This window comes from Pelecanus crispus, chromosome 2 (genome assembly GCF_030463565.1).
Source record: "Pelecanus crispus isolate bPelCri1 chromosome 2, bPelCri1.pri, whole genome shotgun sequence".
NCBI classification, from domain to species: domain Eukaryota; kingdom Metazoa; phylum Chordata; class Aves; order Pelecaniformes; family Pelecanidae; genus Pelecanus; species Pelecanus crispus.
The window spans coordinates 122,384,081-122,455,566 of NC_134644.1; the positions used below are offsets into that span (position 1 = coordinate 122,384,081).

Here is a 71,486-nt window from a genome sequence, read left to right on the forward strand (position 1 = left end):
TGGCTGTGTGGGTCTGGGGGTTTGATGAGGAGGGGGAGGCAGCACCCCATCCTCTGCTCCTACTGCAGGAAGATCCAGGGCTCTTATGAATGGAGAGATGGAAAGAAGCTCACAAACTTTAACAATATTCCTTAATAGATAGGTCATCACAGTGTAGCTACCCCATTAGCAAACAGCATATTTGTGTTTGATTTTCATGTATTACTTCCCACTCAAGTCTGACACAAACAAAAAACACTGCCCCCAACTTAGCCCAAAGGTGACCTCTGGGCAATACAGTCTCAGAAGTACCCAAACTGCACACACCCTAAACATAGACACACATTTTTCTAGAGTCAAGAAGTCTTTTGTGTGGGTTTGCAGTGACTTACAGGCATTTGGGAGGGAATCAAACAGGAACAAAGACAGTAATTCCTCTAGTGTACATCAGATCTTAACAAAATAGCCCCGTACTGTGCTTCACCTTCTGTGCTCACACAACCACCCTGCAAGCAAAAGCCTAATTTCTCTGCAGTCAGGGGGATCCACCATCCCATAGTTCATCCTAAAAGAATCACATTCATTTGGCCTGACTACAAACTCTGGATCCAATCACCGTCTGCTTTGGGTTAATGGTAGTTTCTAGTTTCTCATAGTTTCTCATTGAGTATCATGGCAGCACAAAAAGGCTCCATCCCAGAATACACCTCAGAGTGATATTTAAATCATCTTAGAATTTAAGCATTTCAATATTGAATATTTAAACATCAATGTTGGCATAATTTCCCAGCTTACTGAAGATGGGTTCCCTAGTGCTGCGAGGGGCTCCTTACTGGTGCCTGAATACCATTAGGAATGTTTGTTCCCACTTGTCTTAAACCTAATAATTGCAGCAAATTAATTTTGAAATAGTGAATCAGGAAAATCTGCAGAAATGAGTCACTTTTTCGTGTATATTACACATATTAAACATGTGGAATGAAGAAAATTTAGAGTCATCAAAACACAATTTCCAAACAGACTTGCATCATTAAAAAGCCATTTAGCTTCATAGTTCAAGGTTAAGTTTGTTCCCAGAAGATGAGGTAATTTAGTAAAATAATAATGCTCCCATTAAACAAACCCCATAATAGAAGTGAGCCTTAGCGGCTGCAAAGGAAGGAAACCGTAACTTCTGTCAAAGCACAGGGATGAGATTAGCGTTAATAAAGCATTCCTCACAAAGGAGAATGATAGTATATGGGGGAAGGCACATCCAAATAGCTCTCATTTCCACAACATTTCCTCTCAGATATGGGCTTTTTAATTAGCCATTGGAAAGAAAACTGAAAGTGTACTTTCTCCTTCTCAGTTTCTCGCTGGCTATTAATCTCCATGCTGAAAACAGTGCCACCAGTCCATCTTATTGTTATTAGCTAGTGGAGATGTAAAAGAACTACATTCATATTCCTTATCGCAGCCCAGAGGTATTTCCTTTGTGTTACGAGGAGTATTTTGATTAGTTTTGGCTGTGTCTGCAGGGAAGACACAGTTTATATTTTCCACAGCTAAAATCATCTCTAGAAATAAAGGTTCCTTCCAGCACTCACTGGTATTTATTGGCAGGCTTTAATTGCTGAAGGGGTTTCATTACTGAGCCACAGCCATTCCTTTTTTAACTCCTTTTGATTTCATGACTAAATTAGAGGCAAAACATTGATAGTGAATTGTTCCTGGAGCTGGTCACTGATTTTCAATGAATCATTTATTTGAGGAATGTAACTTTTCTCCCCTGCAACTGCACTGTCCACCAGCAGACGTGGATCATCACTCATTTGCAGAGCCAGAGAGATATTCTGTTAGGAGGGCTCTCAGAGGGCTACCCAGTCCTTGGTTTTGCCTATGTCTTGCTTTCCCCTATGGTGTTTAACCTGCTTTTAATAGGACAGGTGATAGGGATTCTCCACTCTTCTCTGGCAGACCTTTAACATTGCCTGTACCTTTCTCAACAGGCAGCCTGTCACTTCTGCCTGCTAACAGAGAAAAAAAAAAATATTCTTTTTCTCTTTGCAGCAGCCTAATTTATATATTTGAAGCCCATTACCTGAAGATCCACTTACTTTTTCCTTCATCAGACTGGGCATCCCCCAAATATTCACTCTCATTCCAGACGATGCAGCAGGTGGGATCTGAGCCCATGAAGCAGTTTTGAGGTGGCTCTTCACTGCCAACGCCAGGTGCTTTCCATCCTGCTTGCACCCCGTGGTCCCCCCGAGCCAATGTTGTGCGGGGCAGGAGCCATTCTGCCCACCCCATTTCCTACACACAGCCCGGGGTACGTGCACAGGCAGATGAGCAGTCACGGCACTTTTGCTTTGCAGTAGGAAAAGCTCCCTGGCAAATCTGGTCATGGCAATTCAGGATGACGCAGCTCTGTCGTTCCCTGTGGCTTTTTACCACATGGAGGGGAAAAGAAAGAGTAATGTTCTCCTTTCCCTCTGCAGAAAGAGGATGTGGTGGCTGGGCTGACAGCCCAGGTTAGAGCCATGACAGCACCCAAAGCCCAAAAGAAGAAGGTTTGCAACAAACATTGCTGCTCACTTGTTGCTAAAGCTTCGCCACAGAGAGAAAAAAATTTATGGTGCTTCACAGGTGTACAGGTTTTGCTTGAGGGAACTGATGGGAAACATAACCCACTTTTGGGTATAACAGGCGTAACATGCTCACACTTACACTTTCCTTCTTGAGGCTGCTAATTTTGCATAACTAAATTAGCTGAGGAAACCAGATTTAAAAAAAAAAATATGCTGGCAAAGTTCCCGCTGGCTTAAGGAAAAGCAGGGTTGTGTTCTGCTTCGGTTTATCTTTTGTTTTGCTCACAAACCTGAAGTGAACAGAAGGTTTAGGAGTGCTAATTGGGGATCAGCACAAGTCCCTAAATAATTTTATGACCACTTGTATTGTTTTGCATGTGGAAAATGAAAAAAAAAAGACCCAAACAAAACTACAATGGCAAACAGGCCCCTGATTCATGGATTCCTGTCACCTCAGACATTTCCTACTTTGGCAGCCTATGAATACGGCTCCAGATGAAGGATCAGGGTACACTTCACTGTGAATTTGTTTTCTAGAGCTGCTGTTAAGCTCTCCAAATGCTTTTATCCTCTGCAGTTACTATTACCCTAAACCATATGAGTCAGGGTTCTGCCTACTGGAGTGACACGGGCTTAGGTATAGCAGCCCCAGGACAGCTTTGCTCTCCTAGTTGAGCCGTTGCAACATCTCACAAGCAGTCACGCATGCAATGTGCCACACCTCGGGGCTGTGGAGGGAACTATTGGCACCCAGGGCTGACACTGGCACCCAGGAACTCCGACACCGGGTGCCTGAGCCACCCGCCACTTCTCTTTATCACCCTATATGCCCAGTCTCCATAGGGTATGCAAGAGCAGTGCTCCTGATGTAGAGACAGTTAGATACACTGAGCTAACCCTGTATTTATGGAAGATCTGGAGCAGATTCCTTCCACTCTTACATCATATGCCTCAGAAGAGTTTTTGTCTACTGCAGGAATCTTCTTGTGCCCTACAATCCAGGGAGAAATAAAAAAGGTATCTAAAAAATGTGGCAACAGTGCATAGTCAGCAGTGCTTGAAATCAAAACAAAGTCTTCAGAGAGAAAAATGAGCTTCCCACTCTGGAAAAATTCCTGATCCCCAGTTTCCAAAAATGCCATCGCAAAACATTATTATCTTGGCACTTCCTATCTCTAGCATGTGTCATTGGAATGGCCTGAATGAAATTGCTATTCATAGTGTGTAGCTCACGCAAAACTTGTCTCAGGGAAGCCACTTAATTGCTCTTCTGTGGGATATGACACAATTGGCTCTTCTGTAGTAGTCCTCCTTGTCAATGCAGACATCTCATGACTCACTGTCATGAGGGAGGTTTCTCCTTCCTGCCAGCCGTAATAATCGGCTTACTACCAAATCTCTGCTTGCTCCTGCAGATGGGAGGACACCTTCTGTCTTTGTTGCTGGCTTCAGGAATGCATCAGAAATTATTGTGTTCAAAGGAAGGTAGCAAGATAAGGCCCTTTTCTCCTTTAGGAAACTCTGCAGGATGGGGGTAATGGTAGATAAACTTCCTTATGCTATTCATTAACATTGAATCATTTCTCAAATAACTGTTTGGAAAGTATTGCTACGGTTTGATTTGGAGGCCCTATAGCCAATGGTGCACTTCTAACACATGCTAAAGCAGTGCCAGATAGTACTGTCACCCAGAGAGGTGACTGAGCATCGTCTGCTGCATCATTTATAAATTTAACCCTTACTGGAGGCTGCCCTGGGCTTAAGCCATTCTGCTATGAAACCTGATTCAGGAACACCATTCACAAGTACATAGTTCCCTCCATCCCTCTCAATTGGTGTAAAGCAGGTGCTTTAAGCTCCATGAATGTAAAAACTGTGTTCCTGAATGGGAGCTAGTATGAACAAGCTCCCCTAAAATAATTAAAATGAATTGTTAAACTGACTCCATTATGAGATTCTCCTTCCAATAACACACTGCTAAAACTCAGGAGCTCACATCAATTCATGCTGAAGGCATTTAGATTTGAAGGTATTTAACATGCTGGGGATGGGAATAAAAACCAGTCACCTCATACAGCCTTTTTTGGGGAGGTTTTGGTAAGTGTCTGCTGCTGGCAGCTGCTGGAATGGAACATGAGGTGAGGGAGGTCTTTGATGGCTCAGTCCAGCAGTTCTCTTCTTACCACAGATTTCTCAGGTGTCCTCCATTCTCCATCATCTACTGTCTTTCTCTTTTTAACTTCTTTCCTTCTAGCTCCAGGGGAGACCCTTGCCTGCTTGCTAGCTACTAAGACTGTGTAATGCCTCCTGCACTTCAGCTGAAGCACCACGTTTTGGGTTATAAGCCATCTAGCGAAGGGTGTTTGCTTCAGGTGGGCAGTCAAGCTGAAACACACTTCTGGAGGAGATCTGCTGCCTTGGTTATATTGGATTTTATAACAGCTCATGACATCTGCTCCATAGTGGCTGCTTCCTGATGGCCAGGCAGCTTCAGCGAGCCAAAGGCAGTGGTAGTTTTACCTGTGACACTACCAGAGCAGCCTTCATAGAATCAGAGAATCAGAATCATTTAGACTGGAAAAGAGGACCTTTAAGATCATCGAGTCCAACTGTAAACCTAACACTGCCAAGTCCACCACTAAACCATGTCCCTAAGTGCCACATCTACATGTCTTTTAAATACCTCCAGGGATGGTGACTCAACCATTTCCCTGGGAAGCCTGTTCCAATGCTTGATGACCCATTCTGTGAAGAAGTTTTTCATAATGTCCAGTCTAAACCTTTCCTGGCACAACTTGAGGTCATTTCCTCTCATCCTGTCACTTGTTACTTCTCTCACTCTGTCAAGGTTTGCTGGCTTTGCCAGCTACCAGGGTTTATTCTGCTGCACACCTATAAAAAAGTGCAGGAGCTGTTTTTTTTATGGGGTTGACCCAATCCATCAGTACATGAACCACCTTTACAAGGTGTGCATGATGCACACCCACCTCAGCGGTGGTGGAATAGCCCCAGCAAAGCTCTGCAGGGTACAGATGAAACATTCCCCTGGCTCACAGCCAGATGAAAGGATGATAACAGCAGCATGTGGGGAACATTCCCCTTCCCACCTACCACCACCATCTTCTCTCTCTCTCGAAAACACAAACAAGCCAACCCAATTTGCATTTTCATAGCTGGGAGTAAGTGATTGCTAGATTAATGAGCACTGCTATTTATATCTAAATAATCACAGCTCTAAACAACTGCTTGGAGGCATCAGCATGGAAGGTAAGATTCTGGGCTATGATTTGAAGGGATTCAGGCAGTGCTTGTCATCAGAAGGAGGAAAACACATCTCATCCAAACTACAAAAACACTTTACTATATTTTGGACAAACTGTGGGAAGCTGGAAGAAGAGAGATATGTGAGCAGTGTATGCAGACTTGGCTTGCTTAGCATAGTACACTGGCCTTAACCCTATTCATAGCAATTACTTTTGCTAAGTGGCTCTCTTTAACTGTCTTACGTGTTACAACCCTGCTTGGACTTTGTCGGCACACTGTATTGCCCAGATCCATAGGGTACCCAGCATCATTCCTCCCAGGCCAGAATGCGTGAAGAATCCTTGAAAGCCAGGTCTCCCCTCACTGCCTTTGGCTGAGTTTCTGCAAAGTGAATCTCTTGGCTCAGTGCAGAGCTTGCGAGGCCACTTAAATCTCTCTGACCCCTTAATGAAGTTTTTAAAAGGGCTTCATAAATCTTCGTCACTAAGAATTGCCTAAAGCTCTGCAGGGTTTCTCTAGTGGCATTAACCACTAAAACAAGTAGACAGGCTCAGGTATATTTATTGCATTCATCTTCATTATTCCATGGGTTTTTCTTCTTTCTACTCTTTTACATGAGCTACAGCCAGGAAAGGGAGTGCAAGAGTGGGAGCTCTGAGGCAGTACCGCCTCTCTGGCAGCTTATAACCATCCACTAAGACTACGTCAGATCAGTCCTCTTCTTGGGAGTATTTTCTGTGCAGGCAGCAACTGTATGCTCATCATTTAGCTTTCCATAGTTAAACCATCATATTGTTCCTCATTTGGGAAAGAATCTGATTTTTGCCTATCTTCTGAAAGCATGCCTCAGGTCACAGTCTGACAGCTCCAAAAAGGATTAGTCACCTGCCTGCCTTTCTATTTTTTTTCTTGGAATTTTGTCTGACTTTGTTAAGGGCTTTTTATCAGTAGCATGAGTCTTCTCTGAAATAACTACCAGCTTGATGGATATGTAAGGGTTACTAGGAAGACACATTATTTTTTAAAGAAACTGTTTACATACCACATATTGTGGTCTCTACAGTGAGTGTGTAGATTCTGTATACTTTGTATGCATTGTTTGATGCTTCACCTCTGGGAAATAAGGACAGAAAAGGCATGAATGAGGTTCACAGACAAACAGAAAAATACTCCAGTGCAGATAAAGTCACTGAAATCAGCGAGAGCCTATCCTCCCTGTGTGATGGGAAGGAGTTTAGAAATGGCAGATAAACATGAAGTAGCTGAATAAGGCAGTGTATATCTCACCATAGTTTGAAGAAATGGTTCCAGGGCTAAATCTGCAGATAATGAAGGACTAAGGCTCCTCAGAGCTCTTGAAGGGTTACAGGTCCTCGTCATCCAACCTGGTCCAGCCAAGTGTGGGCCACCCCATTACATTACAAAATCACACTTTTTGAGCCAGATGATTTTCAAGGGTGACTTTTCATTAGGTATTTTGTTTATGCCATCAAGATACAGTAGAGTGCCATGGAAGTGCTCCTTTAGAGCCATTGTGATATTATTTTATTTTAAATTTATTTGCATTACAGGAAGGCCTACTAACCTCAGGGAGGACTGGAACAGTGCATTTGGAGCAGAAGAGAATGAATATGTTTGCACAGGCAGACAAGATCTTCTTATTGAAAAATTTGACACTGAAGTCTTAAATCTGCCAAAAGTACCAGTCATCAGTAACAAAATCTTCTAGGTCCCTACTCTAGGTCAAGACTGGAGGAAAAACAATGGCTGATGAACACGGTGGAGGTTCAAAACCCAGATTGTGATGTGTAAAGTGAGTTACCTGAGGCACTGAAGGAGAGGTCCAAACCCACCTGAACTGGTATTTCTTCCATTGACTTCAGTGGGTTCTGGGTGATGTCATGCTGTGATGCTGTCACATGTGAACAAGTCAGATGATTGCTTCTAATACAGGGAACTGTAGGATGGGTTATATGATGTACTGTGTTATCTGCTGTAGAATGCGTTGTTTAATAATGTGCTAGGGACACACTTTTACCCTAATGGGTAGAAGATTAGATATTATCTGACTTCCTGTATGCTAAAGGCTGTGCAAGTTCACCCAAGTGCTTACATAGCTATATCGAAAAATTCGAATTAGGTTGTACCTTTTGAGTCCCCAAGAGACAAAAATCACAGGCAGAGGACAGAAGAAACCAAAGGGCCAGCATTGCCTGAGGTCTGTGAACTGACAGGAAGTTGGAGAGATAAGAAAGGATATTTCAGCAAATGACTCATGGCCTGTGCTTTAAGAAAAGATGGAAGAACCCCAAATCCTGGCCAAAGTGACCCGGCAGAAGTTCTTACTCAGTCCTGAATCACATATACAGCTTGATCCTCAGCATGTAAGCAAAACACGTAAGGCTGTGATCAGAGACCCGCAACGGGACACAGCTGAGGAGGTGTGTAGGTGGCTGTTGACCTATGGTCAAGGGTTTGTCCCTGACTATATGCTTGCTCCAAACCCTGTCCATTTAAGTTCCAGTGACTGAAAGTTATCTAAACAAATGTCTTTAAGGATATAGGCCTCATGATCCAGATGAGGCTTTGCCTACACTGTGTTTCTCCATGTTATAACTAACTTAGATGACTGCAAATATCTAAAGTGACTGAACAAGGCTGGGGGAGGAAAGCAAAGCTGGTCCAGCACTTTTGTACTAGGGATTTGCAGCAGAGATGCTACATGGCTATGAAAACTGTCAGGAAAGGTAAAGTTTAAGTTCATACAATTAAATATCACACCATAGTCCCATGATACGCTGCCTTTGGCAGCTAAGCTGCTGCAGCCAGCTCCTGCCCCAGGTGCTTGTTCCCACCTCTGGCCTGCAGTTTGTCACCTCCTCAGTTGTGCCAAAACAACTGCGTGTAGAGCAGTGCTTAAATCAGAGCACTGGAGTGATGGAAGTTAAAAATAAACAGTTCATGGGAGGAGGAGAGGGAGAGCTATTTTTAATTGTAATCATCTCAATGGTCTTTCTTCCAGCATGATCCCACAAGGAATTTCATTAACATAACTGGGAGAAGGCAGTGGATTGCTGCACTGGCACCAGGGTGACTCCTCCAGGCAGGAGACTCCCTCCTGGCAGAGGGAGAGGATTCCTTAAGCCAGGATGGCACCAAGGCCAGTGTGCTGTACAATTGCACCTTCCAACATGCAGAATTATGTCTTCCCTACCTGGGTCAAAGTCAGACCCAGCTATCCCAGGCTCTCCATTTGCTATTCTGTCTCCTAGCTCCTCACAGCATTCATTTTAAAAAGTGTGGTATGCAAGCCAGCATTATTATTAATAAAAACAAATAAAGAGACACTGAGGTTTTTTCCTGTTTTATAAACAAATAATCATTTTGAATATTAGCCTCCTCCACAATTTGCTATAGTATGGCTAGATGCCACCCATTAAAATCTATTCAAATACAAAATGCACAGTAAACTGAGAGTAAAAAACATCAGAAGAGATGCAAAAAAACAGTTTTATTTAATGAAGTTCGTTACATGATCAGCAAAGAAAATATTTGTACGTTCCTTAAATAGCATTAAAAGTTCAAGGAAAAACATCTGAAAAGGGTTCAAAAGGTTGCAGTGCAGCTACGATTTGGAAATTCAGAGAATAATTCAGCAACTTGCTTTTGTTTTGGTCTCGGTCATTTCTGCGCTTTTGATGAGCTTCACTGTGAATGAGTGAGTTATATGTGCAGAGCCTTGGTTATGTCTTGTGGTTCAGGCACCTCCATGATTTGCTTCTGTTTGAACATGAAGCACATCCACTTGCATCCAAATGCTTCTGCTGCATTACTCCAGACAGGCACTGCGCCAGTGAAGCACCTAAAATACAGACAGCTTTCAAACTGCTGTCATGTTTTGAAATAAGTAATTACAATTTTTTTTTGGTGTTATTAACATTATTAAATGTTTTATGTGATATTGACTGAGTTTCAAAGCACTTTTCAGCAACATGGGGCTGTAGTTTAGTTTCCAGCACACGGAAAAATGAAGGAGTATCATGAGTCCCACATCAATGCATCCTCCTTCGGGACTCCTGATTCATGCGCTGGATCGCACCAGTTCCTGGATGCTTGAGTGTACAGGCGGGATTTAAATTTAAATTAGTAGATTCTGAGTATGTTTAGTATGTCCTTCAATTCTCTTCTAATAAATAGAGCCAAGGGCATAGTAAGGCAGTTTCGTAATTAGATGATATAATTGTCTCATGAACTCTGTACAAATTACCTCTTCTCTGTATTGTTTTTGCAGTGTATTGTTTTTTGTGAATAATATGGCACATATCCAGTTTATATTGCAGTCAATAAATTACCCCCGTTTATAGCTTGATGGCCCACAAATGAATAACAGACATCAACAAAAATAATTAAGTCATTACCCTTTTTAATACTGTCAGTATTCTTCATTTAGACCATTAAATTTGTTTTTAATTATTAACAAATTTCCTCAAAAGCATCTTTCTGCTCTTTTTTTTTTTTTTAACCAAGAGGTAACCACAGATGAACCGCTTTGCTCAGCTCTTAACAAATTTGTGATTCTAAGGTTGACACTAGAGTGTAATGATGTAAAGGAAATTGCATTTTATTACATTTTAATTAAATAGGTCAACTTGTGCAGGCCTTTCTCCAGCAAAACTCCCACTGGAGTTTGGTCCTTCATCTTTATTTACTTCTTGAGCTTTAGACAGCATGTTTCTGCTTTCCAAATAGAGGACTGATAAGATAATTTAATCCATTAAACGGTGTATTTTTTGACATTCCAACTGACAGATACTGGGAAGCATTGTAATGCTGAATACCATAAAGGATATGCATTGTTATTCCTTTTAGTGAAGTGTAATTCTAGTTGTGCTGGATTCTGCTTTTACGCAGAGTTGGGTGGGTTCAGGGCAGCCTGTGAGCCAGCCCCAGCCTCTGAAACCCTATGGGGTGGTTGGCCATAGCTCCAGCCTGCTTTGGGGGTATGGACCCAGGGCAGCACTTCCTTCTTGTGCTGAGGAAGAGCACATTTGGGGGCCCTGTTGCCTCCTGGGCTCTACTGCTGTCCCAGGGTGTGGGGGCTGGGGTGCACACCCCATCTTCCAGGCAGCAAGGAGGCAGGTAGGTCCTTCTCCCCTTGCATTGCACCTGGGCAATGGCAGCTCTGGCCTTCTGCATTGACTTGCTGACTCCAGACTTGTATTTCTTCTGTTGGCTTAAAAACGGTAATGGAGCCCTGAATGAGATTGTCCACATCAGCCTCCCCTTCCCATCCACTTAGCACTTCTTTCCAATTCTACCCTCAATGATAACAAAATGGCCAATATATTCTGTTTCACTGTAATAACACTGGCTCTATCCCAATGACGTAAAGAATTTGGCCAAAATACTCACATTTAACATTCAACCAAGGTCTTCCAAGGCCGGTCCTGCTCATTTGCCCAAGTACGTAACCCTGTTAAATTCAGGGAGTCTCCTTTTCCAGCTCAGGTTTAATTGTTTGCTTTCTGATTCTCTCTGTAGATTCATCCTAGTCACCTCCTTGTTCCAAAAGTCCAAATACTGAGCTATGGTTAGCTTATTTCTGTACAGAATATTTTTAACCTTCTAGTAGCTACAGCTCACAACTGTTAGTTTCTCCTCTCTACACTTATTAGGTGAAACACTTGTGGAAGATGTGTCACCTTCTGGACATCAGAGGCACATGTAGTTCCAAGCAGACACAGCAAAATACAGGGTTTTTTCCATTTCTTGCAAGCAGAAATAAAATTAATTTCTTTGGAGAACTCCTGCTAAAGGAAATGTCATTCAACAATTCTGTTGAAGCTATCAAAAGCAAAACCGAACTGATTTGAAAACTTAGCACAGGTCACAGACACCATTTGTGAGACGAGTAGTAACTGTTCTTGCAGGTAATAAGAACTAGAATAAGAGTTTAGCTTAAATTCTGGTTTTAGGCTGAATTACAACCCCCTCCAGTTCCATGAGTGAAGTATCTTGGAGCATATTCATGTCAGCCCCTACCTTTTCCAGTAAGAAAAGTTTAAAAATTTAAACCCAAAGCACAGGCAGCAGTTTAAGCCTGTTCAGGGGCTGTTGCTTTCTCTGTACCCTGGTGCACAGGTGGAAGACAAGAGGTTTTGCTGCGGTTTCTGGTGGCTGAGCAGAGAGGAGGTGCTGAGATCTTGCATTCTGGTCCAGGCACGAGAGATCTTTCCTACCACCCCAGATGAGACCCTGTTACCAAACTGAAAGAGAGAGGAAAACGCAAAACGCTTTGTCTGCCCTCTCAAGATGAACCTTGTTGGTAATTTGTGTCCAAGTTGATCTTTTTCTTTAAAAGGTTAAATAATTCAAAAACAGTGTGAAAAGCTTTATTTTGGATAAAAGGAAATGTTTTGACTGAGCTTTTTTTGGACGGAAAGAGTTTGGCTTATAGAAGCTGAAATGGGTTGATTTATGTAATGTTACCCAAAGCTGTGGTCGCTACAGACCAGTTGGTGGTTTGTGGGAAGTGGTACTGTGTAAGGTGTCACGTTAGGGGCATTTGGGGAAAAGCCAAAAATAGCTAAAGAAAAGCCCTCAAGCCAGCTGAGCACTGCTGAGTTTTCATCTCCCGACATTCCCAGGGCTGTGATAGTCTGCCTCTGTTGGCGTTAGCTGTGATGCCACGAGATGCTACTGCTGTAATGCTCATCTGCCTTTCTGCTGGGGTCACTGGCCCTCAGAAGTAACAACAATATAAGTTTGTAGGGCTGTGTTGGCCATAGAGCTGGGATCTGCCATCCTTAGCGTCCATGCAACACCATGGCATCTGCATCGTAAAGAGATGCTGTTAAACCTGACAGAGCCTGACATAAAACACGGAGAGCATCTATGTTACCTCTACCGTTGTTAAGTTCATTACAGGAACTAAGGTAGTTGCTGAGTTAGTGCTGATTGGGTTTGTTTGGGACCAACAGCTTCCAAGCTGTGACAGCAGAAAGCCCTGCATTAGCTGGCCAAATATTCATCTGGGTTTTGGGACAGGGTCTGCTTAAAGCCAACTTGGTTAAGCTGCAACCATGACTTGCGGGGCCAAGTGGCAATTCTTGTTGCTAACCTCAGAACTGATCCATTAGCAAGGTTTATTACTTCAGCAGGTATTTTCATGGCAGTCTGTGGAACTGGCTCTTCATGCTTTGGTCATCGCGAATGAGGACTAATTCCAGGTGAATGGGTAGCTTTAGACCATTTTAGGATCTGGATAAATGAGCAGAGACACAGAAGCAGGGCTTCTTTGTAAGCACTGATTCACATGCACTCGAATCAGTGTGTGATTCATTGTCAGAAAAACCAACCTACAGCAATGTCACAATGAAAATGCGCTACTAAAAGCAAATAATATATGTAAATAGATAGCTTTTTTTTTTTTTTGCATTATTTCATGGGTGCATCTTACAGTTGTGTGTGGCTAAACTTATGTTTGATTTTCATCAGTAAATGCTAAATGCATGATCCAGGTACCATCCTGGTTACTTATGGATGTTAGCAGCCAATCCCTGAAGTTATCCTGTAATATTCTTGCATGGTATTATGTTCAGAGTTTATTGAAAATGCCTAGGTCCTTTTCTTTCTTGGAAATAGTAGTCACTGTACAGCCTGCCATCACATTGATTTACTCTGACGATTGTTTACTTTAGAAAAAGGCTGCTAACTCTATCCATGTTATGAATACTGACCCCCCCCCCGCCCCCTGTAACATTAGGATTATTCCCATCTACTTTGCTACTACAGTGTTACATCTTTAAATACTAAAACTATTACGCCCATCGAGGACAAGAAATTAAGAAATTGGGTATGTAAAATGTATGTATGTAAAAAAATGGAAGAAATTATTAAAGCATAAGAAACTCCTTATCAGACTGCACTACTTACTCGTATTCATCTAATTGGAATTAAAATAAAGTCGTTTGACTCCTTAAAACTCAGTCTTCTGTGACCTTTTAAAATAAGTCAGTAAGAGCAGTGGAACAATACGTTATAGCCACCTAGTTATAAGCATCTTTGGGGACAATCGGCGTTTTAATTGTCCTTCTTTGTTGTTTGAAAATAGTGATGTCCTTTAATAATGACATATAAATTCAACGTGATCAGCAATAAGGGCTGTACAATACCAACCTTTTCCTAAAGTAGTCAAAAAGTGCGAATTATTTGCACAGCCTCTTCGGCTTAAGCGAAATGGATAAACACCTCCAGTGATTACATGAACGAAATGGAAATTGCGGTCTTCACACGGGGAACGTACACATTTATACTTCTAACTGCAAATAGAGGGCTGTGTCCGCGAAGCCATTAACACGGGGGGGGGGGGGGGAGGAAGAACAACAAAACAAACAAACAACAACAACAAAAACCCACAAGAAAAAGGGTAAGAAAAGCAAAAAGGGAAGGAAGGCGTCCCCTCCTCGGAGGTGAACTCGCAGCATCTCTCATCTGTGAGCCGCCTGGCCGGGAGCTGCCCCCGCGGCTCCTTCCAAGACCTCGATATATCAAATGAAGGGAAAAGCCGGCGTCGGGGGGGGGCAGGCAAATCAAAGCGAGGGTCCCCGCATTTTGCCTGTCGGCGGGGCCCCACACGTCTCGTCGGAAACCTCCCTCCATCTCCTGGGTGCCTACCCTACCTCCCGCGGCATGCTGGCAAATACCTTCCCAGGCAGGAGCCATCCACCGCCTTTTTATAGCAGCGAGGAACAAGGCTATTAATAGGCTATCTAATTACCCCGGGCTGTTAACTCTGAAGTCTCTAATTCTGTGATGTGGTTGTTTTGATTTATTTTTCCAATCCAGTAGGACTTGCGTTTACAGAACTGGTCAGACTCGCTCTGGAAGATGTTATTTTAACGTTTTAAAAATCAACTTTCATTCCAAGCAGGAACAAAGTCCCCAAATTTTGACGTTACTCATGAAAGCAGCAACTGAAAAAATTATTAGTTTGGATGAAGGGAAGCGTTTTGCTTAGCTGAAGTTGCGAATTTTCGTTGTTTTTTTTTTTATTATTATTATTTTTATTTTGCACTTGGTCTCAGACGTTTCGGTAAGGCAGGTAAATGCCAAGGAAAACGGTTTCCAAAGGGAAGGCGAGGGGTTGCCATCACGCCAAAAGAAACGGAGCGGCTCCGCCGGAGCTCAGCACGGGCACGCGTGAAACGGAGCTACTCCCGCAAAATGCCTCCAGGAGGACGGATTCATTTTGCCCTGTGGAAAACATTTCGCTGAAAGGTTTTGATCAGTTCTGATGTCTTATTTTTATTTCCTGGGCAGAGAAATAAGAAGGCTACAGTGCGCGGGGGGGACGGGGTGTGGGGGTGGGTTTCGATGCAGAAAACGGTATTTTCTTAGCGGTGTGCGGTAGTGCCGACAACCGGCCCAGGGAATACTTGGTGATGGGGCATTTTGCCTGTGCGGGTTTTGTGTATATATATATTTTTTTTTTTAAGTGCAAAAAGAATTAAGTCTCTGCAACCTCTGCTGTGGGGATGGGGGCGGAGGCAGGAGAGCTAATTGCAGATGGGGTTTGATATCGCCTGACATGGGTGATGAGGGACGGGGGGAGGATGAGGAGAAGCCCTGCTCCGCAGCGGCGGGGAGGAGAAGCGCGGCTCCGCCGTGCCCCGCGTCCCTCCGTTTCCAGCTCTCTCCCACAACGAGCTCTCGCAGCAGGAAGCCCGAGAAACTTTCCCCCGGGCTTTCCGTGTCCGATCCAGCAGAAGGGACCCCTGAAAGCCTTCCCCGGCACCCAAGCAGGAGCGGGCAGGGACCCCGGGGGGCGGGGAGGGGGCTTTCCTTCTGGCCTGACCCTGCAATTAAAAATAATACACGATATTCGTTACTGCAAGGAATACCTAAAACCCAGCCCCACCGCTTCGTAGCAAGGGCATTAATGTACCCGTCGATAAAAGCATCAGAATTAGGCCATTTTCGTCACCGGCCCTTAAAAGTCTGTAAAATCGCAGAGTAGCAATCAAACCAAACCTTAGCTCCTCATTTTCAAAGCCTCTGGGTACGCGTTGGAAAGAGACAAAGCGCGTGTGCTCCTGTCGGACAGAAGCAGCTAAATCGTAAGCGTGTTTTTTTTAGGGTGCTGCCTGGGTGCCGGCTGCCTCCCGGTCACCCCGAGAGCTGGAGGGCATCGCCCTGGCCCTGCCCGCCCCGCCGGTGCTCACCGTGCGGGTACCGCGGAGCGCCGGCTCCGGGAGTCAGGTTACGCGGCAACAGGAGCCTCTCCTCCGCGCGTTTTGTTGATTTTAATCCTTTAAAAAAAAAAGGATTTTATTTTTTTTTTTTTTTTTTTAAGGCTGAAATCATTAACCAGGCGGACCTCGGAGATTGGAGGGAGGGCATATAAAAAGAAGCTGCAGATCATTATTTTTATATTAAAAAAACAAAACAAAACAAAACCAAACCAAAAACCAAACCAAACAAACCACAAACCCCCACACTCTTAGCCACCTATTGCATAAAAGTCTGTGCGGGCTCTCTGCTGCCTGCTGCTTGTTTGAGCGTCAAGGGTTGAAAGTCACCGTGGAAATCACCAAAAAAGCACGGCGGCAGCAGGTCACCAGTGACGGGGAGGCCGCTTACTTGCAGGGGGGTATAACCTCCTGCCCCGCTCCCCCCCGCCGGGCACGGCTTCGAGCCGGGGGGGAGCCGAGCCGCCGCGGGGGGAGCGGGGCAGGCTCCCCGGGGCCGGGTGTCCTGCCCGGGGAGGGGGGCAGCCGGGGGGGCCCGGAGCCTGCTGTCTGCAACCAGCAAGAAAGGCTGGAGCTCAAGCCCGGCCTCTGAGCACCCGGCAGCCCTTCGCTAGGAGTTTTGGGGAAAGAAGAAATAATCCCTCCTCAACCTTGTGAATTGGGGGCTCCCCCCTCGCCATGGGACACCTCTGATCTCTCGCAGAGGGCACCCCCACCAATCCCCCCCCCCCCCCTTTCCTCTGGTGTATACAGAACCCTGCTGCTTTGAGGGTCGCGTTTCACGAACCGCTGCCCCAGCTCCCGAGGCCGTCCCGCCCGGCCCGAGAGGGCGGTGATGGGCGGTGGCAAAGGCCCCTCGCCCTCGGCTGCCGCTGAAATCCCCCTTTCCCCGGCTGGTGCGGATTGCCGCGCCGGCTTCGACCGCCGTGCCTGTGGCGGGGGCTTGAGCCCTGCGCGGTGGGCAGCGGCGGGCAGCGGCGGGGAAGCGGCGGGGAAGCGGCGGGGAAGCGGCGGGGAAGCGGCGGGGAAGCGGGGACCGCCCGGCCGGCAGCTCCCCGCGGGGCTGGGCGCGCCGCAGCGCTGCCGATGCCCCGATCGATAAGTCCGCTTCAATGTCACAGCCGCCGGGGAATGGAAACACTCCGTATCGTGGGGTGGCCTTGATAAAAGTATATTTTAAGTAGCGCGGATAAGCGAACGGGAGAAGAGAGGGGGAGAGCTGCCGGCGCGTCGCCTGTAATAAGCGCTAGGCTTATCAGCCTGGCCTAAACTCCCCAGCAGTTTCTAAAGTACATTAAGTTACATAAACACGGCTCGGAAGAGAATACACTCCATCCTGCGATAGTCACCAAAGTGACCCCTCGTACCGCCTGGCACCGAGCCCGCCGAGCCCCCACGGCCGCAGCATCCCGGGGGCACCGGGACCCGGCCCGGCGGGCGATGCCCGCGGCTCCCGGGGCTGCCTGGGCCCGGGGGGTGGGGGGCGGCGGGGATGCGGCCGGGCCGGAGCTCTCCCCTCCTCCCTAATGGACCCCTGGTAAGGGAACAGGTTTGCAGAGACCCAGGAGTGGGGCAAGGAGCAACCACGTTGTGCCTGCACACGGCTTTCCCCCAACTTTTTTTTGGGGGGAGGTTGAAGTGCCCATAAGGGAATTGGGCTTAACTGGATACACCCCCCCCCCCCCTTTTTTTTTTTTTTTCTTTCCAATCTGCCTCATTCCCTCTCTGGCCACAGCGGGCAGGAGCGATGGTTTCCTCGCTGGCACCACCTCCCCGGCGGTGCCTTTCGGCACCGAGCATCCCCCCGCCCGGCTGCTCTCTGCAAAAATGCCTCTGCACTCTCCCTGCAGATGCTCCCCCGGGTGCCTACCCCAGCCCCGGGGCAGGAGATACCCGAGAGGCTCCCGGGGCGAAAGTTACGTCAGAAGAGTGGGATTTGGGAAGGGAGTGGCGTCATGAAGAGTTAGGAACGGAAGGCTATACGATTTGAGCCGTTCGGGAGCAAACCTGAAACGGAGTGGAGAGGAAAGGGATGATTGGGAATGGTTTCCCGCGCTGGTCCCAGTTCAAGCCAGGTTTTCTTATCGGGTCTATCGGAGGAAATAAAATGAAACTTGTAGCCCGGCTATAACGTAAACAGGCTAATCAGCGGTGAAAAAACCCGAGGCGCCTGACGTGTAAAACACAGGTCACTTTGGAGCCAGGGAAAGAGGCGCCTGGCAGGCCAGCGTGGCCGCTCTTCCTCCCAGCCATCCTCACCTCTCCGGCGGGCACCCCCCGGCCTGGGCAGGGGCTCTGCCGCCCACCCTGGGGGCACATGGGCGTCGACACCCCCCGCCCCAGCGAGCAAAGCCTGCCTTGCAATGCCTGTCCCTTGGGGGGGGACGGGGACGAGGACACCCAAACAACCATCCAAACAAAAAAAACCCCCACCCCCCAAAACCAACCAACACGGCATTTCTCGCATTATATCCCCCCAGAGCTCCCTTTAGAAGTGTTTGAAATACCCCCGGGATTAACTCGACAAGGGGGATCCAAAAGACTTAAACGAAATGCCGGGTTTAAAGCCGATAGTTCGGCGCTTTTCAGCGCAGAAATATTGTAGCGGCAACACCCAAGCTGGGAAGAAGCGGCGTGGGCATCGACACCCGTGGCTTTCCTTGCTCTTGTGGCGCTTTTGCAGATAAGAAACACGGGGAAAATGTTTTACATTGCAAGTTCGGGTGGGAAGGCGCGCCGGGCGTTTAGAGACAACGAATGGCTGCCCTCGCTTGCAAAAGCTTAGTTTCTATTGAATATGACACCCACTAAAACGCATCTGAAAGTAAAAAGAAGAAAATAATCGCTTCAGCCTGACGGTTTGAACAATATTATTTAGAGACAACTGAGAAGAAAGAAGCATCGCCTTTAATCATAGAGTTTAATAGAGAAACGGTTTCTCGGGAAAGTGGTTATTTTCCGATCAAACCCCTGCCGCGCTGCACCACAAAAATTAACGAGCACCATAAAACTTCGAGGTCGCAATCCGTTCACCCCCGCCGGACGGCTACAGCCAGAGTTTTACCGTACCCCCCAAGTATTCCAAACTCTTCACCTCCCGATCACCTTGCCTGGAAAGACCGAAGGAAAAGCCGTGCCTACCCCAGGAGCGACAGCACCGCGCATCAGCAGGTTTGGGCTCGGTTTCTGTCGGGAGGGCTCCTGTCTGCCGGCTGCCGAGAGCCGGGCTCTGCTCTAGTCCAGCCCTTTGCCGCAGATGACTCTTTCTGTACAAACTGATGATGACAGATATCCAGCTGATAACCTCTGGTGAACGAAGTTATTTTAATTTCCAGTCACTTTCCTGCTAAGTACCATATCAGTTTGTACACAGCTGAGATAAGAGGACTGGGGGGGGGGGGGGGGGGGGCGATAAAAAGAGAAGAATAAGAAAGAAACGGAGGAAAAATGCCTACCGCCTGCTGCTGGGGTGGACACATCCCACAGCGTGCTTTGGCTTCACCTGACGGTTGGGGCGACTCAAGGAGGAGCCACATTTTTTTCCCCTCGGATAGTTCTGATTTTAACGAGCAAAAGTAAGGAGATTTGGGAGGGGGGAGGGGTTCACCTGGTTGCTTAGGGCGAGAGCCAGGCACACATCCTCCCGGGCTGCGAGGCCAGGAGGCGCGGGGAAAAAAAAATAAACTCATCAAAGGTGAATATTCACCCTAAAGAAGATATTATCCGCGGCGGGGCGGGGGAAATATGTGTTATTTCTGGGTTTAAAAAAAAAGAAGAAGAAGAAAACCGACACGGGCATCTGGGAGGGCGAGTGCCTCTCCGCTCTTCCCCGCTCCCCGAGCAGGGGTCCGGCGCCCCCCCCCGCCGCGGGCACCCCGAGGTCCCCCCCCTTCTCCCAACCCCCCCCCCCGGCTGCCCCCGCACTGCGGGCCGGCTGGCCGCCGGGACTGGCACCCCTGCGGAGCTCCGTGTTTGTTTAGGGCTCTCCGAGCCCAATCAGGGCCGGCTGCCTGCAGTTTTCCGGCAGGGCTGCGAGAGGCGCCTCCTCTCTCCTTTTTATACATCAGCCGCCGGCAGCAGCCGCCGGACTCGCCGCCGCCGCTCGCCCCCGCCGCACCGGATTTACCGCCCGCCGCGGCCCCGCGCCCCGGCCCCATGCGGGGCACCGGCAGCAGGTTTGGCCCCTCGCTTCTCGTTTCTCTAACCCCCCCCCACCCCGCGCCGCGAGTTCCCTTCTTCTTCCCCTGCTCCCGGCTTCTCCGCCCCCCGCCGCTCCGGGAGGCAAGCGGCGCGGCGGCGGCGGCTGCGCCGAGCCGGGGCAGCCCGGGGGAGACTTTGCGGGCAAACATCCGATGCCGGTGCCTGGAGCCCTTATCTGCCGGAGCCTTATCTCCCGGTTATCTGGCAGGAGGGAGAGACGTATTCGGTGCCTATCTGCGAGGGGGGCTGTGTGCGCGTCCTGCGTTCATGTGCCCACGGTTATCTGGAGAGCCCCGAGGTGGGCTGGGGGCGGACAGCCTCGCCTCCCGCTTCTCTTGCTGTCACTTCTCTGCATCCCCTTTCGCTTTCCGCCCTTTATCCCAGGGGCTGGGCACCGGGGGCTCTGCGGCCGTCTGTCTGTCCTCTCTCAAGCTGGCGGCTCCGGGATGCGACCGGTCTCGGCGGGGGCCCCGGCGCCGCGGTTGGCCGCGGGATGGGTGCCATTCCCCAAAGGTGGGCTGGCCGCGGGATGGGTGCTGTACCCCAAAGGTGCGCTGGCCGCGGGATGGGTGCCGTACCGCAAAGGGAGACTGGCTGCGGGATGGGTGCTGTACCCTAAAGGTGGGCTGGCTGCGGGATGGGTGCCATTCCGCAAAGGTGGGCTGGCTGCGGGATGGGTGCCATTCCCCAAAGGGGGGCTGGCCGCGGGATGGGTGCTGTACCCCAAAGGTGCGCTGGCCGCGGGATGGGTGCTGTACCCCAAAGGTGCTCTGGCCGCGGGATGGGTGCCGTACCCCAAAAGCGGGCTGGCCGCGGGATGGGTGCCGTTCCCCAAAGGTGTGCTCGGGCTCCGGGCAGGCCCCCAGCCAGGGCTGCCGGCTGGCACCGGCCCCTGCGGCAGGCACAGCCCGCCCGGCCCGGGCCCGGTCCCGGTCCCATCTCCCGGCTCCCGGGTGCCCTTCCCTCCTCCTCCTCCTTTGCGTGACCTTGGGCTGGAAATAAGCAAACGAGCGAGGCGATGCGCGGAAAAGCTAACATCGCGCTCCGGAGAAGTAACCTTAAAGGGATCGCCTTACTAATTGTTTTCTCGGTGGAACCCAGTCAAATGACTCATTCATTGAAATCATAATAATAATAACAGCAGGAGCAGCAGCCAAGGAAGGGGCTTTGGCACAGACCGGGAAAAATGCTCCTCTTCCCGCCTCGCCCCCCTCCCTCCCCACGCCCTGCCGCCCACCTTCCCCCCGGCGTGCTGCACGTTCCGATCCGCAGCCCACCATGCGGAGGGAGCGGGGGGCAGCGCGGCGGGGAGCGGGGCCGGAGCCCGCAGCCGGGCCCCCGCGGGACCCCGCTCGGCGGCCGGCGGCTCCCGGGCCCGTGTTGACCTGGGCTGCCTGATCCCGTTCCGCCGGGGCGAGGGACAACAGCGCCGAGGCGACATGACTGATTAAGCGCTCAGAGGGTCCAGATAAGCCCTGATGAATCTCATTAAGGGAGGGAGACGGGCTGTCCTGTTTGCTAACTTTGTTATTATTATTTCTTCTTCCCCCCCCCCCCCCCCCCCCCCCGCTCTTTTGTGTCCTCCTTCCCCGCCCTGCCCTGCGGACCCCCCCCGCCTCCACTCCTCCTCCTCCTCCTCCCCCTTCCCCATCCACACCCAGCGGCTAGAAGGGGACCTGGATGGCCGTGGCTGAAGGCGGCTGGTGCGCGGTGAAGCGGTGCTCTGCGGACGCCGGCGGTTCCTCCTGCCCCTTCGCGACCAGGCAGCCGGGCCCGTCTCCTCCTTCGCCCTCCTCCTCCTCCTCCTCTTCCTCCGGCGGCTCCCAGGGCGAGCGCGGCTCCTCCAAGACTCCTCTGCCGGCGCCCGACGGCGGCCACCGGCCGGCCCCGCCGCCGCCCCCCGCCGCCGAGGGCAGGTCGCTGCTCGCCCCCTACGTGCACTTCGGGGCCCCCCACCCCTCCGGCCTGCCCAGCTGGGAGGACATCCTGCTCTTCGCGGATTTAGACCAAACCAACAAGCTCATCTGGTCCAGCCGCGGCCCCAAGCTGAGCGCCCTCGGCGCCGAGCAGCCCGAGGAGATGTACCAGACCCTGGCCATCTCGGCCGCCCAGGGCCCCACGCCTTACGACGGATCTCCGGGCGGCTTCATGCACTCCACGCCTAGCTCGCCCGTCTACGTGCCCACGACCCGCGTGGGCTCCATGCTGCCCACGCTGCCCTACCTGCAGGGCAGCGGCGCGGCCCAGCCCAGCCACCCGGGCGGCGGCCACGCCGTCTGGTCCCAGCCGGCCGCGGAGAGCCCCTCGTACAGCACCGGCGGCGGCTCCCACCCCTCGGGCCGCTTCCCCTACTCCCCCAGCCCGCCGGTGGCCAACGGGGCCTCCCGGGAGCCCGGCGCCTACAGCAACAGCCTGGGCGCCAGGGACCAGTACAGCCCCCTGGCCCGGCCGCTCAATGGCTCCTACCCGGGGCCCTACACGTCCTACGTGGGGCCGCAGCTCACCCCCGCCTGGCCCACCGCACCCTTCGAGAACTCCATGCTGCACTGCCTGCAGGGCCGGGCCGCCCCCATCCCCGTCCGGGCACCCAGCGCAGGTAGGACCCGCAGCCGGGGGGCTGGGGGGCGGGGGGGGGGCGGCGGCGTGCCGGGGCTGCCCGCTGGCCGGGCCCCCGGGGGGGGCGGGGGTGCGGGGGGCGCGGGGAGGCGGCGGCGGGGCTGCCCCGGCGCGGGGTTCGCCGGCGTGGGGCGGCGCGGCGTGGGGCGGCTCTGATGGCGCTGGCAGGACGGCGGCCCCCGGGCCGGGGCGTTTTTGGAGTGGAGGTGGCTCTCGTCGTTTGCCTTGGCTTGTTGGGGGACGCGGGAAAAAAGGGGGGCTGGCGGGGTTGCAAACCCACCGCTCCCAAAACCAGTCGCCTGGTGTAAGCCTCACTTTTCATTTTCCCGACTCCCTGCATTCCTGCTTTCGCTAAATGAGGTAATCTGGCCACGAAATGGTGACAAATTCACTGCGAATTAACCTTTCCCGTAGCATAGAGGAAAAATGCAGGGGCTCGCTTAACCCATTTTGGATTATTTCAACTGCAAACCACTTCGCTGCTTCGTTAAAAGAGAAAAGCAGCAAAGCAAAACCTCTGATATGAACGAGAAAACCCGTTTATAAACCTCTGTCAAAATGCGGCACCTCCTGATGGGATTTTACTTTCGCTTCCGAGGTGTCCCGTCCCTTGTTTTTTGGTTTTTGGTTTTTGTGTGGGTTTTTTTTTTTTTTTTAAATTTAGGAAATTCTCGGTGTCGTTAAATCAGTGGTAGAAGTGGAGGCTGAGCTGCGATGATTTAGTCAGATGTAGAAAGGTTAACGATTATTGCAGGCTTTTCAGCTTTAGAATATATGTATGTACATATAAATACAGATGTATAGAGAGGTGTGTGGACATGTGTGTACATATATGTATATTTTTATATATTTGTGCATATTTTTTAATATATATATGTGAAGGTATACACACGCGCACACACGCATTTGATCAGCATTTGCTTTAATCATAAACTACCCACCAGGTAGGTACATTTTATATACACCGTGATTTTCTCTTTCAGTGCAGTGTTGCAGAAAATGACTCGATGGCTTTTCACCTTTCCATAGGGGTGTACACGGTGCTCCTCCTGTCTCTCGAGGCTAACCCGGTAGATTTAGGCATTTTAAGCCTCCCACTCGGTGTTTACTAACATGACAGAGGGAAGAAGACTCAGTTGTAGTGGTGGTAGGAGAAGGGCAGAGCAAAGCCGAGAAGCCGCATCTCAGGGCGACAGGAAAGTTGAGGTTTTTAACTCAGTTTCCCAAAGTTACAGAGTAAAACTAGGTGACGGAGGAAAAAAATTCCTGCTTTTTTTTTGGTTTAGGGGTTGGTTTTGTTTTTTTTTTTTTCCCGGGAGAGAGGTGGAGTTGGAGAATCTCACGGAAGGGAGAGGGGGAGAAGGGGCAGCGGAGGGAAGGAGCGGGGCGCTGGAGGAGGCTGGGACAGGAGTGCCAAGCCAGCCGAGGAGGGGCACGGCAGCTTCCCCGGTTTCCCCGGTCTCTGGAGCCGCTCCTGCCCGCTCCCCGCGGGGCCGCTGAGCCCCGGCCCGGCTGGAAAGGCGCAGGCAGCGAGGGCTCCTGCGAGACAAAGTGAGGCAGCAAAGCCGAAGCCACGCGTGTTCCCGTCTCAAATAATCGCGTCAGCCGTCAGGAAAATTGTAGCCGCAATGTATTTTTAACAGCTAAACATTAGACCGTTTGATGCAGCTTTCTTAACGTTACTGGTAGAGTTACTAAAGCCGTATCTAAAATTAAACCTTTATTTTGCTTTCCTTGAGGAGAAGTATGTTTCTCACGCACTACGGGGAAAAAATATTTTTAAATGCCCGAAAAATATATGTCGCGGCAGAATTTCTTTCTGCAGACACGAAGGTAATGTTATAAAGCAAATAGCTGAGGCAAATAACTGTTTAACTTCCAGCGTCCTTGAAGCCTTAAGCATTTTCCTGATTACAGTCTTCAGTGGCGCTTTTAGTGCAGAGATTAATAAATCTTAGCGATGTGCTAAGAGCTACAAGCTGACAACGTAAGTTGAACTGTGCTCTCTGGACTCTGCCGTGTGCCCGTTCCTGTTTAGCTCCTAATAATTTGCAAACGAAGGCAGGAGAGAAATGTATGTCGGTGGGTGCGGGCCGATTTCTGAGAAAGGCCGTTTCTCTCCCAGCTCAATGCCCGCCGTGTCGTCGCAGCCCTCTCCCCAAAGCTGCCTGGCGTTTACAAGCTCCCTTTTCGCTTTGCAGCGCAAAGCTAGTAAGCGAAACGTAAAAGAATAACCCCCTGATGAATGAAGGCAGGTAGCGGAGGGGATGGAGGGAGAAGAGGGGAAAAAAAAAAAAAAAAAAAAAGCTATGAGTCTGAAACAGACTTGCCCAGCCTCAACTCGAAAGCTGCTGCAGAAATCCAAACACCCCCTTGGAATAATTATTTCTGCACAACGTGGCACGGTACATGTAAACCCTGTATTTATTTTTTCCCCCGAAAGAGAGGTGAGGCAGAACAAGAACATAAGGATTTGCAGGGGTGAAGGTGTTTGCTTTTATAGGTGGGTTCTCTTTCTTTTTTTGCCGTGCATTTAGACCCTTTTTTCCCCCAGCTATGTTCATAGCTGTTCAGCAGCTATGGGAGCAGGAGGCAGAACACCGCATATTTTTCCATTTCCTCCGTTTCCTACCATCCAGCTCGAATTTGTCCAAATAGCTGAAGCGAAGTGGTCGCTCCCCATCGCTGACTTGGCACACCAGAGTCCCAAATGCTGTATCTGAATTTGAAGTTTTACTAGTTGAAAGGCATTCAAAATGAGGGTCAGGGTAAAAATTCCTTGCCCAGCTTTGACCTGGGGGAATATCGGGCAAAACCATCGCTCCTCGTATCCCGTCCCTGCGGTCCAGCCCCCAGGGTGGGCTTTGAAAGCAGGCTATTTTAGCAGGCACCTAACTCCCCCTGTCCCCCTAAAATGCTGAGGGCACCCCACTCTCCACCCGGTGGGGACCACGATGGGGTTTTCACCCCTCGAGTGGACCCCACGCTGCTCCAGCCAGATTTCCGAAAGGGCCAAATCTCGACCTGAGTACAGGGCTCCCGGGGGTCGCCGCTCAGGGGGAGCACCGGCTCCGCTCCAGTTTATAAAGCAAAGGTTGCACCGGGGCTGCCAGTGAGTTTGGTACATTAAAGAAATTTAAAAAAAAAAAAAAAAAAGAGGATTTTGTTTAAAAAAAAAAAAAAAAAAAATCACTGCATGGCCACAATCACTGCCGCTGAAGAGCCCTCGGCTGCTTGCCCGGGGCCCGTCTCCTGGTGCGGCAGGGCCGGGGCAGCGCTCCATGGGGCTCCGTGGGGCTCCATGCCCACCCGGCCGTACCCCACCACCTCTCCCCTCTGCTCCTGCCCCCCCAGAGCTGCTGGAGGACCTGTCCGAGAGCCGGGAGTGCGTCAACTGCGGCTCCATCCAGACCCCGCTGTGGAGGAGGGACGGCACCGGCAACTACCTGTGCAACGCCTGCGGGCTCTACACCAAAATGAACGGCCTCAGCCGGCCCCTCATCAAGCCCCAGAAGAGAGTGGTGAGTGGGGATGGAGGGGAGGGGGGGGAGCGAGAGGAGCTGCACCCCGAGGGACCCCCAGTCAGCGCCAGACAGGGGGAAAGCACGGGCAAGGATGGGGGAGCGCAGTCGGAGCGTGTCAGCCCGGCTGTCCCCCCGGCTGCAGAACTGAAGCGGGGCTCCTCAGCGGGTTGGCCGGCCAAAGCGCTCATGGTGTGGGCGACAGCGCTGGCAGCCCTCTGGGTGCCCCTTTGGGCCCACCTTCAGGTGGTAAAATTGCCCTCTGCCCCTGGTGAGCTGCAGACCCAGCACGGGCTAGCCTGACTTTTTGAGTTGATGGACCCTGTTGGTGAGGGAGCATCGGCGGCTTGGGAGAAATTTGTGCAGCTGCTGCTAATGTTGGATGTTTCCAACAGAAAGGAAAAAAAAAAAAAAAAATCAAGGTTGGAAAGTGTTTGTTCAGAGGGCTAGGAATTTCTCCAGACCTGCTTTGTTTGCTGAGAGCTCGATCCTTGGGAATGTAAGCAAGTTTTGTATATAATTCAAAGAAAACCAATTGTTTAAACAATGATAATAGCCTTTGTTTTGTTTTACTCCTAAGAAATGAGCAGCAATTTTTCTAAAAATATACTCCTAAAACTAGGGGGGGAAATAAATAGTACAAACCAGAACCCCTGTTTATAACTCAGGCTGGCACTGAATAGTAGAAAATTTAACAAGCGGGAACTGCACATTATGTTTAGCAAATCTGGGTGGAGGTCAGCAGAGAGAAAGAATACGCTCTTCAGTAATGGCTGTTACCGAGCGAGCCACAATAAATCACGCCAGTATAATCTAAGCTGATGTTTGGACCCTTGTGTATGGAGACAGTGTATCAAACCCGTCAGCCTTTCAAGCCCCTTTCAATCACGCCAGCTGCTTCGCTCCGTGCCTGTTTTCCTAGCGTTAAAACACATCCCGTTCTTCATTTCACAACCATTTGAATTTAATGCCCTTACGGGGCGGGGGGGGGGATATGAACCAAAAACCAAATGTGCAATGATAAGAGCAGAGAGTAAGTGCTCATGAACCAACCCCACCTCTGCTTAAAGACCTTTCTTTAAGCTGAAGAGTTAATTTAACTTTAAGCCAGAGGTTAATTACTGCTGGGTGCCTGTTTTTTCTAGCTGGTCGTCCACTAAATTTCATGACCCAAGGTGTTATCTCGCTACCGGGGACAAACGCAGCAGACGGGCCAGATCTGCTGCTTGTCTGAAGTGTCAGAGCTCGACTGGCCGTGGCACCCTGGCCCAATGCAGATTTCAAGTAGCTGATACCCGGCTCTGGCATTTCTGCGTTTCTTTTCTTTTTTTTTTGAAGGAGGGGTGGGGGTGAGGAGGCTAAAACAGAGTCAAACTGCAGCCCGACTTCAGCCTGACACCTCGGCGAAATAACTCTGAAATAGCTCTGTGTAACAATCCCTACCGAGTACCCTGGCCATAACTATAAATCAACCATGACTGTGTGTTCATACAGTTGGAAATATGTAGGTGAGAAGGGAAAATGTTTTGAAAATGCTAAACATGTTTAGATTTCACCGAAGTTTCTGATAAAATTCCTGCAGCAGAAAAGTCATTTTCGCTTCAAAACATGCCAACCCCCCCCCATTTGTTTAGATACAGCAATGAGCAAAAGCTATTGAAATCAAATATATGAAGATTAATACCAGATTGCATACAAAAGAAAGAAAGATTTAACAGAGTGAAACGTCTGACAGCATTTCACTTCCAGAGAAAGAAAATGCAGCATATGTGTTAAGACCGGCTTTTTTTTACCCAATCCATGTCAAACTTGTACTGAATCGAGCAAGGCAGTTTGGACGCTGTGTGCATACGTATTTAATAACAAGGTCAAAAATTCTGTTTTCACGAGACCTGGATTTTTAAGATTAAAAAGTATATGCGTGTACTTCAGCCTATATTACACTTGGCTGGGTTTTTTTGCTGTGCAATTAATAATGGATTACTGATTCAAAATTACAAAATTCGTACTTAATCTGGAGTTATTTCTGAGCTGCGGTTTAAGATGACAGCATACTGCTACAGAAACTCAAACAGATAAAATTCAAGAAACTCAGTTATTACTCTGGAATATTCTTCATTCTCAAAACATTTTTATCGGTTTCCCAAGTGGCAGGCAGCTCTGCGATATCAAAGGTGACCGAGTTACATCTAACAACCCAGCAGTAAATGATTCAAGAGGAAGGGCATTGTACCCTTAAGTTAGTAATTTCGGTTATGGGCGCTTTATAGTCAGAATAAGATTAATGCAATCCTCTAAAACTGACTTCTCCGTGTAAACTTGTTCAGCTGCCAGACACAGAGCTAGGCACAGATTTTTTTATATTTTTTTGACAATGTGATACTTTGAAAAAGACTAGATTTATGGTGTAGCTGGAATTCTTTGCTTGTGATGAACGTAAAAGAGATCACTTGTTACAGGGACTTTTATAACCCATTCGCCTTCATTTCACATGTTTATGAGGACTGCCTTCACTTATGATATACAGCCTGCAGCCATAAAGCTCTGGGTTATACGGTTATTTCTGATACAAGGTTGCTTCATCTTGGCTCCAAACTCCACGGAAGAGTGTCATAAATGGCTTGTTTGCAGTGGGGACCTTGTTGTCACCCACCAGCTTTTCTGCTGGCCAAGAGGAGGCTCTGTTCTGTAAAACATGTTCCCGAGGCACCTTGTTTTTCGCTCAAGGATAAAATGGGCGACGATAAAAAAAAATCTTTTTTATAAAGATGCCGCCGTCGTATGTGTTAGCCTCCGGCACCTGGTAAAGTTTGTTTTCCCCAGCCATGGTGCCACCGAGGGAAGATGATTAAAGCGGCTGATTTTTCCGATGAGTGGGGAGTATCGGTGGCAGGTTCGGAACTGCCTCCTTGCCCACCGCACAGGGAAGAGGGCATTGAACCGGCTGGAGAGGTGGCCCAGGAGTGATGTGCCTTCTCCTCAGCTGGACAGAGCTGTAGTGGAGATGTTTCCTAGCTGTCACACTGGAGGAAGAGCCAGTGTCTGGTGGTCTGAACAGAGGTTCCTGGGTCAGCAGCTCCCAAAATGTGTATTTTACCTCTGCTGCAACTGCCCGGAGTTGCAGACTGGCAGTGCCTCTTCACGTCAGCTTTTCAGTCTCTGAAATGAGGATAATCTTGTTTTAATTCTGGGATGTCGCTGATAGATGCCATAAAAAAAACCCCTCCTACCGTCCCCGCTGCATGTTAAAGTACTTTTTATACGCCGTAAAGACATAAATCATTTGCTCCTGCCCGCCTGTTTATGCCTGTGTTTGCCTACGCTTGCCTCTAGCCCTCGTCCCGGCGGCTGGGCTTGTCCTGTGCCAACTGCCACACCACGACCACCACCCTGTGGCGCAGGAACGCGGAGGGCGAGCCCGTCTGCAACGCCTGCGGCCTCTACATGAAGCTCCACGGGGTAAGCGGCCACTTCCCCACGGGAGATTCCCCGACGGCTCTGATGCTCCTTTGGGAAAGACCTGGTCCTCCTGCCGGCGGGCGCCCGGCGGCTTTGGGGGGGGTGACATCGGGCTTCCTCAAGTCGGGGCAATGTTTCTGTTGATGCTAATGGTCTCGGCTCACAGTTTGGACTGTGGAGTTAAAAAAAAATAGTTAAAATGACCGAATTAAAAAAAAAAAAATGGTTAAAATGACCGAAAAATGCCCGGCATTAAAAAATGGTTATACCGTCTTAGCAAGTTATGCTTTTGACAAGTTATGTGTTTGCCATTGTAGCTCTCCCGACAGAGTTGTACAAAGAAACCACCTCTGGCTGAGTGGCAGAGGTCTTTTTGCCACCGGGATTTAAACCACCTCTTTAGTGGGGGGAAAAAACCACAAACCCTAAACCTTTAATAAGCCAGTTTTTCACGGACAGACATAGCTATGCCAGCAACACTTTAAATGTCATTCCAGCCTTTGCTAGGTAATAATAGAGGAAGAAAATAGCTCTATCCTGAATGTGCTGGCGTATGTTTTGGGTGAGACTTGGAGCCAGTTATGCCCCTGTGGATTAAGTTACAGTCAAGCACAAGTGTTTGAAGAGCGAGGGCATTAGGAATGACTGGGACTTGGTCTAGTCCTCAAGGAAAAAGTAAATTATATCACAGGTTTAAACATTATAATGATAGTAAGCATATGCCTGAGTTGTCTTTTCCCAAACTCGTGTTATCATTACATTAAAATATATTTTAAACCAATGTTTTCTGTATAATGATTATCATTGTGATGACACAGAACACAAAGCTGATTTTCGAGCACATTTTCCCTATAAGTGTGGATACTATAAAGCTGTATCACGAGCAGAACTGTTTATAAGAACAAATGCTAAACTGATTATGGCCTAAAGCTTCTGTCCTAAGACACTTACCGACGATGATCTGGTTTGCATAGCTGGTCCATGGGAAGAGGAGGATTTTTTCCCCTCATACGCATTCTTGCTGTCCAGAATCATCCACGGGAGGTAATTCCCAACTGACCGACTGGAATAAGGAGCCAGGGATCAGATACACCCTGACCAATTTAATTTGATACGACCTATGGCCAAACAATGCTGGTTTTCCCTAAAAGTGTGCTGTTTATCTATGGACTGACCGAGGTGTTGGTAAAACTGTTTAGGCCACATCAAGAAAAATGTTTCCCCGCTTTCTTTATTCAGACAAAACTCCTCTTGAAACAATTCATTGCTTTGCCCAAATAAATTGCAAAGGTTTTTTTTAATTGCTGTCATGACACAGGAAAAATTGACTTGCTATATATGACTTCAACAGGCATTTTCAACATCACCGTTTGATCTTGTATTGTAGTTTGATTTTTGGTATTACAGTACTTACACAACTCTATGATCGTTGTGGGAATTTAATTTTTTTCAGGTTCCCCGACCTCTTGCTATGAAAAAAGAAGGAATTCAGACCAGGAAGCGAAAACCTAAGAACATAAATAAGTCAAAGGCATGCTCTGGTAAATATAAAAAGATAAGACAGTTGAGCTGCAAGAGTTTTTTTTCCCCTGGCTGGAAAATATTTGTTTTTAATACCAGTTCTCAATCTTTCAGGTAACAGTACTACTGCGGTTCCTATGACTCCAACATCCACGTCTTCTACTAACTCAGATGACTGTAGCAAAACCGCTTCTCCCAGCACACAGACTGCAGCCTCCGGGGTAAGCCATAAGCCGGTGTCCGTGTCTGTAAGCAGGCTGGTCACTGTGCAATGTTATCGCAGCTTTTATCTTATCTAGCAGAACAATAATCTAAACAAACTTTCCAGTTTTGTTAGCTGATACTGGAACAAGATTTTCGGAGGATATTACATATAGCTGTAAACACAATGACAAGCTGAAGTACTTTACAAACCTCTTAATTAAGATCTATATAATTTTTATGATTAAGTCAACCCCAGACATTTTGTTTTGAAATGTTCAGGTTCTTCTATTTCAAAGGTTTTCTTCTGGACCAAAGGCAATAAATCATGCCCAATTGATCCTTTCAAGAAACAATTGTGCATGTATCCCTTTTTTTCTGAATTTATAATTCAAGGCACTGATGCTCTCACGTTTTCCAAAAGCTGTTTAATATACCTATACATTTGTATGCGTTATCCCAAATGAGTCGTAAACCCCAGCAAAACGTTGTCTTGCTGTACGGAGGGAAACATAAAGGCTTTTTGTTTTGAACTAAGGCGTGCACTTAAATCCTGATCCAGACCCAACTGAAACCAGGCTGGGGAGGGAGCCCCGCTGATTGCAGTCCGTAGGGGATCAGCCCTCTCCTCGCACAGGGCTCTTCAGGGGCCAGATGCTCAGCATCTGGCAGCACCGAGCTCCAGAGGAGCACCAGAGGAGCGCTGATCATCCCTTGCTTTAGTTTTGATCCTTATTTTACATCATGTACTCAAATCGTCTCAAACTTCCTTTCTTCACTCAGTTAGCATGTGTGATAACAAATACTACCACTACAGTTGCAAAGCTTAATGTAGATTAATTTCTAACCTCTTGGCTATACATATCCCTATCCGCACTCACTCCTCGGGCCTTCTGTATCCTTTAATCTGCCACATCATTTCTTTGAAAAGTTTTCCTAATGTGGCTTTCTCTACCTCTTTATTAATAAAAAGAAGACATTGTTTATAATAACTATTTTTCAATATGTCTCAGCATTCCCACATCCAAATTCCTTTCAATAGTTTAATTCCCGACGTACAAAGTTTCATTGTACAAGGGGAGGAAAAAACCCGGTTTTAGCAAATGAGATTGTTTGCGGACTGACAGGGCCACCCAGTTTCAGAGGCACTGGGTTTTGGGTTCGGATGCTGCCAGACAAGGACATTACTAAAAGGGCTTGTCTTGGACATGAGAAAACCCTGTCAGTCCGAAAAATAAACAGATCCCATCAAAAAGAGAGAAACACTAACCAAAAAGTGAACTGTTACAGGGTTTCAGGCTCCCCCCAGTGAACTACTAGGCACTGGTTTAGGCTCTCCTCTAATATTTGCAATGGAAGAAATGCAGCCAAATTTTCCTTAAATTTTCCTTTGATTGCCTGAAGCAGGGCTCCCGATCTGAGGAATGTGGTGGGATTTATATAATGGACAGAATTAGAAGCGCGATCGCAGCTGAGGCCGAGGCAGCAGTGTAGGCTGCAGGCAGCGCAGCTGCGTGCTGCTCGGGGAAGGAGAGGCCGTAGAGACGCGATCCCGCGTCCCCTGTGCCGACGCTTCCTTGGCTGGCTACAGCCTGCCTTCCTTTCTGTAGCCCTTCTCCCTAGGAGAGCGTATCAAACCTGTTCTTAATAACCTTTATGTTATCATTTTAATAGTACCATTTGTAACATAATCTTGCCAGGTGGTGTTGCGTGGGTGCCAGAGGAGAGCGGGGTGGGGGCACGATTTGTGAGCCAAAAGGCTAGCTGAGAGCTGTTAGCGACTCAGAGCAACTCCCAGGGAACCTGCGGCTGCTCTTAATTACACAACGGCATCCCCCAGTGCCAGGACTTCAGTTCTCCCTGATTTTTCTGTAGTAGATCGGGCTGGGAAGAGGACACATGCACGCGGACTGGGGAAATCTATCCCCTTGTATCCAGCAGGCAGCACAGTAACATCTGCACAGCCTTTTCCCCACTGTGTTTCGATCAGATGTGCACTGCATATGCAAAGCACTTGTAAATTACCTCTCGTGAAAAATTTCAATAAAAGGAAGCGATGGAGGGAGGCTGTGAAATGCACTGAAGCAGCAACCAGACATATGGGCATCCCCTTGACTCCCCCTGCCTTACGTGAGGGGCCAGTGATCTCCCACCCATGCACCCCAGGCCCAAATGTACGTAAATGAGGATGGGATTTGCAGAGGAGCTGTTGTCAGGGCATGGTGTGGGTATGGCCACATCCTTCTCTTGGGCTCCTGACTTTGCCCAAGCACCAGCAATTCAATGGGATGAGAACAGGGGAGACAGGAGGTTGAAAATAGAAAGTGCTGGCTGTTAAGCCTGGCTCCCGTTGCCCCAGACATCATTTGGGAACAATGAGCACTAGCTGCGGAGGAAGTGAAATAACTTCTTATGGGCCTAAATCCCGCGGGAGGGGCTGAGCGCTCATAAGGGCCATTGAAGTTGTCAGGAGTGAAGGGATGTCAGCGTTTTAGAGCAAGGCAGCCTGTAATCTGATCACATGCCAAAGCAAAGATACTCCACTAGACTTCTATTTTTCTTGATTTCTTTTTTCATCGATAGCCCGAAGGCTTGTATTTATTCTTAGATAGGCAATGGCTTTGCACAAGGAGAATAAACTTCTCCAGGCTGTGTCAGGAGGGAGAAAACCCCTCAGATGGATGAATCCAGGCTCTCTGTAATCTTCGGTCACATTAGTGAGAATGGTGTCGATTCCTGCCAGCGGTGCTGGTGACGTTGCCGAAACAGGGGCACCTGCTGGAAGAGCGAACCTGGCTCATTCCCCGCGTGTTACACAACCAGCGTGGCAACTTGTTTTTGTTTTGCTCTGGTTTTACTTCTCCAGCCCTTATTCTGTGAAGAGGGGAAAAATGCCAAATTGACATTAGGCAGAGAAATCTGATGACGTTTTAGAAACTGTTGTCTGAAATTCACAGCAATGTTGTTGCTAAATGAAACAGAGAAAATGAATTCCTCTACTGGTACAAAAGCAATTTGTTATGCTTTTTATGGGAGGCTGCCAAAAGAGTTCCCAGTTATGTAGAAATCTAATGGAAATGAAATTCAGCAGAATTCATTTGTGTCAGTAATACTCAATTTTTGCCCTACCTTTCTTTATCTCTTTTAAAGCAAAATAAAGAGGGGAGGGCAGAAAAAGAGAAGGGCAGCAATTACTCTTGGAAATGTCTTTGAGACTATCCATTTCATGAAGGGAATCTTATATGACGCCAATTTTGAGACAAATTAGCAAGAACCTTAAATGTTGATTTTATGTTCTAGCTGAAGTTTAAACATTTAAAATATATGATTAATGAATTGCTGTGGGTGCAAAGTTGATTTCAAACATCCCAAGATGTAGAAGTGTTTGGATGGGAGATATTTTGTTGTCCCATTGTAAAGGGGCTATTTGCCAAATTCACATCTGGATCTAGGATTTAGGCCTATTTCTGTTTTCCTAAGCAGTATAAGTACTGGGTGTCCTGCGTTACTAATATGGAAAAGGTCCAGCTGCATGATATATGAAGTTGCCTTACATCCCCATAAAAAGAAGATTTGAAGGTTTCAGACAGCCTGCATCTGCATCCATACCTGCTCTCCCTTTGATGCTGCTGAAACTGTACAGAGAAAAGCTACACAGAATAATTTGCTAAGCGAAGGGCACGGTCTGTAGTACACACCCATCCATTTCCATGCAGGGGCTCCACCGGTGTGATTACCAGAAGGACTTTATTCCCTTATTAGGATAAAAGGCAGTATGAAAACTGCTGTAAAATCTGCTTTTTATGGGAGAACATGGAGGCTCCATGAGCCAGGGCTGATGTCAGTAAAGGCACAGCAGCACTAGGGGAGCTCTTCTTTCAGAAGACTCTACTCGCGCCCTTTGCCTCCAGTTTGGAGCATTTTCAGAAGGACCATAATCATACACTATAGAATGACTTAGGACAGTTGTCTTGCAGGTATAACTAGCGCTGACTTCCCTTGGAGGTTTACCTTGAGAAGTGGTTCAGGACTGGCTCTTCAGTGTTGTAGGCTGGAAAGTGGGAGCGCTGACTGAAACGTCCTCGGCAGGTGGTGAGCTAGCAGGAAAATGCCCCCAAAATGCCCGACAACCTGGGCTGAATTCACTGAATAGCTTCTCCTGCATTCGCTTTGTTTTGTTTTTGGAAGAGGGCTCATGGGATGGTTAGAGGTGTTGTTCTTCGCTCCTTTTAAGGCGGCAGATTGGTAGGACATTCATGCAGGCAACAGGGAATCAACCTCCGTACAGTATCTCCCAGAGTCTGGGTGAACCCAGAAACTCAGCCTCTTAAAAAAAATCTCCTAACCACCTGGATGTTAGAAAGCTGAATGGCCAGGGATCCTTCAGGCTATCCGATGATAAGATTTCAGTTGGTATAGAATAATTTCCTAGACACTGGGACAGGGTTTCCATGAGAAAGGCTCACCAGCATGGTTGTTAGGACTTTCACCTGGAAAATGGGAACACGGTGCCTCAGTCCTGGTATGAGTAAATATTTATCTAAACCAGGTGGAATAAGATCAACAGGAGGCATGAGGAACATGGCAACCTAAAATACCAGATAGTCTGGTAGTCAGTGTATTATGCTGGGAGATCTGATACTCCACTTCAACTCTTCTCTTGGTCTCCTACCTCTTCTGTGTTAGTCCTCACTCCTGGACAAAATAGGATGCTGCTTTCTTCTCCCCACTCAGTTTCATAAAATCAGACATTCATTTTCTTTGCTCTGTGGACACGTATCCAAAAGAAAGAATTTCATTTTGTATCAAACAGAACAAGGCAATCCAGCTTTTTTGTTTCAGCGGGGAAAGCCAAGGAAAAAAAGAGTATTTTTGGTTCTACTCAAAACTTCTATATGCGTATGGACACATACGTTTTGCTTGGTTTTGTTTTATTGCCAAAGCAATGAAGTCAATTATTCATACAGCCCTTGATGGCAGAGGTGTCCATCAGCTTTCCCAAGCCACACTGGAGGTTGCCTCTCCCAGGAAATTAATGAAGTATTAACCACAGTTCTATGTTGCTATAATACAAAGGAGAGATTAGAAGATATGTAAACTTATACGTCTGCAATATAAACAAAGGATCAATTGGCCTAGCAAGAGATGACAACTTTGCGTAGTAAGAGGGTCACTAATTCAGAAAAGAAGCTGTGGTTTTGCAGTGCTGAGACTTGCTCTTCAGAAACCAGGGAGCGACAGTACTGGGAGAAAGTCCTCTTGGTGAGGATGGCAATTATTACAGGGAGGCAGAGGCTGGAAAATTAAGGTCTCCACTGCAGTTTGCCACAACATGTTATATGCGAATGAAGTTTTTACAAGTGTGTTTCAGCTGACTACGGTTATCATTTAAGTGTAGTGAAGCTAAACTAGGCTAACAGAAGAGGAAGAGAGTATCGGCTGAGACTCAGCTTACTACACACCTAGTGTAATGTCCACAATTTGTGGCGCATTTTGAACCTGTGAAGTGGGTGGAGCAAAGGTCTATCTGATAGAGCAAAGGTCTAGATCAAAGCCATTCGCCACCCCCTCCAGCTGTTAGCACAATTCCTTGCTCAGAGCTTTTGAGCTCATGGGGGGTGGGGGGGGGTTGGGGGGGGGGTGTCCCTCCCCTTTCCCCGCTCTCCATGGTGGACAGACGGTGCAGGAAGGGTGGGTGGAAGAAAGAAGGAGTCCTTCAGCCAGAGATACCGGTGCTGTTCCCCACGTGCTGGCCAGCACAGGCTCAGCAGCCTGGTTTTGATCGGGGCCAGCTTTAGTGGGGGTGAATTTGGTTCCGAGGTGCTGCCGGCAGGGTTGGGTGAGATGTAGGTGTCTAAGTCCCTCTGTGGCTCTGGCTGAGGTCTCCCTGTGAGCATCGTGGGCAGGTTGTCTATAGACAGGCCACCTCTGATCCAGACAACCTTCCTGGGGGCTGCCCCATGTCCAGATCCTGCTGGTTTGGGTAAAAAGAAGGGATCCTTAAACCACCTTTGCAGACACAAATGCAACCTTCCTCTGTTTGTTTGGAAGGCAAGCTCTTCCCAACAGGCTTCGTTCATTTTTTCCTCAGGAAGCTGAGCTTCAGTTGATTATCTATCCTATTATCAGATTTCAGCAATAAAAATAAATCCATTACCTTTTTATTGATAGAGCCAGCTGTTGTGAATTAGAAGAGCTCATTGACTTAAGCAGCATTGTTCAGCTTATTTATTCCAGCTGACAAATGTCCTCTAATAACTAACTGTAGCTTCTGTCATCCTTCATCCCTTAAAGCTGGAAAAGTAAGAGCAGAGCTAGGCAGGCTCAGGAGCAGAGCCGTGATTCAGCCACGTCTTTTTCATGAGCTAAAGTTTGTTTTCCATGTCTCACTTTGGGAGCTGCCCGAGCTGCCTGGATTTGTCATGACATTACTGGGGTGGGGTTTCCAGGCCCGGCAGTCCTGCCCAGGTCCTGCCCGCCCCAGCTCAATGGAGCCAGGATCCAGCCTTGGTCGGGCAGGGATGGGCAGTCTTCAAACAGGACGTGCCTCCATGTCCTCCCTTCTGGGGTGCCTGAGGGAGGGGTAGCTGATAACCCCACATGGAAACTGCAGGTCCCTGTGCCCCACCTTTGCAGGGCTGAATCAGGAAAAGGGTGAATTACACTTTCCAAGCCCGGAAAAAAACAGGTAGTGATAAGATATTTGCCTACCGGAACAACAGCGGCAAATATGGGCAAACGGGAACCTTTCAAACCAGCTCCTAGTATTTTTAGCTCAGGTTGAGCAAACACTGCTCAACTCTATTTAAACCCTCCTTCCACTGTGGGGAGACTCAAGCTGTTAAAAATGATATCTTTTGTGCTAACAGGAGTCTATTTGATGTATTAGAAATAAAAACAGCCTTTTTGAAAAACTAGGCTGATGCAAGACCAAAACCAGACCCAAAGGTTAGTGTGAAACCTGCCTCATTGAATTCTCCGTGCATAGTTACAAGGAAAGAGGATACGGAGATTTGTAGTCACTGATTGGCAATTGTGTATTTGAGAGGGCGATAAAACATATTTCTTAGGATTAGAGCTATTTTGGCTGGTTTTTGAGGGCAAGCAGTTGTTCCTTCTGTCTCTGCATTTCTGGGTAGCAACTGACAGAGTGGGATCCTGGTTGATGACTGCGTGGAAGAATAGTGGCGACCAACCATTTTAATAAAAACTAAAGAAAATATTGGAGTCCAGGTTATTTCAGACAAAAGTGACCTCTTCCAATGAGTATCTCTTTCAGAAGGTGAGGTTTTTCCCTGGATTAAGCACAGCAACAAGAACCCTGCACAGTACCGTTTGGAAATTGCCTTTGAAAAAATGAAGCCTTGCCTTTCCTATGTCAGGACTGCTAGCTTGGCATGGCTCCAGGAGAGCCAAGAGCTCTACTCTTGTAAAATGATTAAATATGTCTACTTTTCACTTAAACAGCAGGCAGGAAGCTTCTGCAGTCACAGTTTAGGATAGTCTTTTTTTTTTCTTTTTAAGGAATCTCGTCCGAAGACTATCCATTAACAACTAAATTAAGGTTTTAAAGTTGACATATCCAAGAGTTAATTTTGCATGAAGTCAGCTCTTAAACATTTCCTTTATCAGGTGAAAACGTTGCCCCTTCTCTGTCTGGCACTGTGAATTTTTCCTCTTTAGCGGATCTGGTCAGCCTCATGGAAAAAATGATTGTTTCTTTGTCTTTGTAACTCTCCATTTCTCTGCTAAAATAAATGGACTGGTTCCAGTGCAGCTCAGAGGTTCATCTTCATGCCTACTGGGGCTCCCCTGTGCGTTGTGTTGTGTGTGTAGGTGGTGGAACAAAAAGGGTCCTGGTTCAAAGGCATAGTCTTTCTCCACTTGAGATGAAAGGAGCACCCCCTTTAGTGGCCAGTCTTACAGGGATTAAGTGGTTGCGGCTAGTGTTTTGAAAGTTGAGGAATGATTTTAGGCATTTGAAGGTCTGAGGGAGCCAAAGAAGGCTGATTTCCAGGAGGTGCTCCGCACCCGCTGGTGGAGAATTGGGATGTATTGGGCTTCTCCCACCGGGGAAGCAAAACTATAGGTGCCAGTACTCCCGGGTCACATTTTTGGTGTTGGCACCTGTGTCCCTTCAGTAGGGGGCAGCGGGACACACGCATGTTACCTCCTTCATCATGGTCTAGTTTCCAGATTTTCTGCACATCATGTGCTTTCTTTTCCACCGTGCTGTGAAGATAACAACATGCTGATCTCCAAATGCAGATACCACTCCCATCAGCAAGGCTGAATGAGTGGGCTGACCCTGAGACATTTTTTCAGTTTCAGGATTTCAAGGCACAGGGGCAAGCTGAGGGCAAACCCTGGCTTTCCACAGAAATCCTGGGATAGCGGCTGTGCCCTGAGCCCACCCATGCCCCAGTGCGTGCAAAGACCACCCGCTCAATGAAATCTCTCTTTGCTCTTCTTCCCCCTCCAGGCGAGCTCGTCGGTGATGTCTGGCCCAGGAGACAGCACCAGTCCTGAAAACAGCAACCTTAAGTATTCAGGTCAAGACGGGCTGTACACAGGAGTCAGCCTGACCTCCACGGCTGAAGTGACGGCATCCGTGAGACAGGATCCCTGGTGTGCCCTGGCTCTGGCGTGACCCGGCGCGAGGGAAGCTGGATCCTGGTGCTACGCGGCAGCCCCCAGATGTCCGCGCATGGTTTCTTCTGTGGAGTGGTCGTGGCGGCAGCGAGAGTGCTGGCAAAGACCATTCCTCTGAAATTGTTTCTGTGCCTTGGTGGCAGAGGTGTTTTTCAGCCTCTGAAAGAGGCTCCGCCGAAGCATCCAGTTCCTCATCTATGCAAGAAAAATATAGGGAAAGCAAATGCCCACCGGGGGATAGCTAATGCAGCCTTATGCTCTCTCTCTCTCTCAAAAAAAAAAAAAAAAGAAAAAAAAAGAAAAAAAAAAAAAGAAGAAAAAAAGAAGAGATAAACCTAGACCTATTGATAGATTCCAGAAATATATCCTCGACTTAGCCAGCAGCGCTGCCTTTCTGATTGTATAGTTGTTCTCACTCTCTCATCGCCTTCTCCCCCAAGAATTTGGTGGAAGTTGTCAGTGTCGGGGAGGGAGTACCAAAGGCTTTAATCACTAGAGATAGTGAGATACTTTTTAACGAGCGTCAGAAGTGTGTACTGCTTGAGTTGGCGCAGATGTCTCGCACCGAACATTTGACGTCTTCGCCCCATCGGTCCTCTCCTCCTGTGCCCTCCATCTTCAGCGTGCCTTGTTCGGCTCTTCAGAGCCCAGCTATGCCCCTGGAAGAAATCACAACGTTTGGTACAAGTCTCACAAGGTCCAGCTTGTTAAGGAGATTTTGGGTTTGGGGTTTTTTTTTGGTTTAAAATATTTACTCACTTTGCAAGACTGCAATATCACCTTTAAAGTACACTGTGACTGAGGTTTATGAAAGTTCGTATTTTCTGGCTGAACTGTTGTAGAGTCAGTCGAAATTTGTAAACAGGGTAGCAATCTGATATTTTTCTTCCATATATACAATAATTTTTTTAAAGAAGTGCAATTTGCGTTGCAGCAATCAGTGTTAAATCATTTGCATAAGATTTAACAACGGTTTTTATACGAATGAATGAATGTAAACATTTTAACTTAATGGTACGTAAATAATTTAAAAGAAAAACTTAACTAGGCATCCTTAGGCTTTTTAGCGCAACAAAGACCCATCCACTTTCTGTATTTCCAGTTGGTAAAGCAAGAGTTTCAAAGAACAAGCCTTCTCTCAGGAAAATTGCCCTAGCAGTTTGCTCAGAAGTATTGTACAAAAATGCAAATGCATCCCCAGGGTTTTTTTGCCATTGAATGAGTATGTGCTGGAAAGAAACAAATCGCGATGAAACTTTACTACCTAACTGATACATATGTAAATACTCCATAAGATATTTAGGCATCTTGAAAATGTAGGATGCAATCTGTATAGTGTGACTGACACATAGTTAGGTTGGTTTCCATTGGTTTTTAAGTGGGATGTCATTTGGAAAGTTGTTTCATCAGAGCTTTAAAATAAAAGGGTATCATTTTGGGATTTTTTTTCCTTTGTCTCCAATGCAATTGTTAAGCTACATTAAAAGCTATGGAAATGTACTTGCTATGGGGCAGCGTGTCTGATGGCTGCAAGGAAGGTCTCCAGCTGAAGTGCCTGCTCTGGCTAGCTAAGTCTGCATTGCCTGTGGCTTTTCTGCAGCTCCCCTTGCTACGCCTTCTGATGATGTGTAAAACCAAGGCCCTGCTCCTACCGACACAAGCCCCTCACGGGCACGTGGGATGATGAGAATCTGGGGAACTGTTCCCATGCCTTGTGAGGACTGTCATGGTTTTGCTTGGCCTTCACACCATAGCTAAAGGGTCTCACTCAGGTCCCCTATGTGTGCAAAGATCTGCCTGTCACCCACTGCAGATGTAACTGGGTAAAGCCAACTGGGTGGCAGAGCCATCACGTGCCTGCTGGCATCCTCTGGTGGCCAAAGGTGAAGGGCAGCAAAAACTGAAGGCGCTGCTGCTGAAAAGAGAAGGCAATTAATTTTAGCTACTGAGGGAAGTGGAAAACCTTTTGCTGGCTCTGAGAACTGCTCCTCTGCATTGCTCAGGTGATTGGAGCAAGACGACGCCTTATGTGATTTCCAGCTGCGTCGGCAGTACTGTCGGACCGGGAGGCAGGGATGCTCAACCTCCGTGCCCAGCGCTACTGTCAACCCATGGAGTGGCTGCAACATGTCTCTTCACCTCTCTGAGCCAGACTTCCATTTGGGGTGAATTGTGATAGCTCCTTGGCCTCCAGTGAAGCTATGCTGATTTGCAGCAGCTGAGAATCTGCCACTTGGCTTTCCAACCCAGAGAGTCGAGGCCGTGTCCTTACCCTGGGGGTCGTGAGGACCACGGGATGAATGCTGCAGCACAACCCTGGGAAGGGAACGGCTTCTAGCAAAAAGGGGATCAGGCCAAGCCTCAGCTGGGGTTTGGGCTGCTCCAGCCAGCCAGGAGTGGGGACCCCTCACCCTTCCCGGTGGGGCTGTCACACCAGCCTTGGTGCTGGGACACCTCACATCCTTGCTCCCTGGGGGTTGACATGGCCGGCTAGTCCAGCCCTGCTAGCCTTGGGGCCACATGGGCTTGGGTCTTGTGATTTACTAAAATAAATCCCTATCTAAGTGCAAAGTGAGCCATGCAGAGAAACATTGGGTTTAAAAAGCAAAGGGTGTGGAGACGTGGGTGAATATCTTCCCTTTTGAAGCATTTGTTGGCTAAAATGCCCTTTTCTGTGATTTTCCAGTGTTGACACTTAAATGGATAAAAAAAGCTGTTGCTAACTGGTGTTGAAGAGTATTGAGCCTTAGCTGGGGTCAACATCCTTTTTTTCCCCCTTTTTTCTTGCCAGGGGTCAAGTTTGGTGTGCCACTTCTGAAAAGCCTAGCGCAAAACTCACTGCTGGGGATATCAGAGCTCTGTTGCTCAGAGTTAGCATAAAACAGGAGGTTTACACCAGCGTGTCCCAGTTTTGGGCTGCTGACCCAGCAGAAAAAGTCAGCTGGCTGCTCTTGCTGGCAGCCTGTGAAAGGCCACGCTGCTTTGAAACCCTGCGGCACAATGTAAGAGGGCTCCCGGGAGGCCCTGCTCCCTTCTCAGCACCACCTTAACCCACTGTGACTGAGGTTTATGAAAGTTAAGTTAAGTTTAGTTAAGTCCGGCTTAAGGTGGTCCCTGCAGATAACAAGCCTTGCAGGAGGCATAAAAAGATGCCCTATGTGAAAAGACTCCTCTTGGATCCGAGGCTGAAAATGCTCTTTTAGGAGATATCAGGGGGGAAAAAAAAAATAAAACAAATAGAAAACCAATCTTTCCTAGGGAAGGTGTTTCCCATTATTTCTTATCAGTAAAAACATCAAGAATGAAATACTTCGCCTCCTTGGACCAGAAGCAGAGCTAAATCAGGTTTTTATCCCTCTGCAAGAGGCAGAGGGGGGTGCAGTACCATGTTGCCTTACTCTATAGGTACCGAGGAGCTCAAAGCCAGGTTCTGTGTTATGATTTTACATAGAAAAAGACTGTAAGAACAGTACCTCCCTACTCATCAAAACTGGTCTCCAAGTGTACCGATTGTTGGAGCAGCTACTGCTTGACAAAATAAAGGTTTCTCTTTTTTATTTATTTTTTTTTTAATTTTGCCTTTTGGTCCTGCTGAGCCAGCACAGCTCTGGGTGTGTGAGCTGGACTTTGCTCTGGCTCATACATCATCAATAGCACTGATACTGATGGACAGCCCGGCCAGATGCTTTCCTCACTTATCGCTGTTTCTCTTCAGTGACAGCCCCCAGGAAGGGCTGAGAAAGAACAAAGAAAGATTTCGACCATGGGTCTCGGTTACTAGTGAGGCTGAATGAGCCAGGCTGAGCCCAGAGCAGCTCTCTAGTACCAGAATGAAGCTTCAGACTTGACATTTGGGGGGAAAAGAAAGCATACGGTCACTTGTCACCTTAGCACCTTTTCTCTGGAAACCACGAAATTAAATAGTCAGTGACTCAAGACATCTGCTTCAGGCTCCCCCACCAAGCAATACTAGAAGGCTCACATTTGCTTGGGCAGCCCCTCAAGAGCAGACTGCTCCTCACCACATGTGTTACCCTGGGCTCCAGTCTTCCCTAGGTCCCAGGTTTTGTCTTAGTAGTGTTTCTGTCACCCTCGCCCGTAGTCATATTTTTTCTGTTCGAAGTGCTTGAAATAAGTTGAGATCCATAGCATCATCCAGCGTGGTATTTTGCAGCATGGCATTGAGGGTGTATACTGGCGTGGTACAAGTGCTGTGCAGGTATGTGAGGGTGAAACAGCTGCCGGGCTTGTGTTGGTGACATGGGTAAAGCAGGAGAACCAGCCTTGGACAGGTTGCCCGAAGGGAGTAAGAGGTGCCTGGCTGATTCCAGAACAGCAGGTGGGCTTTGTTGCATGTGGATGATGAGAGGGCAAGGACCTGGGTGTGAAGTGCAGAGCCAAAGTAGCTGATTTGTTTTGATTTTCTTGCTGCAAAGCTAGACAGAGCCATGTGCCAGCCCTGTAACATGTGCCGTATAGAACTTGGGTAATTAACAGTCTGTTCCTGCATAAAAATAATATTACTTCTGCTCCTTTCCAAGAGAAGAAGGGATTTAGGAGTTACACCCTCCCTCTGTTACCACGACCCTTAGCTGAGCACAGGCTGCAGAAACCCAAAATGGATTTCAGCTCTTCCTGTGTGCTCACAGCTCCAGATCTCCCTTATCCAGCTGTCCTGAACTTCATTCCTCACAGATCCTTCAGTTCCTAAATCTGTATACACTGGACATTCCAGGGTTGTGTCAAACACAATGAATTCAGTATTAAAATATAGGGCAAGGGTTATTGCAGTGGGGTGGCAAGAAGGAAACTGAGGGCTTGAGGAGCAGTTTCAAGTGGTCTCTGCTCCACATGTTGCAAAAGGCTTGAAGTTTTCATTACGGGTTTGTAATGTGTTTTGGAATCATTTAAAGATATCTGATGGAAGTTGGTATAATATATGGGAGAGGGCAGTAGGATTTGGGTGCCTAGGTGGACATGCAGTCAAGCAAGAGTTGTCAGAGCAACGTAGTAACCAAAAGTGCTAATGTACTTGAACAAATAATCAGGAAAATGCTGAGTAGGAGTAACGAGGTAATTTTACGTTGGGATGCTGCATCCAGACCTGGTGTCCACATTTGAAAAGGGTGTTGAAAAATTAGCGAGGGTAGGGGAAAAACCAGCAGAAATTATTTAAAGACTGGGGAAAACATCTGGCCTTGACAAATTTAAAGACCACAGTCCGCTTAGAGTATCCAAAGGAAGACTAAAAGGTGACTGGTGTAGTAAGTCCCTTCATGGGGAGAAAACAGTAGGCGCTACAGGCCTTTAACCTTGCGGAGAAAGACATAACAAGATCTAGTGGCCAGAAGGTGAAGCTGGATTAGTTCAAAAGATAAATTAGCTTCAGCTGAAACAATGAACATAATTAGCAATGGGAGCAAAAGCAAGGGATGAAGACGAGCACTCAATCTCTTGACACCATCGTAACAAAGCTGTCTGGAAGATCAGCTTTAGCCGAACAAAAGTGACTGGGCTCAGGAATGAGCAGGTTACATCTGCTGCATCTTGATTTATAGGCCAGATTAGTTTCCATTTGGTCTGAAACGGTATTATTTTGGGGGATGAGACCCAATACTGAGATCTTGAATTTTTTGTCATTATTAAAAAACCCCATGGCACTCTTCCTGAGAGCCGTGGTAAACACTGTGGTGTTTTGACCCAGTTTCAGCAAAAGAAATTATTTTTTGCCTACCTAAATTGTCCTACTTCCTCTCCAAAACTGGCGTGCGTCTTTATTGTTTCCTGTTAAATACATCCTGAGTTCCACAGAAGAAAAGGCCGTGTTTGAAAGTTGAACAAACAAAACCTGAGAATCTGTCACCTCTTACGGCATGGCACACAGGCAGGGCCTGCTAAGCAGCTTCTTGGAGAAGCAGGAAGGAAACCTTCTCTGAAGACCGCGGTCTGCAGGCCTTCGGTCTGTGACCTTTTGATGCTGTGAAGACCACAGCCTGAAGAATGAAGAGAGGCATGTGGAGCATCTTGCAAACGTGGCGATTTTCAAAAAAAGGAGGGCAGCGGTGGGTTTCTATAGTACACCAAACCCTGACTGAGATCCAAATCCTACTTTTTCTTTTCATGGGAATAAACAACATTTTAAAAAAATAATGCTGCTTTTTGTGCCTTGCTCAGAGGACCCAGTCCTGTGGCACAAGAGGGAGAGGATTTGCCTTGCTTATTTGGCTGGTCATTTCTCTGACCCCTTTGCAGTACAGAGGAGCCCCAAACCAGCGGGGTGGATCCTGGTGAGTGTTCACACTCTGAAGGGATTTTGCATAAGCTTGACAGATGTGCCCCCCATGCCTCCTGCACCAGAGGCAGGAGTGGCCTGTCAGGAGAGGGTGTGTGTATTTGGGCAGGGGCCTGGGAGAGGAGATCTGCTGTGCCTCAACTTCAGCAACGGGGCCACAGCAGCATCACGGGGAGCTGCCTGTGGGCAGCCTCTGCCCGCTGTGACCGCAGGAGCCTGAGGATCAGGAAGCTGAAACTGGCCTTCACCGAGCCCACAAGGACCTCTGGCAGGGTGGGGACCCCCCGTATATGTGTGTGTGCATGTCCCTTCGGTGGTAACAATTAGATCTTTTACTCTTCTCTCCTTCTTCCACCATAACCCACAGTGGTCTATAGTTGTTCCCTTTTTGCCTGAATTAAACTTTATTAAAAAAAGAAGCGTTGGGATGATGGGCCATCTCCAGATCAGTGACAGAGGTGAGGAGCAGTGCCTGTGAGGTCTGGGCAGACCCACCTGCCCCGGCACTGGGCGCACCAGGGCAGGGGTACCCCTTGGGGTTTCCACAGTTTGGACAAGAAACGAGCCGTACCCTCTGTTCTTCACAGAATCAATGAAGTATGTCACAAGGTTCATTTAATTTAGTTTATTTGAAACTATTGGGAACATTTCAGCCTGGAACAGGCTCCCAAAGATGGCAATACTCCCTTCCTTCTAACTAGATGATGTCCTGTAGTTTCCTGTAACGTTGACTTGCCTTTTTTTTTTTTCCAGATCAAGGGGAAAACCTGGAGACTGGAAAATAACGTTACAGTTTTATCTAATGGGAAAAAAAATTGCTTAAAAGTTTGACTGACAAAATGTGTATTCTTCATTGCACCCACCAAGTGATTCCTTCAAGGTTTTTAAAAGCACCGTGGCTACACTCAGAGTAGGCATGGAGAAATGATACTCTGTACAATTTAGCATCTCTCAGAAAATTAAAAAAGGCAACTTCTCCCAAAGTATTGTTAGGATTAACTGTGCACTAGGCAGGAAGAGGCCAGTGGTGTCTTTAAAGTTAGAGCTCCCACTTTATTACCCAATCTTATGCTTTGCTCAGAGTGGTGATAAAATTCCTGGGACTAAATGAAAGCTTTGTATAAGCAGGAAATTCAAGAAAAACAGCTTGTCTTTCTAATTCTCCATGATCAGTTTTCAGCAAAAGTAAGAAACTTCAACCGCAGATCTCAGCAGACTTGGGTTTTGTAAACAAGTCACTGATATCTTACCATTTCCCTGTGGCTGAGTTCATCAGGGAAGACATGGATAGGCACTGACAGCTATGTGTCGTATGCCTTCTTCAGTGTAAAGCAGTCCTGATCCCACTGCTTTTAATGGTGCATGCAGTTCTCCCTTGTGCAAGTAGCTAGGGGTGTGAGCCAGACCGCTTGCTTCAGGATTGTGTGACAGGGTCAGATCTGTCACACTGTGAAACCCTTTCTTATCTAAAGCAAAGGATTAGCACTTCTGAAATGAGCCACATATCAAAAACTCAGGGAAAAGCTGAAAGAAACTCATATTTCACACCTGTTACACCAAGGCACTACAATATTGATGTACACTCTGCTTTCCCTGTTCCAGGCAACCTAAGAGGTGGTCAGGATGCTTCACTCATGATTTAATGTATTCCATTGATGGGGAAACCTATGTGAGTGAAATGTTAACTCTGAGGTTTCAACCATACACAGTTCTGAGAAATTTTAACCTTGCCTCTCTGTCCACAGAGATTTACACTGAGATCTTCCATATCTCTCCCACCCCCAGGACTGCTCTTGCTCCCCTTGCAGTCAGGAGTGAAACTCCTTGCAGCTCAGTAGCAGAGGTGAACTCTGATTTATAAGGACCTTTTAAAGAGATGAGCCCAGCCCTAAATTACGGCTGGCTAAAGCAGGCAAGCGCATGGGAAGTAGCAAGCTGTCTCGTTCGCTGTAAAATCTGTGTTCGCTACAAAGGCAAGGAGTATCTGTTTGACGCCTTCATAATTAATGAGACTACCTAAGGCAGCCACCTTCAAGACCCAGCCATTGGGAGGAGCCTCGTAAAAGGCAGAGGAATTCAGGACAGGCTTCAGCTAGCTTTCCCAGACAGTGGGGCAGTCTGTGGTTCAGGGGCTTACCAGGTGCTGGAGCTATCAGGCAATCTTGGCCACCAAAAGCCCAGGCTACCCCCTGTATCTGGGGGAGGGTAGGTCAAGTCAACACCCTGCTGTTGGGGCATCAGGCATCAGATCCCACCTCCACCCCCTAAGTGGTGGTGCGGGAGAGCAGTTCCCACCTGGAATGCTGCTGAGGGAGCTTGCACTTTGGGCCCAGAAATTCTGTCTTGAGCAAATATGGCCTGTTTAAAGGTGAACGAATACTCCCTGTCATTAAAAAAATGAGTGTGTGCTACCTACTCAGCCTAGGTGGGAGGGAAGCAAGGTAGTAACGGTCAGATGGAGCTCTGCTAATAAAAGGCATTACAGCAGAAGGCAGTGGGAATATACTTTTTTAGGGAGAAGACTTAAGATTAAGGACAGCTGCAGCACAAGAGAAAAGCAGGATGAACCAGAAGCTGTAGTGTGATGAGAAGATCAAGTCTTTTCAGCGAAGGTTTTTGAAGAGATTCCATTTGCTGTTCTCATTTCATGAGGTGAAAGTATCTGGTTTTCAAAAAAAATTCTTTTTCATCACAACCAGACTCCTCTGACAGGAATACAAACATTTTTCAGAACTTCTTTGATACATAGAAGCATTCTATGATTCTATGATTCTTTGGCTGAGAAAATGCTCTCGAATTTTTGGTTATATCTTGCATTGTACATTTTCTGACAACAAAGTTCTAAGTGGAGCTAAGAGAAATTTATAACTTCTTGTTGTGGTAATTTTGCAGTAATTTTGCAGTAATTTTGGCATGACCTGCACTTGCCCTGCTTGCATCAGAGAATGCTTATAGGTACCCACAGACACTGCAGCTGCATGCTGTCCTGAAGACAACTGCCCCCCAAAAAGAGTCCTCCAGAAGGGCAGAACCTGGCCCATGAAGTCTATATGAGTTTAAAGATGTGCAGAGGAAAAAGAGCCCGGATGAAACAGATCTTTTAGGTAGAATCACTCTGAGCAGAAAGGGGACTTCACTATGGAAGCAGGCAAAGTAAAAGCATTGGGAAGAGACAGCAGTGACTATCTGAGCGTTCTTAATCACCTGACCTCGTTAGCCACGCTGGCTTCAGCCTCATCAGCAGGTGAATGGGGAAAGAGAAAGCTGCCGACACTGTATTTCTGGGGTGTCACCCTCAGCTGCAGGATGGCACCCGATATGTGAATGCCAAGGCTGTAGCTCAGCCAGAAGGCTTGGGCAGAGTGCGTGCAGAGAGGGCTTCCCTGGCCCTGCAGAGAAAGAGGGTTTATTTTCCAACCACATATATGATTAGATTCACGCCTCTGTTCTGTGTGTACTATCGTGCTTCTGTGTATTAAATATGTAGCCAGGGGATAGGACAGCATCATTCTATTAATAAATACAGAGCAGATAATTAAAAGACTAAATGTGAGAGCTTCATTGTTTCAAAAGTTGAGCAGTGGACCTGAGGCATGCATTATGTTTTTAATTAGCATTATTACTTAAAGTGAGTAATAGTGAAAAGGCTCCTTGAGTTCTCTGATAGCATATTCATTAGCTAATCAACAGAGCTATTATTTTCTTTGAAGTATGCCCTACTCTGCGGTACTAAAGTGCACACGCTGATTTACTGGTAAGGGTAATTAAAGGGCATGTCATAAACACCACTGACGTCATGGAATATTGTTCTTTAACCGTCTTTCCAGTTATGTGGAAAAACATATTTTGTGGCTGACCCTCACCTGGTGTCGAGCATTCTCCATCTCCCAGCATCACTGCAGTTTTGTGAACCCATGGCAGCGGAGGATGTAGTCTTGCATTTATGGCTTCCCACGACCATGAAGTATATGCATTTGCAAGTCTTTCATACACCAGCTTTTGCAAAAAGCCTCACGGCTGTGCAGAAGTTTTTTCACAGAACGGTCTTGTGCATGAATTTCAAAGGGCAGCCTACACATATGTAACCCACATTACCCAGAGGTAAAGCCCTGCTGGGCGTGGTGAACTCCTCAGAAAACAGCTTTCTACCATGCTTCCCTCACGCTTACACCTTCCCTGAAGTGGAAATATAGCCCCTGGCTGGGCAACATAGATGGTGCGTACCTTTCAGGTTTTAAATGGAGATCTACTGTTTGTATAAGGGAAAGGCCAGGTAGGTCGGAAGAACTGTAGCTAAACTATGCATTTCAATCATACTATCTCTATGTAGCTCTACATATGGGCTGCAAAACTTGGAAGATCTTCAGGACTGAAGTCTGAAAATTGGGGTGTTTTGCATCCGGCAGAGCTGCAGGCTTGTAAATGCCTTAGTGGCAGGTGGGTACATGAGCGAGCACGGAAATGTCAGCCTGGGTGGTCCCTTCTTGCTCACTTTCCCTCCTTCTTCCTCTCCTTCCTTCTTTTTCTCTTTCTGTTTTTCTCACTCTCTCCCTCTGTTTCATCCTGCGCATTTTTTTTGTTTGTTTCTTCCCAGCTGCAGGTCTGTCTCCCATATATTTCTGGACAGTCGAGGGATTAGAAAAATCTTTAAATCCACAGCACTGAATAAAACCACTTCCTGATTTTTTTTCCACCCCATTTATTAGGTTCCTCAATATAAGGAAGTAGTAGCCTCTCTTTACTGAAGTTCAGGTAGTGGTATCATTCCAGATAACAGCAATAAGTAGGTCATAAAAATAGAATGGATAATCATCTTTCACTCACACAAATGAAAGAAGAAAAAAGATATATACCAATAGGAAATAAAATGCAAACCACTTCATTTCAGAATATGGCAAAATATTTTTAAATATATATTTTAAAGGTATATATTCCTGTTTATCTCAAATAATGAGATATCTCAAAAAATGAGCCAGATGACTGGCTTCATTTGTAATTTAAAGCAGTGGCCAAAATTCTGTTCTGATTATGAATTAGACCTACTTAAATCAGTATTTACTATCTGTTCAAATAAAAATTATCAAACACAATGGGATAAACCCAGTCGTACAGCCAGGGTAGTCACATGCTTTCCCATGACTATCCAAGCTGGAAAATGCTCTGTCCTCCCTCCACCACTGAGATATATGGTGGGGCTTATTAATCCCATTTTATGGATCAATAGGGATGAGAAAGCCTCTATAGTTTTCCCGAAATCTCACAGCAGTCATTCATAGAGAAGATATCTACTGAGTGTCTTCCAGGCCCAGGCAACGTTGCAGCTGGTGGACTCTGGCAGTATCTCACCAGTGCCAGGACATGGGCAATGGGGTGTGACAGCACATATTGGTGACTTCTTGGCATAGTTTTGGTCAGGACTACCTAGCACTTTCCCAGCTGCTGTCCATGGTTAGGGAATAGCAGCTGGGCCAGGGACTGCTACTGGTCCGGATTGCTGCCCCCCTGCTTTGGAGGGTGCGAGAGCTTAGCTGGAGGGACATAGGCTGCGCTTTTCAGTACTCCTCCTCTGACTGTGCCCCGGCCCATTTTATTTCCCAGCACAAATACAGCCACTTGGTGTGTATTTGTGGTGTGTGTGTTGGTCTGCATGCATGGAAGTGACATATTTCAACACTAGTTGGTGAAGAAAGAAAAGGAAACATGGTATGAAATGTGGATGAGTCTTATGTGACCCTGAGCCAAGTCCTGCCTTAAGACTGGGGATATTTTTTCATGAAGGCACGTGATTCTCCGCCTATGCAGTGTCAGCACAAAGCACAGATAGGCCCCAACACGTGACTCTTTAGTGACTAGTTTGAATGGAAATGTGTGATTTCTGAACAGATTTATTGTGCAAGCAAAAATGTATTTGCTAAAGATTACAGCAGTGTGTTTGCTCTGAATGCTGAACCTGGGAAATAAAGACTGCCCTGTGTGACTTTTCATAACACGGTGAAATAAGGTTTGTGGTGTCAAATACCTGTTTTAACTTTGTTACCCCCCATCCCATGGTCTGCAGTGCAGGGATTAGGCAACGGAAGCAGACCAGAGCCAGGCATGCAGAGACCTCTCCGTGGTTCAGACTCCAGCTCCTGCATCTCTTGTGGATGTGGGCAAAAGACTTACTTGCCACTCGTACGGCTTTGAGGTCTGTGCCAGGTGTGGACAAGCAACCTACATGCCCATTGCTCCCTGACCTTGCCAAAACACTTCTCTGCACCATATGCAGGAGAACCTTGGGGAGCTCCTTGGCCCATCAGAGTCCCTGGAGTCCTTCCCTAGGCTGTCCTCAAGCTCCTTTCTGCCACCTCCCTCTCAGGGTAGCAGCGACCCAGGAGCTGAGGAGAACCAGGACTCAGTCTTGGACCTCTAATTAGTCATTACCACTTCAGATAGCCAATATTATTACTTTTTATGTCATAGGTATCATATGTTGTATAATTGCATAGCTGGAAGGTTTTTGCAGGAGTTAGGACTAGGATTCTGCTGCTGTCACCATTATCCCTGAAATGCAGCAGCTGAGGAGCTGGGTCCACTCCCCTTCAGAGCTGTTTTGCAAGATGGGTTCATGAGCATTTTGACTAAGGATAACTCATAGGCCACATAGTCTAGTGGGCAACCAACCGTCTTGGTCTGAGAGCGCACATGTTCTGGGAGCGTGAACCACGTGGGTGGGTGGGTGGACAGAGGTGCCTCAGGCTTTTTGATGGAGGAAAGTGGATACAGAGTGCTATTTGGGGAATTTTCACGAGTCAAAATCCACCCTGTTTCTTTTGTCTGTTTTTCATTTTTAAAGCACTCAAGTGACCGAACTGGAATGTGTAGACCTCAGTTTGGTTTGGAACTGTGGTTCAGACACACTTGTAGACAAAAATTTAAAACCATGATCTTATAGGCGTGCTCAGGGTCGGCTGATAAAAAGAATTCTTTTGCCGGTGTGTTGAATCCAGTTACAGGTCCCATCGCTCAATTTCCCTGGCAGAAACACTCCTGAGACTTTCTTTTGCTGATACTCCGCCGCACTGTTTGGAAAGAGAAACTCAGCCAACTGCTAAGTTATCTTGGAGTTGTCCTTGTACAAGGGAAAATGGGGCTTGATTTGGTCTGGCAGTCTGCTAACATTTGCTGCCATGGCATTTTTTGCCAGTCTTCATGACGCCAGCGAATGGAGGAATGCTGCAGCACATGTATTTAAGGGGGTTTGTTTAGTGTAAGGGTGTCTGTAGGAGTAGTTTCCTGAAAGGAACAACCAGAGCGGCTGACCTTGCACTGATTCTGCTGACAGTTCCTGCTTGAAATAAGGTTGCCCTGGTCTGGTGCAACATCACTCACCTCCAGCAAGGGAGTTTCAAACTGTTAGGAGACACATAAGAGTTATATAAGGAGTAACATGTCCACAGGGATCCCTCTGTACTAAACATGGGATCTGAGCACACTCAGGCTGTGAAGGAACTCAGCTCCAGACTGAAGGTTGCAGTGGGTTTATAAAAGAAGTGTCTCAGCGCTGCACATCTTCAGACATCAGATTTCAAATCTAGTTCTGGATCCCAGGTCAAGTTAAAAGCAAACAAAGGGGAAATATCCTGAAATAGGAATCAAAATGGTCTCCAAAGTACTCGTTCGGCAAGCTAGCAGGAGCAACATCTCCATAGCTGTTACTTAAAAACATGAAAATCAAAAAGCATTGTTGAAAACTCATTTAAGGGGCTGGGCAGATTCAGGTGCAAGGCAGGAGATTGAATGTTTTGCCTCTTTACCCTCCTCATGCTTTATGCTTTGGAAACCTACCTACGTCTCTGCCTGTTAATGAACATCTGCTTTTGATTGTCACAAACCCATATATTTCAGTAAAATAAACATACCTGATGTCCACTTGGGAAACAGCCTATTGTTTCTGCTGTGCCAGGTTCAAGCATTGCTTTTAAATCAGAGATGGACTTTTTTTTCTCACTTGCCTACTAGTTACCTTTAAGTGCTAAATGACCCCAGCAGGAATTATGCTTCTGTGTTTGGACTAGCTGCAGGACATGGGCTGAAATGTTGCCTTTTCTTTGGTGTCTGATGTGCCCTGTGTTGAAGGACCGTCTCCTGGGTATACCGGCTGTTGGTGTTAGAGAATAAATACCTCTTTCCTATCTCTAGCTAATTCTGTGTTAGCCCAGCTGGACACTGGACTAAATGCAGGTGACAACACTAGGGCTAAAAAGCATGGCCTTACCAAGTCCTGTTCATCTCACCTGGTAACACTAAGCTACTGTCTTTACTGGAGCCATGGAAGTTGTTACCATTGTGGCTGTCTATTTGTCTGTGAGACTTCATGCCTGACAAGGGATTCAGAAACCTGCACAATAACCAAATAAGAAAAAAAAAAAGTATGTGCACAGTCACCATGAAAACTGTACAGGGCAGGAGCTCCTGGTTTTCCAGAGCAGGTAGACCTTCATGTGTCATGACATGGTGTTTGCTGCTTGATGACCTATTGGTCTTGTCATACAGTATGAAAATCACTGTTTCTGCACATGGGAGAAATCAACATCTGTTGATTTCATGTTGACTGTTGGACTATATGATCATGACCATTTCTAGCATGATTATGGTCTTGCCTTATAACATTGCTGAGAGCAGCTGAGGTTCCTAACCCTTACCTTTTCAGTCTCCATTTCAGCTAGTCTCCATAACTAGTTGTGAAATAATGGGGGTGGGAGTGACTTTCTGCTCAAGAGAGTAAAAGGTTCAAGATTTAATCCTTTTTTTTTTTTTTTCCCTTTAATTATGTCCTACCTAGATGGCAAAAAAGCATTTAGCAGTATAATTGTCTTCTAGCCCAATACTCTGTCTCTAAAACTGGTTACAAAAACCTGGCTACACACTCAGGGAGTGTGAGAACCAGGCAAGTATGTACAATGTTTTCCTTTAACTCCCTTGCACATTCTGACCATTTTCAGCTCAGAACATTTTGGGCTTTCCTAGCCCCTGCAGTTTATTTACGTAGTAGCTTGCAATGGATCTCTTGTCTGGGGCTTGTCCTGTTCTCCCCTGAGCCCATGTAAACCATATGTATCCCCAGGGTCCTTTGACAAGTAACTGCACAGATCTAGCACCTACTGCAAGAAGAACCAGCCCCTTTGGCTGGTTGAACCCAGTTCCTATTAGCTTCGTTTCATGGTCCCTAGGTCATCTTTTGAAGATACTGTGGATAGCTGATCCCTGTCAAGCCACTTCTGATAAATGACTGTCTCTAATATATCAAAACCTGGACCCCCTCAACAGCATGCTGTCCACATCATGTTGATACTGGTTATTGGTATTTGAGAGGAGTATGGTTGCCTTTATGCAGTATTATGTCACCCTCCAGAGGGGTACACGCAAAGGCCATATTCAGCTCGGGAGTGTTAGTCAATAGAAAAGGGAAAGAATTGGTTTTGTCCAGAAGGAAGCCTGTGCTGCAGAACTGTCCTGTTTGTGCACAGCAGGTCTCTCCAAAAGCATCAGGCCAAGAGCACAGGCACAGCACTGAACCTGCCCAAAGGCACTAGACTTGCTGCTGAGGAGAGCAGTTGGCCAAGGGCATGCCATAGCTGGCGTGGGAGAAATTCAAACTCTGCCTGGACAAAGGGCCAGGTGAAAAAAGAGGATGTCTCCAGGATCCCCAGCTACCTCCTGATAGCCCTGGTTAGGTAGAAGTGTGTGTTGGGAGATGCTCTCCACCCTCTGTTGTGTTGCATGCTTATAAGTCTCCTTCTTGGCTTACTGCTCACCAGTCTGACCTTGCAGGTAATTTCTACTTTGCTAAAATTAATGCCATGGCTGCCTCCAGGCAAATATCTCTGATTTCCCAGGTATTGGAGTTATTCACCCACATCCCAAATCTAGGCCAAATTAAGGCCAAATCTGTGCTCAGATGAGCATTCTTCCACCTATGCCCCATGTTTTCCACTCAAAGATGGTCCAGGCTCTTTGCTGAAGGGCAGAGATGCCTCAGGCTCTGACCAGCTGCCTGACCTGTAGGACCAGGGCAAATACAAATATAGTAAGCCCATAGAAATGGAATAACCATTTGACTGCAGGTATCAGTACAGATAAGCCAGGAACTTGCTGGAGAGGTGGCTGCTGGCTAGACCTTCCTCCCCAAGGAGAATGCCACTAGCACATGCCTGATGCTGAGGAAGGCTGGAAGGGCTGCAGGGATTTGGTGCATGCACTGCAGACTGGGGTTAAGTTTGAGGTCATGATGACATATAGAGACCTGGGGTACGGTCAAAACATCTTGGACACAAGAAAGCAAGTGGCAAGAAAGAAAAAAATGAGCAGACAGTACTTTTATTCAGGTTTCATTTGGCATCAGGATGAAAATGTACATCATTCCTTTTCTTTTCCCTTTCTCAAGCACCCATCATGTACCAAAGTGTCATGTCTACACATTTTTTTGAACATCTTCAGGGGTGGTGACTCCACCACCTCTCTGAACAGGCTGCCCAGAGAGGTGGTGGAGTCACCATCCCTGCAGGTGTTCAAAAAACATGCAGACATGGCACGTTGGGACATGGTTTAGTAGGCATGGTGGTGTTGGGCTGATGGTTGGACTGATGATCTCAGAGGTCCTTTCTAACTTTAATGATTCCTAGTTTTACTTTCACTAAAAAATAATCCAACCACCTAGCCAGGAAACATGAAATTAATTATTACTCTACCCTTAATTGGTTTAGTGGTGGACTTGGTAGTGTTAGGTTAATGGTTGGACTTGATGATCTTAAAGGTCTTTTCCAACCTAAACGATTCTGTGATTCTGTGATTTTGCATCACTTCTGATTCATTCTTCATTCAGCTGCAAAAATACAGGGACTGTGGAGTGGGCAGTGGGGGGACACTCTTCTGTTACTTGCTATCACAGCAACTGAGAATAATTCATGGAATGATTCAATGAACTAATATTACCTCATGGTTCTCATCTGAGCAGCATAAGGTAAAGGCTAGAATAGCAGCACTTACCTTCCCCTGCCCCCAAAGGCAAACGAACCATTAATGCTGCAGTAAAGCAGCAGAGCAAAGGTGTGTTTGCTGCACAAGGTTGGTCTCATAAAACTGAACTTTGCCCAGGACTGAACAAAATTGTAAGAAAGACACAGTCGACAATTAAGGACATGCTTTTTATAAGGACAAGTTATTTATGACCTTCATCTGACATTTTATAAAGTTTTAATTTTGTTAAACAACATCCATTCCTTTCATGCTTTGGCAGGAGAGATGTCAGGGCATTAGGACAGATACAATAACCACATTTTTTGTGCTTACTTGTTACTGACCTACCTTCTCCCCTTTAAAGTGTTTTATGGTCAAGTTGCTCTATTTGCATAATTACTGCCACATCACCAGTCAATCAATTTTATGTGTCTCTCTCCCAAACCAATCTAAAATATGATATGTATATAAAAACATCACCCATAATCGTACAGCCTTCATATTTATTATTGCTTCAGGTCAAAGAGATATGATAAAATTACCCTGTTATTCCCCCCCCCCCCCCCCCCGCTTCTTTCATTCACAATTCCAAATAGTTTATATCACACAGTAGTATTGTTTATCAGCAGTTTTATTTTTCTCTGACTGGGAGACAAAAGAAAATAAGTAATAGAGCAAGTCAAAACAAAACAAGTAACTACCACAGGCAACTATGAGAATTGCTCATTTTTACAAGCATGTGGAATGACAAGCAACTGTACGATTGATAGGCTTGTCCCACAGACATCTGCAGGAAAAACAAAAATACTCCTGCTTTCTGGGTAAATTTCAGACTTGGAAATATGTGGTTTCAATGGAACATGGACTCCAGTGGCAGGAGAAACTTGGTGGCTCTATTTCACATCTTGATGAAATATTAAAAAAAAAACTAAATTCAAGTTAGATGACATGACAGAGACAAGTGTCATCAGAAGCCAAGATGAATAAATTCTTTTCTAGATTTTACATATTAGTAAAGAAGCGTGACACAAGTTGTCACTGTTATGAGTTACCCTGGCTGGATCTTGCTGCCAGTCCATGTGATAGGGAGAAAAATCAGAAATATTACAATCATTGATAATAAGAGGTACTTCTTGATTTCTGGCAGGAGTTAGCTCCCAGTTATTGATTATCATAGAATTAACAATCTGATGATGTTCTCTAAATTTTTTTTGCTGATCCTTGCTAATCTTCTGTCCGAGGCACACCACAATGGACTGGACTTTTCATCCCTTCTTAATGCAGACTTACCAAGTGTAAAAAATAACTTCTGAACATTTGAAGAAGAAATGAAAAACTAGCTTGTTTCCTGCATAAAGTAAAATACAACAGTAAGTATAATTATAGAAGTTCTCACCTCCAAAAGATCCCAAACAGAGCCAAAAAGATGTAATATCTCATTTCTGCTGACCAACTAATGTATCTTGTTCTCCTCGGTGTCCAATGTGTCAGCGCTATACTTTTTGTGTTTAGTTTCAAACTCTTACAGATCAGACCATAGCAGTTTGAAGTGAATGGTGAAATTCCCACTGATTTTCACAAAACAGGAATTTTCATCTGCTTTAATAAAAGGTTTCTTGGTTCTTGTTGCTCTTGTCTGAGTGGTGTAGTCCTCTGTTTCCTTGTGTTCTTCTTTAGCTTGTTGTTGATCCAAGCTCTGTTATTTGCATGCTGCTAGAAAATATTCCAGTGTGCCTTAAATACGAAAACTCAAAAAGGAAGTGGAAGATGAGCTGAATGCTATTTGTGATTTGAAAGTAGCTTCTTCATTGCCAGTGAAATTGTTATAGGCAAATACCAATTTCTTTCAAACAGCTTTCATGGCAACTGTTGACAGTTTCCTTCAGAAAAGCCAAGCCTTACCGTTTTACAAATAATGTGTTCAGTCTTATCCTAACATGGACAATATTATCAACAGGCTTCTGTCTTCAGCTGGATAAAAAAGGCTTGATAAAACAGACTTTGTAAAAAACATATAGTGACAAAAGCAGCATCCACGCTCAGACAAGGTAGATCATTTGACCAACTCGTATTTGGCTGGAGATTTGGGGTAGATGAGGAGTTTTGCTGTAGAATACACTTGTTTTCCCTCCTGTAAGAGATGAAGGTGTGGTGGGAACGCTGATTGTCAAATGTCTACCAGGAGATGCTGCTCTGAAGCCTGAGGTGACAGGAGCATGTCAATTAGCGAAAGCCAGTTAAAGCTCCATTCAAGTTGCTTCTTTCTTTCCACTTGGAGAAAATCTGGGTTATTAATTTTTCAGTTGTGCAGTTTGTGCTATCTTCTGGGTGGATATAACCTGCATATTCATGTGAATATGAAGCTGAAAAGGGAAGCAATGGGACAATGTGCCCTGTGGTGGCATCAGCACCTTGCTGACCCTTCAGGTGACCCACCTGCTATCCCACACTGGCAGTTTAGCAGCTCAGTTCCCTTGCCAGGCTGAGACGGGGCTGAAATGGCAATCCTGTGATTAAAAGATGGAGAGATGCTGGGCTGTGAGGTTCTACCAGGGCAGTATTGACTAAGCACTGGCACAGGTTGCCTGCAGAGGCTGTGGAGTCTCCTACCTTGGAGATATCAAAAGCTGTCTGGGCATGATCCTGGGAAGCCTGCACTAGGGGTGGCCCTGCTTGAGCAGAAGGGTTGGACCAGGTGACCTTCAGAGGTCCCTTCCAACCTCAGCTACTCTGTGATTCTGCAAGTATTTAATCCAAGAGACCACTACCTTCCCAGCTGAGCCATACGTGTATTTCCTCTTCTCCAAGCAGGGTTTCCTACCAGCTACCAATTTTGCAGACTTTACTGGTGGTTTTACAGCCCTTCCTGGATTGTGACAGTGTCCTCACTTGGTTGTCCCTGAAAGGCTGGGGTATCATACGCATATCCATGCACATATAACAATGTTCAAACATAACAAACATGTAGTGCAAAGATTAATCTGTCTTGCAGCTCCTTTCCAAGCGCAACGCAAGTGACTGCTCTGTTGAGCCAGATTCTCTCAGGCTCCAGGGTGCTTTCTTGGACTACTCTTTCTGGAGGGCTAAGCAAGAAATTGCATTAACAGGCTGTAACTCTGTACTTCCCAGGGTTGTGGGCAGGGTCTCCTCAGGAGAATCCTTGACTCAGGAATTCACTTCCCCCTTTGTGTGAGAGAGCCTGAGTTTGTTGACTTTCCCAACACATTGCACAGGCTATATATTTACTCAGGCTTTTTCTGAACGGGTGGGTTTGGTGTGGAGGATCTTCGACATTTCCTTGTGCTTTCATTTCTTTGAGAGATACCCATTTAAATGCTTGCCAGTTTCCAGGTTTAACTATTTGTCCCTTATGTCTCCTAAAGAAATGTGACAGATGTACAAAGCTGCAAAAATAATAAAAAAAATTTCATAAATTACTCTCCTTCTCACGCAGGCCTCTGTACCAGTTCTTTAGTAATTAAGGGAGGAAACCAGACTTCCTCCTTCCTGGTGATGCCAGACGTTGCCGGCCAGGTCCTTGGCAGTGCCGGTGCAGGAAGCGTCCCTCATCCTCAGACGCTCACATCCTTATGGTCTGAGAAGCTGGCAGATGAGTGCAGCAGGGCCAGCCTTACCAACAGGAACAATCTATATGTCTCCTGTGGAGCACTTTGGAGATCAAAAAGGATGTGCTGTTATTAAGTGCTCCCCATCGGCTGCAGCAGGCCAACATGGGCCAAGGCAGGACTGATCCTCCTGCCTAGGGAGAGGAGGGAGGAAGGATGAAGGGAGCAGGGAGAGGGAGATTTTTGGACTGAGTTGATAGCAGAATAAAATATTTTTCAAGCTGTAAATCTATTAGATAAACTAATCTCAGGCATTATGAGATTCCAGATGAAATACTGAAATATGCCAAGCTTCTCATTTTTATTTCCAAATGTTGAGTTAATTTGGATCCAAACTGAGCCAAATTTCGCCTTAGTGTAAGCAGGTGCAACTCCACTGGCTTGAACAGAGTTACACCCACTTACAACAGGGCTGGATTTGTTCTGAAGTGATTTAAATAGGGCAGAGGAGAACACAGATGTTTCCAGTGTTTCATCTTTGAACCATATGCCATATGAATAACAACAACAACAAAAAAAGGTGTTCTCAGTCTCTCTCACACCAAACTGGCCTGGTGGAAGGCTCTGTTTAAGCACAAGACCTTACTATCTTTCCTTTTTTTGTTCATTTACTGCCACTTTTACCCACTTTCTTTTCTTCCTCATCCTTGCTTTTAATCCTTTAGTTAATACGGTGTATTTTTTGGGAAAGACATGTCACAAGAGTGAATGAGTGTTTTATTGATTAATTGACCTGACCTAGATGTTATCTAATTTCCTTTAGATTTCAGTGTAATTAGATACTGGAATAATACTTGGGTTGTAATTTTCACTGCAATTTTTGTGGGCACTGTGTTTTTCCTATTCCCTGTATTATTTAAATTATAAGACAAACTGTAACATCTGGAATATACAAGCTTCCCACCAAAACCAGTGACTGTTGCTTCCCTGCTCATTTAATAGTAAGGCTGAACACAGAAACAAGGTTATGTATAGAAGATAATAAATGATACATTGACCTGGCAACACTGCTTGTTTTTAAGATAACTAATAGGTATGTAACCATAGATTGAGTGAAAAACAGTGTGGATGCAACTGTTGTCTTAAGGGTTTTTGGGGGGAGGGGGGGAGGAGCATCTTTTGGCTAATTAATTTTGAGGTTTCTCCCTCCATCTTCTGCTTGGGTTTTTCCCATCATAACTCTGAATGAAGCAACCACCCTGCTGCCTCCAGGGATCTGCTGAAGCCTGGGCTGGACTCGCCACATGGTTTTCCCTGGCCTGAATGGCCTGGCCCTGTGGCTCGGGTCAGAGGCAGGACAGCAGGATGGCAGGACAGCAGGACGTCAGGATGGAAGGACGTCAGGATGGCAGGACGTCAGGCGCTGCCCGAGAGGCGCAGGAGGGTCTCAGCTCCTGAGTGGTTCTCACAGACCTGGCAGCAGTGCTGGGGGGGAGCTCGGGCCCCATCTGGAGATCGGTATCACCTGGCTTTTATTCTCCAACCCGGATATTCACAGCTCACAACCACTGACTCTTCCTCCGTACCCCCCCAGTGTGTGCAGGACGGCCGTGTGTTATCCACTTCCTTCCTTCATCACCCCCTACCACGGCACGGCCGAGGGAGCCCCACAGCCCACGGCCCAGCAAGGAAGGAAGCCACTAACCCACCACCCTGTGCTTCATGGGAAATGCTCTCTGAGCCTTAAATCGCTTCTTTGGTGCATGGCAGGGAAGTAGGGAAAAAAAAAACATTGTGTGCATTAGGTTGCCTGTTTGTGCCTGGTAACCACTGTGCTTTTGTGACCGGAGGGCCAGCTATGATTTGCATGAGTCACTATTTTCCCCATTTCAGCAGGCCCATGAGCAGCCCCAGAAGTGCTCAGCATCACAGCCAGGGTGTCAGCAGGTCCCTGCCTGCTCTCCATGGGTGCACCCTGGGACAAACGCCGGGGCGGTCTGACGCCAGGGCAATTACACCGGGCAGGTCTTCGGCCAGTCACTGGCTTGGTACTTTGTCTAACAGTGATGAAGCTGTAACTGGGCCTGAGCAAAGGCTCTGAGTTTACCCACGGGAAATGGAAAGGTGCACTTGTCCCAAGGGGATGGAGGGGTGTGCAAGCTAAGACACTTTCTCTGCTCGGCAGTCACCCAAGGCTTAGCTGTCCCAGGCACTGCAAGCCAGTGAGGCTGGCTGCTCCGTTCCTTCCCACTCCTCCGGACAGCACAGCTGTCTAATGGCCTGACTGGGTGAACTTCGGACATTTTCAGGGTTTGCAAAGGACACTTACTGTTAAGGAGTGAATCCTTAACATCTAGGAACATATGGACCTTCATAAAGATGTGTATGAGACCATCCTCTGGGTCTTCCCAGATGACAAGACACTCTTTTCACACTGTTAACTCCATTAATTTACTCTCCTTGAATTTCAAGCAATATAGGCAGGCTTGCTCCTGTGTCCCTGAACTGACAACAGGCTCTTCAGCAACAATAGCAGCTTCAGCTGCAGAAAATACTTTAGGTTCAGGCCTGGAGGATGTTAAGCCTCATCTTGCACTTCCCCTTCAGCCATCCCTTTTGTTACTCGGGTTAATATTCTTGGCTAGAGCAGCTTGTGCTGAAGGAAGAGGAACAAAACATTCAGTCTTTTAAGCGATCAGCCTTGCAGTTGTTTTTTTCTTTCTGGTACTGCAAAAATTTAACCTAGTCTGCATTCAGCATAGGATCTTGCAGGATTTGTATTTGGGCACAAATGAATCAATGCACTCTCGGACTTCAGTAATACAAATATGTGCATACACTATATCAAATCAGTGGTCAAAAAGAAGCAAGGTGAAAAAAAATAGTTAGTTGTACAATTTCTAGCTTTTCTTCCTAAAAGCTCAATACATTTGAATTAATACAAACTTACAAGGGGCTGGGCAGATATTCAGAATATGGTGTTGATTGGCTACCAGACTCCCTGGGACAAGTTTCCTTATAGAGGCAATCAGATTTTTTGTCGAGCTCTACCTGGAGTCCTCAACCTGTGTCCTTGCTTGAAGGAAAACATAGGCGATGGCAACTCCTTCTCCCTTGGGATGCTAAAAGGGATTTGACAGGGGATGGTCCAGACTCCATTGCAGAAACCTTTCTTCTGTGATAGTCTTTCAAATAGTTCACAGTCTTGAACATTAAAGAAGCTTGATGATGCTATGACTTACCTTTAAATGAGACAGCCAGTTCATCTGAAACCAATTGCTCTGACTTGCTGTCATGCAGACAGCTGTAGCAGTTACACTGGGCATTTGCTTGGGCATTTTCATCTTTCATGGTTTTTTTCGGAGGCAATGGAGCCTCACACCTGGGCAGGATGCTGGTGTGGAGGAGCAACCCCGTTGTACAGCATCCCTGTTCAAGCAACAGCTAGGCTTACTGCTCCATTTATTTTTCAGCCTAACAAAGCTCAGTAATTCCCAACTTCCATTGATTTAGAATAATTTAAATTATTCTAATACAGAATATAATTTATTATCATGCTGTAGTTGCCATTTATATTAATTCTTCTAGGACCCTCAGTGGAATAAGCTACTGGTCTGTCAAATCTTCATTGCTACCTACAGCTCCATGCTTCAGTGGCCCTGCTTTGGGCAGGAGGCTGTGCCAGGCAGCCTCCAGGCCTCCCTTTCAGCCTGGACGGCTCTGTGAATCTAATACGTGACTCTCTTACAATGTACATAGGCTTTAGGCACTATGCAGGGCTTTCCTGACACCTGAGTGGGATTACAGAGTATGTCCTTGTCTCCGTTTGCACAGCTATCAATATTTTGGAAGTCTGTCAAATTAGTGATCCCTTTCAGAAAGCAAATCCCATCATCTGACTTGGCTCGTGTGGAGAAATGCTGCCATTAACATATTATAAATGTTTCATGCTCTTACTTCAGTGACTTCTGTCTCTGTAACACTCAGGCAAACTCCTGCCAGCCCTGAAGTTAACAGGCATTTGTTCTTGTTTCCATTTCTCACGTCAGTAATGCTTTATTCCTTGGGAGACGTGCATGCTTTGGGGTCTCTGCAGTTCTTATTCAGTAGGTAGTGCCTAATTACTGGGAAGGGGCTCCTGGCATAGGCAGGCAGGTTAAGAAGGCACAGAGTGTATCCAGAATACCCAAAAGTCAGTTTTAATACCCACCCTAACACACACATGTTGCCACCTTCTTCATTCAGAGCATGCTTTACAGGCAGAGCAATGCTGTCCATCTCCTGTGAACATGTGTGAAGCCTGAGGTTGGATTTTCTTCCCCTTAAACTCAGCCAAAAAGAGCAACTTTCACTTTGCAAATGCTCTCCAGGTGATGGGCGCAGGCAGAGTGAGGAACTCCTCCCAAGCAAGTGCTTGCCGCCGCCTCTGAGATGTGTGCGAGCAGAGCGATGAATTTCCTTCGAGAACAAGACAAACTCTGCTTTTAAAAATAACAAGGTCTATTATATACATGCACAGATATTTGATTTATTGGTAAATACAGTTATATGTAAATCAGTAGTACACAGACACCAATTCTGATACTCAGATAGGGCTGCTACAAGTGAAAGAAGAATTTAATCTCGTCTTTTCACAGATCTAATCTGTCCTGTTCATCTTGTTTCTTCGAAGTACCCAATTAAATCTGACTTAATACCATTGGAAGACATTTATTACCATCATTAGTGGCTTGGGTTGAAATCGGCTGTGAAACTGTTTGCACATTAACTTGCAGAGAACTGAGCAAGCCAGAAACCCTGGGAATTGATTTTCTAAATGAGTGCTGAGCTCTTGTACCGGACACAGACCCACTGACACACACATGGCTGGCATGGGCCATGAGGCAAGGAAAGACACAAGAGAAACAGTCAGTCCTCTTTCCCAAGCCCTGACCTGTGGCTCTGCCCTGGTCTGAACTGTCTCCCGCCTTCCGCCAGGCACAGGGAAACTGAAGGTGTTGGGCAGGGATGAATCTTTGTTGCTTAAGACTGGCCTATTAATTCTGCAAATGAGCAAGTAAATAGAAAAGACAGGCTAAATCACTATTTTCATTTTAAGTACAGGATTATCAAAGAAAACTATGAGGAATGGGAGAACATGGAAAGATCCCATTTTCTCATGTGTTTCAAGACAGCTGACAAGGCTGAGCCAGCTGGGAGATCTTGAAAAAGAGCATTATTCCACACCCTCACTCAGCTGTAGGGTACCATATTTATTCTTTATCAATTGCTAAAATTGCCGAATGTAGTCTTATTGCTGGCCATACCTCCTTCTTTCATAATTTATCCATAAGCAGCATTTGGTTCTTCCACCAAAGCTCCAGCAAGTGTTTGCTACAGGGAAGTTTCCCGTTGTGATGCCACAGACAGCAAATTGTGAGAGGAGTCTGAGGGGAGACCTTATTGCTCTCTACAACTACCTGAAAGTAGGTTGTAGTGAATGGGGTGTTGGTCTCTTCTCCCAAGTAACTAGTGATAGGACAAGAGTAAATGGCCTCAAGTTGCATCAGGGGAGGTTTAGATTGGATATTAGGAGAAATTTCTCTACTGAAAGAGCGGTCAAGCATTGGAACAGGCTGCCCAGAGAGGTGGTGGAGTCACCATCCCTGGAAGTGTTCAAAAAATGGGTAGACGTGGCACTTTGGGACATGATTTAGTGGGCATGGTGGTGTTGGGTTGACAGTTGGACTGATGATCTTAGAGGTCCTTTCCAACCTTAATGATTCCTAGTTTTTACTTTCATTAAAAAATAATCCAGCCACCAAGCCAGGAAACATGAAATTAATTATTACTCTACCCTTAATTGGTTTAGTGGTGGACTTGGTAGTGTTAGGTTAATGGTTGGACTGGATGATCTTAAAGGTCTTTTCCAACCTAAATGATTCTATGATTCTATGATTCTAGGACTAAAGGTGTGCCCAGATACACCCAGGTACAGATAGGTGCAGGAGTAGATAGATGCATTTTTTAAATAATCACCACAACAGGGAAAGCAAGTCACTTAGCAATGAGTAATTACTAAGAGTTGCTTAGAGTATTGCTTACGAGGAGGAAAAAATAGTTACAAACCCAGGCGTTTTGCTGCAAGAACAATTTTCTACAACATTTTCCTGCTTATCTATACTAATCCTGCCTGCATCATCTCAAGAGTCAGCCCATGCCCATGCCACATACATTCCTGTTTATTCCATCTCTTAGATATCCATTTATCGAAAGAAAAAAAGTCCTTTTACTCTCTCACAAAGGTGTTGTGAGGACAAATATATTAAAGATTAGGAGGCAGTGTGGATATTGCAGTTACTGGACCATACAAATCCTTGAGGAATAGAACTAGGACATTTTTATACCTTCATGGATTTTTAAAAAATTGCTTTTCTTTTTCAAAAACAGTTCAGTGAGCAGGAGCTAGAGTTTTCTAAGGTCTCACATTTCTGTTTCACCTTATTATTGGTAGTTTGTTGGTGTCATTGAATAATGTTGTAGAAAGTTAATTATTTTTAGCCAAGCAATGTAACATGGCAATAAAATTTTCAAACAAGAGACCTGTTTGAAAGGTCAATGACCTCATATAAATTGCTAAGCGTCAATAAATGTATTTCAACACAGGCGGAACAATATTTGTATGGTTATGGACAGAGCTGTAGAGTTTAGCTTGCTCAAGACCATTAAAGATCTCATGCTTATAGCTGAACAATAAATGTCATTAATGCAACCTTTAAAACTATGCCCACTTGGACTTGATTTTTTCAGAAACAGCATTGCCGGTTTTGAAAATTGAATGTCACCATAAAAGCAGAAAGGTTTTCATGTAAAGAAAAAACTGGCAATTGTCTTAGTAAAGTTTGACTTTCTTCTGATTTCACTGAAACTTAGTTCCTGAATCATTGAGATTTACACTTTCTCAAACAGAAACAACACTGTAACAACCATCTTCTTTAGATTTTGGACCCCCAGAAGTAAGTTATTACATGATTACTTACTAAACTAGGAACACAGAGGAAATTTCTAACCTCAGTTTTCTCAGGTACCAATATCATCTCTTGGGCAGGATTTACTTTTCTGTAAGATGCATATATACCTGCTACTTATTGCGCCACTAATGGAAAAGTGAGGGGAAAGACATTATATGCTCTTTCCCAAGGACTTTCCAACTTCATACTGTGTTTGGATGCATGCACGCTAGGTGATCAAAATGCCAGGTCTTTATGAATGGAGGAGAGCATATGGTGAATTATCTCAGTGGTATTCCCCATGCAATTTCAAAGCTAAACAATGCATGTCTTTTATATATGATTCATCTCCTAGGAATTCATGCCTTCACAGCACCTTTTCTAAAACAGGAAATAAATACATGTTGCCAAGCTACTTTCATGCTTTGAAATATCCCACTGCCATTTCCATTGTCTAGTTTGTGTTCTGAGGGCTGTGCTCCATCACAGAGACTTTTTTTTTTCTCCCATAATGAATACCTGCTCTTTTTACCCTTGCCTTACTTTCTGGTGAAGGTAAAGAGTCACATTGATTTCCCTGCTTCACTCCAGCATGTTTTGCCTCATATGCCTGTGCCAAATGTGCGCTGGCCTCACATTGTGCCACCAGGCTGGGAAGTGCCCAGAAGATGCAGATGAAAATTCTCCAGGCACAGACGGAAATCCTCCGGGCAGCGAGGCACCAAGCCAGTGCTGATGACCTTATATTCCTTGCTGGAGCACTCCCTCAAGAACATGTTGATGGCTGGGCTGGGACACTTGATGCTCCAGCCAGCGCCAGTGCTTTTGCCTAGCAGCTGAAGTAATCTGCATCTCAAGGATCCACTCCCCCATCTTTCTATCTTCAACTTGGCTGCACATAAACTTTATACAGTATACAGTTTATACAGAATTACTTCCCACCTGTACCTCTTAAGAGTAGCTGTATTTAGCTTAACTAGGTTAGGAGTCATAAATAGGAATGGCTAATGTGATTGTACAAGCTTCCTCCCAGATCCTGGTCAATATTGTAACTCTGACCTGTAATGCACTCTCCCAGCAATTCCAGTACTGGGCGTCTCTTAAGCAAATACAGCTAATCACTTCAACAGGTTGCTGACTTTTATGAATTGAATTGCATAGCAAATAGCTGTGACAGTGTGTACAACATTGCCAGACAAGAAAACAACATCATTATGCAGGGAAGAATGTGCCCCATCTCAAGACAAGAGCAAAAAAGTTGTACGCTACTTCTTTGAAAAGAAGGGTGTTACTTGGGAGTGGGGTGTTGGTTTTTTGTTGGGGTTTTTTTTTCACATGTATCTGGGCAGCTGGTGCTGAAACGATGGGTCAGACACCCGGAGAGCTGGATTTTCTCTCCATTTTTTCAAGATAGGCACTCAATGCTGAATAATGTGTGACAATGCAGTTGAGCAAAGGCAGATTAAGAGGCAAATCCTGCAAGATACTCAGCTACTTCAGCCATGCTGGGCGCCCAGACGGGTCCTGCCTGCTCTGCCCTGCCCAGCCCCGCCGTGCCCTAGACAAGCTTTAACAGCTAGGCTACCCTCCCCCCCCCGCCCCCGCACTGAAGGAAATACCTTATTTTGTCTGTTCTGCCATCAGCAGTCTTCTCCCATTTCCATTCTCCACCTCTTGCCCCAATTAATTTCAATGACTTCAATCTTGTCACACCTGAAATACATTTGGCTGCATCTTTCTTGCAGTATGTAGGCTGGATTTACATTATAGTAATTTAGTTTTCTGCTTTGACATAATTAGCCAGTCAGGCCAGCTAAGCTGTAGATTGCTTTCTACTTTACGTATCAAAGAGCATTCAGAGCAGTTGGAATACTCTGGAAATCATTTCTCTGCAATTTTCAGCAATCTAATACAAATTCTGGGTAAAATGATACATTAGTCACATATTACACAACATGTCTTTCTCTCATAACTTACAGCTCATTTTAGCTGTATTAAAAATAGTGGTTATAGCCGTCATTAATTATAAGGACGTTGGATAGTAAATTGCTACAAAAAGCTTTCATGCCAGGAACTGCAGCTCCCTTGTTTGTATTTGATGTCTGTATTATGAGACAAATAATGTTTCCTCTTCCAAAACCACATGCCCTGGCCCAGAAGATCTGGCAAAACTCTCATGAAAAAAACCAGGGGATAGACTACAGGGACGCACAGGCTTCGGGGGAAGGGGGGGGGGATGTCTCCATGAAGTCCTTCTCCATCCAGCTGCCCTGAGCGCTGGGGCACAAAGTTATGACAGAGAAAGACCGGGAGATTTGGGAGATTTTGTGATTTTTAAATCTGTGGTTTTGAAAAGGGGTTACCTCCACAGCAGATTTTCTCTTTTCATAATTTAAAAGACGGAGGGGAGGATAGGAAAGTTGTTGCAGGCTCAAAATGTGACTGAGAACCATCTGGGCTTTTTCTGTCTCCTACACCTGGAAATGGACAGTCTGCTGCCCACAGACTTCTTATGCACTCGTGTGCCACCCCATGGTCTTCAAATTTACCCTGGAACAGTAGTGATGCAGCCTTGCAGCACAGCACCAATGATGGCAGAAAAGGCTGCAGCAAGCTCCAGGGCTTGCCCCTGGTTTTGCGTCACTGGCTTCAGCGAGGTCACACAGCTGGACGTCTGGGGTTGCTTGTGGCACTTGCAAGCAAGATCTTGATTAACACTGGAGAGACCGCGACTCTGCAGGGAATCCCATTGATTTCAGGAGGCTATTTTCAGCGTGTGGGACCAAAGGCCATTAAAATTGGCAGCACTGCACTGAGGTTAAACCAGCAACGTCCCTTCAGAAGAATTTTACTTGGAAATCTATTTGCATCCAGTGGGAACACAGGCAAGTGAGAGAGAGAGATGATACTAGTCTACAGAAAAATGACTGGTGTGAAAAAAGTGAACAGGGAACATTTCTAGAATGAGTTACATTTCCACAGCTGCCTAAACTGACCTGAGACAGGCCTTGGCTATCCTGTCTTCTCCTGCTAGGTTGGAAATCAAATCAAGTGAATAGCGAGCACAGAGCTGGATGAGCACCTCCTGAGTTTGTGTGCGGCTGAGGCTGGGGCCAGGCAGAAGGGCAGGATGCCGCAGCCCTGGTGCCTCCCCTCTTGACTCTGGTGGGACCTGCCCACCCTTCCACAGCAGGCAGCAAAACTCCCGGGCAGCCAGCAGTGCAAACCCCTTGTCAAACAAACCTGGTGTAAAGTCCAGCGTCAAGCAAACAAAAGGAGATCCTTTTCTCCTGCAGAAATGCAGAATGAGATGGTGGCACTTGCTCCCCCCAGCATGTAATGGAGGGATGAAGTCTACACAGGCCTGGGGAGGGGTTAAAGAAATTCAGGGAGCACATATCCACC

The 71,486-nt window shown here is 46.6% G+C and overlaps 1 protein-coding gene across 2 annotated transcripts; it reads left to right on the forward strand.

Moving 5' to 3' along the window:
* Positions 1–21,946: 21,946 nt before the first annotated feature.
* Positions 21,947–40,234, forward strand: GATA6 (GATA binding protein 6). 2 transcript variants are annotated; one of them, XM_075705454.1, is made up of 6 exons: positions 21,947–22,862; positions 26,237–26,403; positions 29,737–29,862; positions 31,316–31,403; positions 31,498–31,604; positions 40,067–40,234. In XM_075705454.1, the coding sequence occupies exons 1-6, from the start codon at positions 21,947–21,949 to the stop codon at positions 40,232–40,234; spliced, it is 1,572 nt and encodes a 523-aa protein (XP_075561569.1). The 2 variants fall into 2 exon arrangements, with proteins under 2 accessions (XP_075561569.1, XP_075561570.1); XM_075705455.1 differs by having other exon boundaries at positions 22,346–22,862; positions 31,498–31,631.
* The last annotated feature ends 31,252 nt before the right edge of the window (positions 40,235–71,486 follow it).

What these genes read in the sequence shown, in the direction of transcription:
- GATA6 (XM_075705454.1), top strand. Translation starts at nt 21,947, where the DNA reads ATGGCCGTGGCTGAAGGCGGCTGGTGCGCGGTGAAGCGGTGCTCTGCG. An exon ending in CGTCCGGGCACCCAGCGCAG is followed by an intron (nt 22,863 to 26,236) that starts GTAGGACCCGCA and finishes CTGCCCCCCCAG; the next exon opens with AGCTGCTGGAGGACCTGTCC. An exon ending in CACAGACTGCAGCCTCCGGG is followed by an intron (nt 31,605 to 40,066) that starts GTAAGCCATAAG and finishes TTCCCCCTCCAG; the next exon opens with GCGAGCTCGTCGGTGATGTC.